This window comes from Pyrus communis, chromosome 12, assembly GCF_041283825.1.
Source record: "Pyrus communis isolate YQ-2024b chromosome 12, ASM4128382v1, whole genome shotgun sequence".
Classification (NCBI taxonomy): domain Eukaryota; kingdom Viridiplantae; phylum Streptophyta; class Magnoliopsida; order Rosales; family Rosaceae; genus Pyrus; species Pyrus communis.
In genome coordinates this window covers 7,521,558-7,582,505 of record NC_142576.1, presented here as the reverse complement: position 1 = coordinate 7,582,505, position 60,948 = coordinate 7,521,558, and the positions used below count along the sequence as shown (strand labels likewise).

Below are 60,948 nucleotides of genomic sequence, written 5' to 3'. Positions count from 1 at the left end.
CAAGAACGTCTTAATCTTTGCTATTTTCATGCAGGACAACGCACCGGACCCTTGAACAAGATAAAAAGCATGCCGTTATTATCTCCAAAACCAAACCCAAAAGCCCACGGACCTTATTTGGGCTACCTGATAAAAAAAGGGTTAGTATTCAAATTTCTCGTGTCCGAAACCGAATTGGAAAGTCCACGGGCAACAATTGGGCCGACGGATAAATCTCCACCCGAGGCCCGTGGGCCAAACGGCACGCGTTTCGTGGAGCCGAATTATCATCTTTCCATTTCGGTTTGGAGTTAAAGAGTCCCTCCATGTCTTCTGCACCAATCTATCCAATCCTAATGGCGTGCCGTATTAATTTCTGTCTCCGGTGTCCCTCCTCCGAAACGCCGCGTTTCGGTTCCACTTGTCGCCTCCAAAACCCTAGCTCCTCTCTCCTACTTAATGTCGCTCCCGCCTCTTCTTCTTCTTCGAATCCCAAAAAGGTAAAGGTCCTCGCTTTTTCCTTTTTAGCTACCAAAAACAAAAATGGGAATAAATCCGCCATTTTTTTTCCCTCTCTCTCGGTGTTTTAAGCATTCAACCGGGTTTTTTTGAACCGGCAGATCTCGTATTCCGGGACTCGGCGGCGCAGGTCCGTTGCGGTCAAGTCTCAAACGGCCACGGAGGAGAAAGTGGCTTCCGGGAACAGAATGCTTGTTAGTTCACTGTTCACTTTTCACCCTTATGCTCTTTTTGGTTCCTGATTTATTAAAATTCTATGCATTTTGATTTTTTAAAGTCGTTTTGTATGTTTGAAATTTGCTGCCAAATTTTGGGTGAAGTTTAAGAACTGGGAATATATAATGCTGTCAGAATTTGCGATTTGGTGTGTGAATAGCTGAATATTATGCTGAATTCAAAGGCTTGATTGGTTTTTTTTTTTTTCCCAGGTTTTCGTGCCACCGCACCAGTTGATCAAGCATTGGGTTTCGGTTTTGAGAAATGAGCAAACCCCTTGTCAGATTTTTCGTAAGTTTCAAATTTGTTTTTCTATTCTACGTAATGTGAATATTTGAGTGGATTTGAAGTAGCTTGATTGTTGGACTCTTTGTTACCCTCTAACACTCTGTTTGGATTATCGAGCTTGAAATTTAAGATTACCAAGGAAGTCAAAATGACGGAATTAGAAATGATGGCATTTTATATTTTAGAATTTATGAATTTTCTTGTTTGGTTAAATCTAAAAGAATAATTGAATTTGAATAGTAGAATATTTTATTTTTAAACTCTGACTCATAGAAATTTGGAAATGACATCTATTTACATGGAATTTAAACTTGGGAATTGGAGGTCTCGAATTCCAAGTTTTTTCTTTCCAAGCGGAAATTCTAAATTTCTATGTTTATGAATCCAAACAAGGAAATTGGTGCATGTCAATTTATAAATTTCAACTTTTGTCAAAATTCCTAATTCATTTCTCTCATCCACACATAGTGTAAGTGTTTGATTTTTATTTGCTTACGAGGCATTGACATTAGTATGCTTTAGGAAATGCCATGGCTGAGTTGGGGAGGCTTCTTATGTATGAAGCTTCAAGAGATTGGCTGGTTAGTTTTTCATAATTTACACTCACACATCCACAACCGCAATGATTTTGAGGATTACATTCTGTTTTCATTAGATGAAGCAATTTTGCTTTGTTTCTTTAAATTTCAGCCTACGGTAACAGGAGAGATTCAGTCACCAATGGGTGTCGCATCAGTTGAATTTGTAGATCCAAGGGAGCCTATTTCGGTTAGTTTTAGTATTAATTTTGTGCATTTTTCATGTAAATATGTTGCTCCCTGTATAGCTGAATTGCGATAGCATATTATATAGAATTGCTCCATTTTCATTTGGTGGTTGAACATCCGGTTCACTTGTTCAGGATGTATCGAATCGGCAATAATTTATGTCCCTTTTGAATTTTCATATTTTGGTAGTTGATTATGGTTTTCTATTAATGTTTAGATTGTTTCTGTGGTGGTCTTATCATGGTACTCTCACTAAGCAGATCAGTGCAAGTGATTATTATTTTATTTGATGTTTTTCTTTTCGTATTGCAGGTTGTTCCAATTTTGAGAGCTGGTCTAGCTCTTGTAGAACATGCATCGTCAATCTTGCCAGCCACAAAGACGTACCATCTTGGTAAGAAAGGTTCATGCATTGTTCACTATACAGTTGAAGTAAACAAAAATGTTTGGCGTGTATTGAAATCTTGTTATTATAAGTTTATAGCCATGAATGACTGCAATATCTTCTGGTCATAAAGTACAAGTGAAATTTTTGTTATCATTTGGTGCTATGATGTAAACACTCAATTTTGTTTGGTTTTTGTTTAATTAATTTTTTTGAAGTTCATGAAACTTATCTTGTATAATCTGTTTGATAAATTTTGTCAAACTGAGCATGTTTTGAACTCATCTATGTATATTTATTGTTTTACGAATCTAGGGTTAAGCAGGGATGAGGAGACACTTCTACCAACAGTATATCTGAACAAGTAAGCGTTCCTTGCCTAAACTTGTTTTCCTGTTCGTGTTCTTACCTCTTGCTTTCGGTGCTGGTGGGAGTTAATTTCCAAACTTCTATGTTATTAGTTGCAGCAACTTAATAGTAGATTTTCAAGTGCTTTGATAGAGTATGAACAAATGAGATGCACCCAACTCATTGTGAATTTCGTAGTCCATACCTAATCTTAGGGCTGGAAAGTTCAACATAAGGTGGTTACGTTTATGAATACCCTATCTATATGATAGTTTTGGGAGTGACCCTTCATGTGATCTTCTTCGTAGGTTACCTGACAATTTTCCGGAAGGCTCTCGAGTATTTTTGGTTGACCCAATGCTAGCAACAGGTATTATTAGTATACTTGTGACAGTATCTGAATTTTCATTTTTGAGTATTTAGGATTAGTGAACCCTCTTCAAGTGTCCATATGCGGTATTTTTTCTTTCCATCATGAGCACAACTAGTAAATTTTATCAACGAATAAGCTTAGCCCCAGTTCTATGGTATTTCTCAATTTATTTCTTTTTCTTCAATTTCAGGTGGCACAATAGTAGCTGCTTTGGATCTTTTAAAGGAACGCGGGCTTGACAACAAGCAGATCAAAGTGGTAAATACCATAGATGCACTTCTGTGTTTGAAACTTTGTCCCTAAATTTACATAACTATAGGTATCTTAATATGTAAACATATTTGTCAACTGTTATCGCCTCCAGTGAGATAAGCTGGTTAATTTCATCTGATTTCATTGTTTCATACATCTCTAAGCCTAAGATAATCTGTCATGTCATAGATATCTGCTGTAGCTGCGCCCCCAGCACTTCAAAAGCTGAGCGAGAAGTTTCCAGGGTAATGATAATATCAATCAATAATTACAGTTTGGAACGAAACTTAGCATTCCTTAACTCTGCTTTCGTTTATTTTTACAGGCTTCATGTATACACTGGAATTATTGATCCTACCGTAAATGAAAAAGGGTAAGTACGTCGCGCTCCCATTGATGTTGTAATGCTGCTAAAGTGATGAATGTTGCAAACTGGTTTTACATATTTTACCTACGCTCGTGCTGATTTCAGGTTTATAATCCCTGGACTGGGTGATGCTGGAGACCGCAGCTTCGGTACATAAAGTCAAATACTCAAGTGTGCGGGGATCTGTTTTTAGTTTGTACTCGTGCAATTTTGGAATGTTGAGCTTATTGATAGCAATGGTTTTTGAGATTTGTTTTTCGTCAACGGTTTATACGGTTGATTCATTTGCAAGATTTGGTATTGAGAAAATGTGACCAGAATTGATTTTGTATAAAACAATTTACGTTATTGTTTTTAAAGAAAATTAAAATTCGGTACGATTATTTTCCGTATTTTTAGACTGATTAAAGTGCTTTTATCAATAGCCGGTTTAGCATTTTATGTTAATTCAAATTACATGTCATTATTGTATTTTCTGTTAATTATTAATTTTTGAATTTATCCTTTTAGTTGTTTGATGAGTTTTTTTCCCCTATTTAGTGGGGATATTAGTTATTAACTCAATCAGAGCGGTGATTACAAAATTGCAACGAACCAAACCGTGAGTATTATTTACCAGGTTTCCATCTTAATTTCTAGTACCGTATATTATTTATCATTTCTAGTACTGCATATGACTTATTATTATTAATATTATTATTATTATTATTATACTTTTCTGTTTGTAGTTGATATACTGTGACTTGATATAATCAAAATAGAGGAGGAAAACGCGGTTATGAATAATCAAAACTGTAAAAGTTTGCCAAGACGGCTTTCCCTACATGAATTCATATTATTATAAGGAAAGGTATTATATTTAGACATACAAAATTGACACAGTACCCTATCAGTGATGGAGTTTAACATATAAAAGTAGAATTAATTTTATTTGTGTGTCGATGTAGCATTATTAATTTGTGAGAGTATTGCTATACGTTAAAATATGACTTTTTGTTAATAAGAAACAAAAAATTACAAAAGAAGTCTCTAAAACAACCAAAAGCAAAACAATCCCATAGCCAAGAGCTTTCAAATCCGATTATTAGCAGAATTCTAACCAACAACATCTACAACATTTGCCACAAACTTTGCCTGCTTATAAACATGGCGAAAGAAAATGTCCACCAACTGGCAGAGTCATCCTCTCAATAGAATATTTGAATAATGAAACTTATACAGAAGAATATAGCAAATCTCTGAATAGAGTATTTGAATAATGAAACTTATACAAAAGAATACTGCAAATCGGAACTCCGAAAATGCTAGAAAGATCATGTTTTTTAGACTATATTTTCTAAACCACATGATGTAACGTTTGATGGTTGAATTCTTTATTTAATGATTTAAAGAAGAAGTTCAACTATCAGCCATAACATAATGTGGTCTACAAAATATGGTTTGAGTATATGGTTTCTCTAGCATCACCTTTACAAATCTGAATCAGACCTAGCATCAAACTAACTGCTAAAAGCAAGACAACAAGTTAGGGCACCATATGGTGTGAAATGAATTTGTTTTCAACATGCACTGCTACCAATTCCTCCTCCTGCTCCTCCTCCGCCACCAAAATCAGCTCCACCGCCATGGGCTCCACCGCCAAAGTCTGCTCCGCCATGGAAGCCTGCTCCTGCAGCATGATTATGACGATGGTGATTAAGATTACCACCAGAAGTTCCTCCACCACCAAAGCCTACCGAGTTACGTCCTCTACAAAAAAAACCTAACGCAGTAACTACAGCCATTCCAACGAACACAACAATCAGGAAGATTTTCCAAGGCTCCATATTTATCTACTATTGTCTGCTTGATGCTCCCAACATTCTCCCCTTTTATAGACAAACATTTACTAAAACGTTTGCTTAATGATTCAAGGTTGAATTTTATTAAATTAGTTTCAAATTAACATGTGTTAGTTTGAATAATATAACCATTGACTAGTGGTCAAATGGACAAGTCAAACGCGCGCGGTTACGCAAACCATAACCAGAAGAGCACGTATCTAATGATTTTGGCTCCATTTGGTAGTTTTTTGTAGGGGGTCTTCGTAACATGACAAGTATCCGTGTGCGGGTCAAATACTATATTATATATGGAGATGGATTGTCTGCGCTCCCATTTCCATACACTTTCATACCCTCCTGTGATGTATGGTCACGGTTAAGCTACGTCAACATTTTATATTAATTTTTTATACAAATAATAAAACAAAAAGTAATAGGAATATAAAATGTTGATGTGGCTTAACCGTGACCACACAAATAAGAGAGCATGAGAAAAGTATGGAAATGCAAGGGAGACAATCCACCTCCATTATATATATGATTTGTCGATCGTACGAGGAGTTTTGCCATGTTGGTGTAGATATGTAGATGGGATTACGTGTGCAAGTATTATTGTTACTTTCGAGTCTTTGACAGCTATACATATAACGATTAATGTTCCAAATATGTAATTGGCACTCCATGATTTGGGTTATGCTTACGTAACAATTACTTATGCAAGTCCATTTAGCAATTTTCACGCAACCTTTGGATGAACGGACTCCAAATCCAGAATATTAATAAGGCGTAATGGTTTTTTTTTTTTTTATTTGGTTACAAAGGGACCTAAAGCCCAAGCAAAATCACTAAACAAAAAAACATCATGCTCATGGGGCTTGCACAAACAACCCGGGTCCTAGCAACCCCGAAAATATCATCTAGGAGTAAATCAACAATTGAAGCAGGAGGGTCATCTAACATAATAGATAATACAATCTAGGTCGAAATAAAAACTTAGTTTTGCCAAGCCATCAACCATCATATTCCTTTCTCTATAAACATGACTAAGATCACATTGCTCAAATTTGAGCAATCAAGTGATGACAGCCATATTAACAAAGAAGCCAAGGAGTGCAAATCTTTTGAAGAGTGATACTGAAGCAGCAGAGTCAAATTCAACAAGTATCTTCGTAACACCCTTATCTAAAGCCATTTTCAGACCATCGAACGGTTAGTTTACTCAAAAACTTATACCCAAAACTTAGTAAGATATTAAAAGAAGCAGAAGAAAAAAAAAATGAATTTCGAATGTATTGCATGTGGTTCTTTGAAGTACATTCTGCATTTGGTTAGCTTTTGTAAGAAAATTGACCGTGTCATCAAATCCAGAATTTAAAGCCCCAATACATATTCACAAACTCTTTTTAGTACGACAATGATATATAATTATTTGGGTATAAACAATTCCCATTGGGTAATGGTAATTAGTTGAAACTGCGATGAAGTACATATTTTCATCGAGACACACTTCGCTAATTACATTTTCATTCCTTGAGACGAATTTATTAATCACCTTGTATTTTAATTCCATCTAAGTGAATATGTTGAATGGTGTCGTAAGGGGGAAGACAATTCATTGGTGCTAGCGGTGTCCTAAAAAATTCGCCAGGGGCATGGATTTTTTATTTTTGTGCTAATCTTGGTCGAGGTGAGATTCTCTGTGTTGAAGTTTGGAGTGTTTTTTTATTGAGCTGCAATTTGCATGAAATAATGGAATTAAGAAGATTATGGTGAAATCGAATTCTGCACTTGCAGTACAATTGGTTTCAAATGCAAAAGTGGATAATTACCCTCTGGGAAGTTTGGTACTAAATTATAGTACCCTTATGCACCAAAGTTGGTCTTATAAAATTCCTCATCTTTACACTGAAATTTTTTTTGTTACTGATGGTTTAGCTTGTTTAGATTTATCATGCAATTTGGGTCAAGTCTTTTTGAGCAAGCTCATCCTTCTGATCATCTGGTACTAATTGTAAATATAATTAGGGCCTCCTGTTCTCGTGATTTAAATGGAGCCCATATGGTAACACCTCAAATGACTAGCATGCGGCTAGATGGATTTGATTTCTACTTTTCTTACATTAAGTCACATGGGAACCCCTCAATGTCTCCCCAGTTCCAATCCCTATGACCATTGATTGACAGAGTATCTCATGTAATGTTAGAGAAACTAAATTTGTAGACTAAATCTTGTAAATTAAATGACATAAAAGTTGATGATTAGATTTTTGATTGACGTGCTTATTTTTTTGTTAATGATACATCATTTAGTTTGTAAATTTAATCTACAAATTTAATTTATCTAACATTACTCTCTTAATTAATAGTTGACGAGGGCAGTACGTTCCAATCATATGTCGATGAGAAGGCCCACCTAATTAGGCATAAGAAAATACTAATTAAATTTGCCTATTATATGGATAAATGGAGACAACCCAACATTATTACAATCGGAATCGAAATTACCAGATCAGATCCTAACAAAGTAATAGAATAAGAAAAGAAAAAAGAGCATCATGGGAAGTTTGAAGGCCGGATCCTTTTCCTAGGGATCCCGGAATCATGTCTGTTTATCATATATTATACGGTCAATTTTCATTAAATACTATTTATATTTGAATTTTAAATTTTAAATAATTTGTAACTGTACGATGTACGATGAATAGACATGATTGCAGTATCTCTAGAATCCTTAGGAAAAGGATCCGACGACATCCTTTTCCAAGTTTTAATAGCTGAAGAGAAGCGTCAATTAGTCAACAAATTACTTGGAAAATAACCAACTACAAGAGTACTAATATTTTATATCTGACTTCACTATATACATGAGATTTAGACACTTGAGTTTAACCCGCATCCTTGAGTTTGGTTTAAATTGGCAAGTTGCAAATATTTAGTTAACAAAATCTGGTTATGAGAAATGGTAAAATGAATAAAAATTATGAATTTGTGAGGCTGTTCCGAAGGGTCCTAACGAATTCGTGATTGGAATTAGAAGATCTCTTTTAATTGATTTGAGCCTTGTTAGTAGCAATTATGTTTTACTGTAGCACAAATGACATGATATATAGGGATGAACAGCTGGTCTTGTAGACTAAAACAGCTGGTCTTAACCATGGAAAAAGCTAAAAGGAGAGAACAGGGATGAAGAGAGGGGGCGGGGGGTTGAGGAATAGAATGACTAAATATTCAACAAACGGCCCCAGCATCGCAGCTAATGCAGGCGTTTCCGGAGCTTCCATTGGCATTTAGGCGAGGATTGGAACCGAGGCAGAAACAGATCAGACCTAACACTACTATGATACAGCATGCCGTCCCTATGCCTGCTGCCAAGTACAGAAAATGCTTCATGATATTGACTCTTCCCAATTCCGATATTAACCAGTGATCCTCCTCCTCCCTCCGCTCCTCTGCTTAAATAATTTTCGCCGTCGTGTAGTCTTAACAACTTTTCATGCATGCATGCTGTTTCTCTGTGTGTGTAATACTGTTACACCCCCCCCCCCCCCCCCCGACATCAAGAAAATTAATGCGTACGCATCAAAAAATTAATTTGTCGATCATTAAAGTGTTATATATCTACCTTCTAAACCTTTTAAATCTTTAGTTTTTACTTCTATTTTCTTGTTCTTTTTTTTACTCAAACAATTCAACATAACAATATCCACTAACGGAATAAAACATAATATTGCGTATACAAAATCAGCAGAATAGTATTGTGTATGCATGAACAAGATAGATATATATGAGAAAAAAAAAAAAGATATATATATATATATTTATGCAGTATGATGTAAAAAAATAGTATAACTACAACTAAAAAACTATCTAAAAATATCTTAATTAATTTGAAGTGCAACACCTAGTAGATTTATGATGGTATTTTTTCACGCCATACTGCTACGTATCTTTAATTTATTATTGGAAGGAATTAAAACGAGAAGACTAATGGAATCAAGGTATGATCTCGTTCTCGTGTGGAGGAATCAGCAGCGAATGAAATCTGGAGCAGGGGAATTAATTGTAGTGCTGCACGTGGGTTATGGGCCGGTCTGTAGATTGAAGCCTTAAAGCAACCAATGTCCCGTAATTCTCCTCATCTCTTATTTTAAGCCACGTGAAAACTATATATCTCAAGAAGATGTTAAATTTTAAAAGTAAAATTTACATTTAAAAGTTTATGGGGCAGTTTAATCTTTTTTTAAATTTTGTTCTCCATCCGATGTGTCAATTTCAAATTATTATTTATTACATTATTTATTTTTATACTTGTGATAAGTATTTTTAGAACAACCAATAATAATAAAAATGAAACTTATAAAGAAGAATACTGCAAATCGGAACTTATAAAGAAACTTATAAAGAAGAATACTGCAAATCGGAACTCGGAAAATACTAGGAAGATCATGTTTTTTAGACTATATTTTCTAAACCACGTGATGTGACGTTTGATGGTTGAATTATTTATTTAATGATTTAAAGAAGCAGTTCAACTATCAACCGTAAAATAATGTGGTCTACAATATATAGTTTGAGTAGATGGTTTCTCTAGCATCACCCTTACAAATCTGAATCAGACCTAGTATCAAACTAACTGCTAAAAGCAAGACAACAAACTAGGGCACCATATGGTGAGAAATGAATTTGCTTTCAACATGCACTGCTACCAAGTCCTCCTCCTGCTCCTCCTCCGCCACCACCAAAATCAGCTCCACCACCATGGGCTCCACCGCCAAAGTCTGCTCCGCCATGGAAACCTCCTCCTGCAGCATGATTATGACCATGGTGATGAAGATTACCACCAGAAGTTCCTCCACCACCAAAGCCTACCGAGGTACGTCCTCTACAAAAAAAACCTAACGCAGTAACTACAGCCATTCCAACGAACACAACAATCAGGAAGATTTTCCAAGGCTCCATATTTATCTACTATTGTCTGCTTGATGCTCCCAACATTCTCCCCTTTTATAGACAAACATTTACTAAAACGTTTGCTTAATGATTCAAGGTTGAATTTTATTAAATTAGTTTCAAATTAACATGTGTTAGTTTGAATAATATAACCATTGACTAGTGGTCGAATGGACAAGTCAAACGCGCGCGGTTACGCAAACCATAACCAGAAGAGCACGTATATAATGATTTTGGCTCCATTTGGTAGTTTTTTTGTAGGGGGTCTTCGTAACATGACAAGTATCCGTGTGCGGATCAAATACTATATTATATATAGAGGTGGATTGTCTGCCCTTCCATTTCCATATTTTTTTCATACCCTCCTGTGATGTATGGTCACGGTTAAACCACGTCAACATTTTATATTAATTTTTTATACAAATAATAAAACAAAAAGTAATAGGAATATAAAATGTTGATGTGGCTTAACCGTGACCACACAAATAAGAGAGCATGAGGAAAGTATGGAAATGAGAGGGAGACAATCCACCTCCATTATATATATGATTTGTCGATCGTACGAGGAGTTTTGCCATGTTGGTGTAGATATGTAGATGGGATTACGTGTGCAAGTATTATTGTTACTTTCGAGTCTTTGACAGCTATACATATAACGATTAATGTTCCAAATATGTAATTGGCACTCCATGATTTGGGTTATGCTTACGTAACAATTACTTATGCAAGTCCATTTAGCAATTTTCACGCAACCTTTGGATGAACGGACTCCAAATCCAGAATATTAATAAGGCGTAATGGTTTTTTTTTTTTTTTATTTGGTTACAAAGGGACCTAAAGCCCAAGCAAAATCACTAAACAAAAAAACATCATGCTCATGGGGCTTGCACAAACAACCCGGGTCCTAGCAACCCCGAAAATATCATCTAGGAGTAAATCAACAATTGAAGCAGGAGGGTCATCTAACATAATAGATAATACAATCTAGGTCGAAATAAAAACTTAGTTTTGCCAAGCCATCAACCATCATATTCCTTTCTCTATAAACATGACTAAGATCACATTGCTCAAATTTGAGCAATCAAGTGATGACAGCCATATTAACAAAGAAGCCAAGGAGTGCAAATCATTTGAAGAGTGACACTGAAACAGCAGAGTCAAATTCAACAAGTATCTTCATAACACCCTTATCTAAAGCCATTTTCAGACCATTGAATGGTTTGTTTACTCAAAAACTTTATACCCAAAACTTAGTAAGATATTAAAAGAAGCAGAAGAAAAAAAAATGAATTTCGAATGTATTGCATGTGGTTCTTTGAAGTACATTCTGCATTTGGTTAGCTTTTGTAAGAAAATTGACCGTGTCATCAAATCCAGAATTTAAAGCCCCAATACATATTCACTAACTCTTTTTAGTACGACAATGATATATAATTATTTGGGTATAAACAACTCCCATTGGGTAATGGTAATTAGTTGAAACTGCGATGAAGTACATATTTTCATCGAGACACACTTAGCTAATTACATTTTCATTCCTTGAGACGTATTTATTAATCACCTTGTATTTTAATTCCATCTAAGTGAATATGTTGAATGGTGTCGTAAGGGGGGAAGACAATTCATTGGTGCTAGCGGTGTCCTCAAAAATTCGTCAGGGGCATGGATTTTTTATTTTTGTGCTAATCTTGGTCGAGGTGAGATTCTCTGTGTTGAAGTTTGGAGTGTTTTTTTATTGAGCTGCAATTTGCATGAAATAATGGAATTAAGAAGTTTATGGTGAAATCGAATTCTGCACTTGCTATACAATTGATTTCAAATGCAAAAGTGGATAATTACCCTTTGGGAAGTTTGGTACTAAATTATAGTACCCTTATGCACCAAAGTTGGTCTTGTAAAATTCCCCATCTTTACACTGAAATTTTTTTTGTCACTAATGGTTTAGCTTGTTTAGATTTATCATGCAATTTGGGTCAAGTCTTTTTGAGCAAGCTTATCCTTCTGATTATCTGGTACTAATTGTAAATATAATTAGGGTCTCCTGTTCTCGTGATTTAAATGGAGCCCATATGGTAACACCTCAAATGACTAGCATGCAGCTAGATGGATTTGATTTCTACTTTTCTTACATTAAGTCACATGGGAACCCCTCAATGTCTCCCAGTTCCAATCCCTATGACCATTGATTGACAGAGTATCTCATGTAATGTTAGAGAAACCAAACTTGTAGACTAAATCTTGTAAATTAAATGATATAAAAGTTGATGATTAAATTTTTGATTGACGTGCTTATTTTTTTGTTAATAATACATTATTTAGTTTGTAAATTTAATCTACAAATTTAATTTATCTAACATTACTCTCTTAATTAATAGTTGACGAGGGCAGTACGTTCCAATCATATGTTGATGAGAAGGCCCACCTAATTAGGCATAAGAAAATACTAATTAAATTTGCCTATTATATGGATAAATGGAGACAACCCAACATTATTACAATCGGAATTGAAATTACCAGATCAGATCCTGACAAAGTAATAGAATAAGAAAAGAAAAAAGAGCATCATGGGAAGTTTAAAGGTCGGATCCTTTTCCTAGGGATCACGCAATCATGTCTGTTTATCATATATTATGTGGTCAGTTTTCGTTAAATACTATTTATATTTGAATTTTAAATTTTAAATGATTTGTAACTGTACGATGTACGATGAATAAAAACAATTGTGGGATCTCTAGAATCCTTAGGAAAAGGATCTGACGATCATCCTTTTCCAAGTTTTAATAGCTGAAGAGAAGCGTCAATTAGTCAACAAATTACTTGGAAAATAACCAGCTACAAGAGTACTAATATTTTATATCTGACTTCACAATATACATGAGATTTAGACACTTGAGTTTAACCTGCATTCTTGAGTCTGGTTTAAATTGGCGAGCTGCAAATATGTAGTTAACAAAATCTGATTATGAGAAATGGTAAAATGAATAAAAATTATGAATTTGTGAGGCTGTTCCGAAGGGGCCTAACGAATTCGTAATTGGAATTAGAAGATCTCTTTTAATTGATTTGAGCCTTGTTAGTAGCAATTATGTTTTACTGTAGCACAATTGACATGATATATAGGGCTCTCATAACAACCATGTATTTAATGTACAGACCTTCGTATTTTAGAGCAAGAAATGAGGGGAAAACAGTCAAATCTTAGAGACTCTCGAAAACCCTAATTCACTTCTTTCTACACTAAAACAGCTGGTCTTAACCATGGAAAAGCTAAAAGGAGAGAACAGGGATGAAGAGAGGGGGCGGGGGGTTGAGGAAGAGAATGTCTAAATATTCAACAAACGGCCCCAGCATCGCAGCTAATGCAGGCGTTTCCGGAGCTTCCATTGGCATTTAGGCGAGGATTGGAACCGAGGCAGAAACATATCAGACCTAACACTACTATGATACAGCATGCCGTCCCTATACCTGCTGCCAAGTACAGAAAATGCTTCATGATATTGACTCTTCCCAATTCCGATATTAACCAGCGATCCTCCTCCTCCCTCCTCCCTCCGCTCCTCTGCTTAAATAATTTTCACCGTCGTGTAGTCTTAACAACTTTTCATGCATGCATGCTGTTTCTGTGTGTGTGTGTAATACGGTTAGACCCCCCGACATCAAGAAAATTAATGCGTACGCATCAAAAAATTAATTTGTCGATCATTAAAGTGTTATTTATCTACCTTCTAAACCTTTTAAATCTTTAGTTTTTACTTCTATTTTCTTGTTCTTTATTTTACTCAAACAATTCAACATAACAATATCCACTAACATAATACAACATAATATTGCGTATACAAAATCAGCAGAATAATTTTGTGTATGCATGAACAAGATAGATATATATGAGAAAAAAAAGAAGAAGATATATACATATATATATTTATGCAGTATGATGTAAAAAAATAGTGTAACTACAACTAAAAAACTATCTAAAAATACGACAAAATTCTATAAAAATTTATACAATCACAATCTTAATTAATTTGAAAGATTTAAGATGGTATTTTTTCACGCCATACTGCTACGTATCTTTAATTTATTATTGGAAGGAATTAAAACGAGAAGACTAATGGAATCAAGGTATGATCTCGTTCTCGTGTGGAGGAGTCAGCAGCGAATGAAATCTGGAGCAGGGGAATTAATTGTAGTGCTGCACGTGGGCTATGGGCCGGTCTGTAGATTGAAGCCTTAAAGCAACCAATGTCCCGTAATTCTCCGCATCTCTTATTTTAAGCTACGAAAAAACTATATCTCAAGAAGATGTTAAATTTTAAACGTAAAATTTACATTTAAAAGTTTTTGTGGCAGTTTAATCTTTTTTAAAATTTTGTTCTCCATTCGATGTGTCAAATTCAAATTATTATTTATTACATTATTTATTTTTATACTTGTGATAAGTATTTTTAGAACAATCAATAATAATAAAAATGATTAAAAATTAATTAATTATCAATTACTACAAATAGATTTGAAGTTGTTGTCAAAATGATGTCAATCCATGTCATGTTACATAGAAATTGGTATTTCGGTTGAAAACAATGAAGGCGTCATTTTTTACTGTTATTGCTTGTGGACTTTTGGACTTCTCCTCTGAAAATGCTCTAATAGGGTTTTTTTTTTTTTTTTTTTTTTTTTTTTTTTTTTTGTGAAAAAAAAAATCAATAAAAAGTTAAAAGGATAGAATTAAATACAAAAATTTATCAGCAAAACTGTTTACTTTGCTACTCAATAATATGAAAAATTTGGCCCAAAGGCGACAAATTTAAGTTAAATTGTACAGTGAATCAGTCATAACAACTTAAGCACGTGAGCAAATAACATTTTTTGCTACTTTTATTAAAAAAAAAATGGATTTGTTGCTTTTGCGTGCTATACGAACCCCACTCTCAAATACTATTGAAGCTTTTTTAAATATTACACTACTTTCCGGATGATAATAAAACATCTGTAAAAGTTTTCTTTCCTTTCCCTTCTCTTTTTTCTTTCTTTTTTCCCAGCTAAATTCATTGGCTGGCATTTTAATATTCCTTTGTATAAAGTAGGCGGTGTTAGGTTAGATTAACAAACCAGTTTAGCTGTTCTAATCAAATTAATCTCATTTTTCCATGATTAATTATCAGGAAACCCAGTTGACCACTCAATAGCAAAGGATGTATCTTGTTTTAAAAACAAATCCAGAAACCTGTCTCTAGGTTTGCAGCCGGTCATTAAAATTGTTTTACAATCGAACCATGAATCCATGGTTACGATTCTTTCTATATCTCTCTCGTCACATGATTAGACTAATCAAACGTAAACTCTAATCTCATCAAGCAACGGAAACCTACTAACAGAACTAATTCCAACATACAATATCCTTTATGGGCATATTTTCAAAAGCACTAGATCATATAACTCATGCAACTAAACTAAATCACTGCATTCTATTAAAAGCAACAGAGTTTATGGCAAGTAGAGAGGGCACAAAGAACGCACGCTCATATGTTCTATGAATGTTAGCAACGACTGCACAAAGTAAGGCCCTCTTCAATGTTTCTTACACAAACGGACAGCAAAATGAAGCAATTTTCTTTACATTAACAAAGTTCATCAGAATTTACATCCTGCTGGTGATTTGCAAGGGTAAGAGGCAGCTTTTACCCGAGTCCCGAGAACTCCAGTTTAACCAATGTTATTTGAAAGCAGCCACAGCGAAGCTCAAGTTTAGAATCACATATCTTGTATGAAATTCACAATCAACAGCACAATGTCTAAATAGAAACAATAAAAGGCTGTTGAAGAAGAAACATGTAAAACAAAACTGTATCAATTCATTCGTACCCACTGAATGTGAACTAGAAACGTACATGATTAACAGCGAGTACAAAACAAAACGAACCCGCACAAAAAATAGACAAATAAGAATCAAAGCAGGATTCACTCACATCTTAGGAAGGCTACAGCTCACTATAGTTGCGCCAAACTGCGCGAAATTCCTCATGGTAAGTGTTCAGGCGTGCTTTCAAATTTGGTGTTCTGAAGCTTGCATGCAACAAAGTGGCTGCAAGACAGATGGAGAAAGAGACAGAGGAACAGAGAGTAAATCAATTACAAAGCATACAGCATGTGAGTTAAAAGAATATGGATTATAGGAAAGGAACATACCAAGAAGTCCAAAAGCGAGTGCCCACAACACAGTTAAGAGACCACAGGTGACAAACCATAGAATGAAACTCACTACACATAGGAAATGAATGGTTAGTAAGTAATGAAATAATTGCTTGTTGATATAAATAAACACCAAAACAAATATTGAAGTCACAAACTAGCTTGCTTTGACTACTCCAGAACAAAAATAGGGAAGAGGATTTACGTACCAGAAGAGAATATCATGACAAACACCCATCGAGGCCGACCACATATGAATATTGCTCTTTTAGCTGATGGACGTCCACGAATTACAGGCCTGGAAATAATTAAACAGTCTATGAAACAACTGCACACGGTTCATAGTAGGCCAAATGATAAGCAACAAAACTTACGTAAGAGGAGGTCTCATTTTAGCAGCTAAATGTGGAGAGAATTGTCTCACGGTTCTTGAAACTTTCTCACTAAAGGTACCTGCAAAGCTGTAAAAAATGGTACTTACAATAATGCCTTAAATAAATAACAGATAGTAACCCATAAGTAAATAAGGGATCATACAGCTTATGCAAGACGCTTGTTGGAAGATCAGGGATTTCAGGATGACCCTTAACTGTTGACTCAACTGTTGAGAAGTGATGATATATCATCGAAATACAAATTCGTTTACTATGAAAACAATGACTATAGACGACACTATGTTTGGTATCTAGGATTAGATTGGATTGGAATGGATAACCCACTATATCCCAGACACCAAACGAGACCTAAATGGTTTAAGTAGACTCATCTAAGGGCACAAATATATAGAAACTGAACTTTAAATACTCTATTTCACCTTTCACAACTCCAAAATTAATTGGCGATACTAAGTTATTCTGCAAATAACTGTAAAACTATAACATGCTAAAACAAACGCCGAGGTATAAACCACAACAAGGACAGTGCAGTGATTTGCAAATAAAAAAACTGATAAGAAGATTTGACAAGGAATGCTAAATTAATGCACTGAGCCGGATAGCCGATTAATCCAAAAAGTAATCACTAGTATGTGAGCAAGATTAGAGTGTATTACCTGTCATTAAGAAATGCAATGCTGAGCGCAGTAAGAACAGCCGCAATAAGAGCGAGTGGCCTCCGGAGAAAAGCCAAGCCTGCAGTTGAAATTTGAGATTTTAACACACATTTACACGCACAGATAAGGCATAAGATTGGCAATTAGAGAAAGTGATTTAGGCTGCCTTGTTTGCTCACCAAGGACTAACACGATCAAAAGGAAGTAATTGGTCCTGTAACTGCACAAAATTCAAAAAACCGGAAATTAAAAAAAAAAACGATTAATCATAACTAAATGAATAATTCAAACATCTAATCGCAAAAACATCAAAATTTGAGCTGAATTTAGTACAAGAAAATTAAGTCTTACATTCGTATTACAACAGCCAAATCAAATAAGGTGAATTAGGAGGGAGAGAGGGAGAGAGAGAGAGAGAGAGGGGGAGGGATCGTACTAGTAAAGATTGCATTTGAGGCGGCTATTCCATTTGGAGGAGGATCTGGGGATGGTGAACCTGGAGAAGAATTCGGAGAGAGGGCGCGGCGGAGAAGACCAGTCGACTTCGCGGAGGGCGTCGATCACATCCTCCGCCGTGACGTTGCCCCAATCCATTTCTGTGGCGGCGCTTCGAAACCCTAGCTAAGACTGAGCCGAACGGAGAAGAAGGTGAGGACTGAGGAAGAAGGAGACCGCGATGTTGAAACGGTGGTTGGGTGACGGAAAAAGAAACAGAATCGTCGGGAAAGAAGGGATCGGAGGGAGTTGGGTGGTGGTGGGTTTTTTGATATGGAAATTTGAGGAATTGGGGGAAATGAATTATACGCTGGGGAAGGAGACTGGACCAAGTTAACGACTCGGGATACTGGCGAGTAGGCCGCCACCCGCGAAAATTAAAAAAATAAATGTCTGAGCCCGGGTTCGAACCGGGGACCTCTAGTGTGTGAGACTAGCGTGATAACCGACTACACCACCCAGACGCTATAGCTATGAGTTGTTGCTATTTTGTGATTAACCATGAGGGTTTCGAAGTGATTCGCACCAAGCATATGCACGGTGTCACAATAGCCAGTAGGGGCAGTTCGGAATTTGCCATGCTTTTTTAAAAACTGTTTTTTTTTTTTTAATGTTTTAAGAATAATTAGTTGTAAAATAAAGCAGTTGAGCGTTTGATAAACTATATTTTAAAAGTGTTGTGAGTATGAAAAGTTATGTAAAACCATTTCGTAAATTTTAATGTAAAATAATATAATTGTATATAATGAAAAAAATGGACATGGTAGTGGGGTGGTGGTGATGCAACAATGGTGAGGGTAGTGGTGGTGTGGCAACAGTGGTGATGGTAGTGACAAAGGATGGAGGCATGGTGGTGGTGCCAATAATGGGTTATGGTGGTTGGGATGTAGAGGTAACAATGATGGTAGATGTTAGTGGCACTTGTGTTTGTGGTGGCAGTGGTAGCGACTATGGTTATGGTGGTGATGGCAGTAGTGGTGGCATTGACAACGACAGTGGTGGTGATGGTTGTGATGGTAGTAGTGTAGTTATGGTGGTGGTAATGACAGTAGTTGGGTAAGGTTAGTGTTTGAAGTAATGTGTGGTGGTGGCGGTCACTTTGTTCCCAAGAGATAAAGTGAGCAACAAAGGTTAAACAATGTCAATTTTGAAAAACTAATCAAGGCATTGCAAGAATCGAAAATATTCATTAAAGACTAAAATTCGCTTTTTATTAAACTAGTTTTTAAAGATAATCTACATGCTGCCTTTAAAAGTTGTTGTTTAGATGTCATTGTTATAAGATAAGCAAGATATTTTATTTTTACTAAACACTTTTTAATTGCTTAAGTTTAAAGTAAAGCTGTTTTTTTTTTTTTTGGCAAAAAAAAAAAAAAAAAAAAAAACATGGCCTAAAATGTTGAAGTGATTTTATAAGCATCTTTCTCATGTGTTTTGCTTTGTAAGTGATTATGTGACTCGTAATGCAGTTCTTACTTCTCAATGTATTCTCAATTTCTCAAGATGTCAGAAAATCGACCATCAAATAAAAGCAAAACCTTACTTGAGGAGAGAGACAAAACTCATTAAAAAACAAAACTTTTATGTTTTGTTACTTTGCAGAGTTATGAATTTTTTTATACAAGAGTTATGATATTATTTCCCAACGGTGCATTACGTCATCTACCTATTTATTTTTGCATTATTTACATAGTGACAAATGTCAAAACAACAACTATCATTCTAAATTGAGACCGACCAATTCGTCTTATACTCACATGAAAATACTCAATGGTGTGTGAACTTACGGTTCTTGAAAAATACGAATTTATATATTATATTTGTTCTGTGGCGTTGGAGCAATTTGCATAAAAATTCATCAAATAAGGCTATAACATTTTTATTTTATTTTATTTTTTACATATATATGGAGGCCCTTGTGTGATATCCCACATTGTCCAGGGAAGTGATTCTGATATGTATATTCTCATCTCTACCTAGCACGAGGCCTTTTGGGAGCTCATTGGTTTCGGGTTCCGTTGGAACTCCGAAGTTAAGCGAGTAGCGCGTGACAGCACTCCCATGATGGGTGACCCATTGGGAAGTTCTCGTGTGAGTTCTCAGAAACAAAACTGTGAGGGTGTGGTCGGGACTCAAAATGGACAATATCGTGTTACGATGAAGTCGGATATGGAAAGTAATCCCGCCCGAGTAGCGATGTGACACCTTGTGTGATGTTGGCTTCCATGTTATATTCAAGAAAACAATTACTTCCGTATGCGCATATTTCTCCTTATGTTACGTGAGAGAAGAACATTTAATAAAAAAAAAAGATATGGTATGAAATTTCTCTTCAAAACTGCTATTGTAGAGCGAAAAAATCTTATTATGATTAATTTAACAAATGAACTCACCATCACATAATTGGTTAACAATATGTGGTCCCTTTTATTATTACCTTTTTCTTCAATTCCATTCACGATTATTTCGTTTTTAATTAGAGAACCTTTTCCCGCTGCAAGCCTGCAAGAGGAAAAGGGTTTTCATTTTTTATTTTTTATTTTTTTCAGATAATTTTGCTATCCACGTCAGCAAAAGTAACTCCACTCCTCAAACCAATAACCACGTGAATTGACCCAAAATAACCACGTGAAATGTCATTCAAACATGATATTGAGAGCATTTTCGACCCGTTCTTAAATTAAGAGGGATTTTTCAATGTGTTCAGAGCATGAGTTGATACATTACGTGTTACTATACAAATGATAAAATACAAAATTAGCGACTTAAGACCATCTTCAAAAGATATACCAACTTCCAAGTGATGCAATCAAATTTAAAGATAGAAAGAAACTCTAACCGATTTCTTAATTATTTTATTATGTAATCTCATTAATGCATCAATTATAAATTAAGAAAATTTATTTTTATTGATTTCTTTTTAAAAATTGGTTTGAAAAATATCATTTGTAACAAAAAAATATATGGATTGGAGTAAGAAAAAAAATCTAACATTGCCATGTCACTTATCAAATTAACATTTGACATTTATCATTTAACGTCTTCATTGGAGATGCTCTAAAAATTAAAATTTTCCTTTACTAATATAATAACACATAATATGAAAATATTATCTACTAATTGTCGTTTAATTATTTTAAAATTTAAAATTTGTACTAGATAAATCAAATTAAACTTGTGGTGAATATAATCATCACTTTATTATGGTGAGTAAACATATTTCAATCATTGTCCCTGTTTCAATCCCATCATTGCCAACCTCAACAGGAAATAGCTTGAGCCAACCACACTGCGCCACCTGTCAATAGACCGTTCTAATACCTGGTTTGGTAGTGAGGTAATTCTGAAAAAAAACTAGTATAAAAAAAAGCTAGGAGTTGTTTTTGTGTTTGGTAAACATTCAACTTCAGTTTTTTTTCATAGTTTTGAAAAAAGCCAAAAACAAGAAGCTGCAAAACCCAGCTTTGAAAAATCGGTTTTTTTTCACGTATGTTTTACATAAAAGTTTACCAAACACTATAATACTACTTTTTTTTTTTTTTTTTCAAAATCACTTTTACAAAAATGTTTACCAAACACTCTGCTGCTTTATTTTACAGCTGCTTATCCTCACATCATAGCAGAAGTAGTTTTTTTTTTCAAAGCACAGCAATACCAAACTACTTCTAAGAGAAGACATTCGCGTGCGCGCCCTCACGATTTGTACCGTATATACGCATCCGTAGGGAATCATCGCTCTCGCTCCCTGTAAATCTTGTAGCTCCACGCTTTCTCTTTCTTCAGCCTCTCCCCGTCCCCGCACATGGACGCTATCGAAGGTCCTCTCACTCCACCCCACCAAAAAAAAAAAAAAAAAAAAAAAAAAAAAAAGACCACTAATCTCAATTATTATCACTAATCACACTTTTTTGCAATCATCACGATTACGAAGTTTATCAGATTACTTAATCAAATATTCTAATCGGCTTAATCATATCAAGTTTTTCAACCTTACGCTCCGCATTATTAAACAAAAAACCTCCCATTGATCTCCCTGCCTCTCTCTCTCTCTCTCTCTCCAATTTTTTTCTCTCTTTCTCTCTCATCGCGTTATCAGAATCCGACCGAAACAGGGGTCGAAATCGAATCCCGAGAGATCTATTTACGAGGTACGGCGAGTTCGGAAATACGGGAGCTTCAAGATTCGGGTTTCGGGTTCGGAGGCGCTAGGGTTTTGGGTTATTTGGAGGGGGTAGAAATGGCTCAGGCGTCCGGGAGGGGGAGGGTCGTCGGGGAATATGTAGTGGGTCGGCAAATCGGGTCGGGTTCGTTCTCGGTGGTTTGGCACGCGCGCCACCGGGTCCACGGAACGGAGGTGGCGATTAAGGAGATCGCGACGGGGCGGCTGAACAAGAAGTTGCAGGAGAGTCTGTTGTCGGAGATTTTCATAATGAAGAAGATTGACCACCCGAATATTATTCGGTTGCACGATATTATAGAGGTTGGTGGAATTTAGGGTTTTTTTAGTTTGTTTATATTTTTGGGTGAAGTTCTGTTTGGTTGCTGAGAAAATTGGGGAAAATGGAGGGAAAGTGTATTGAGCTCTGCTGTTTCGATTTGGTTTGAATTTTTCGGGGTTTCTGGATGCTGAAAGCTTTGAATTTACTTGAGACTTTGATTACTTTGTGTAGCTGTGTTGTTTGGAAAGTTCATACATAGAAAATTCTGTCTCTTTCTCTCTCTAGGAGCTTATTGAAGTCTTTTTTGTTGCTTTCTGGTGCTCGTGGAATCTTAATATTTCCTTTATGTAATTAAGGCATCAAATTTGCAGGGATTGTGTACTCTGCATTGAAACAACTGCATTTTCTTGTCGCATTTAGTAAGAACATAAACATTAGCGGGCTGAAAAGCGCTCTAGGATTTGTTTGGTTGATGACACATGTAGAAATGCGAATACTTTAACTAAAAATGGCCTCACTTGATTGAAAACTAAAACAACTTTCTGCATTGGTTGAGGAAAGTGAATAGGTTATGGAGTAGTGCTTCCAGCATTTTCTTGTCGCATTTAGTAAGAACATAAACTGTAGTGGGCGGAAAATCCCTCTAGGATTTGTTTGGTTGATGACACATGTAGAAATGCGAATACTTCCACTGAAAATGGCTGCACTCGAGCGAAAGCTGAAATGACCTTTTGCTTTAGTTGAGGGAAGTGAGTAGGTTATGGGGTAATGCTTCCAGCATTTTCTTGCCGCGTATCTAAAGAAAGCGCCAACCCTTTGTTGGCAGCGAAACTTAGCGGGGCAAAAAACTTCTAGCATTGGAGAACCGGATATTTGGCATGTGAAGTTGTCATTTTAGGCATTTAATAATTGTTTTTGTACATAAATGGAAGACACCTTTGGAATTGCCTAATTAGTAGAGAGATATAACTGATGCTCTGCTTTACTTTGTTATGATTTACAGGTGGGGAAAAGACTAATCTCACTTTTGCTGTCGGTTATCGCTTTCAAATTACCCCTCATTTCTTTGTTTCTCTCATAATGTTTGTTTGCCATTCAATTAAAACAGGTTCCTGGGAAGATAAATCTTGTCTTAGAGTATTGCAGAGGTGGCGATCTTTTTATGTATATTCAACGTCATGGAAAAGTGCCTGAAGCTCTTGCAAAGCACTTCATGCAGCAGCTAGGTTTGCCTCAGAATTTTTATTGCTTCAGATCATCTTCTTTTTCTGTGTGCATATATAAGGAGTTGTATATGTACTAATTTTGAATTAATTGTGTTACTTACAGTGGCAGGTCTACAAATGCTCCGTGACAACAATCTTATACATCGGGATCTCAAGCCGCAGGTCTTGTTGAATCAAATGCTAATTATAATTAAATTTTGATTGTTCAATTAGTGCAATGGTGGTTTAGGTTAGTTATATTTTTCAACTTGATCATTACCATTTATATAGTGATGATCTCTCACCATAAAATCTAATGTCAGATTATTGATCAGGACAGCGTATAATCATGCATGATTGATGATTCCATCTGATCAATATGTTGCTTGATGCTAGGCAATATAACATGTTCTGATAAGACAACGAGCTAACATGCTAGATTGTCTGGTAAGAGATCATCACTATACGTTACACATACATATACAGGCATTCTGTTGTAAGGGGCTAGCATAAGTAGCTAATCTGAGGGCATCAGTTTTAGAATTATAGCACTCCTACTGTCTGGATTAAAATATTTCCACCATTTGAGTCTCAGCTGTAGAAAAATATTTAATGGTCTAAGATTAGGTACTTATGTATAACTAAATAGTGATGGTCGGAGATGTCATAGCATATTGTTTGATTTGTAGTAATCTTGTCTTTGCAGAAAGGTTTCGTTGCTATGTCATTCCATTTGTAATGTTTATCATTCTTGGAACAGAATCTCTTGCTGTCCACCAATGACAACAATTCAGTCTTGAAGATTGCAGATTTTGGATTTGCAAGGTAAAAACGTCATCGTCGCTTTGCCTTTTTTTGGGGTAAATCGTTACCCCATATATTCAAGCATGTCCATTGACTTCATTATTATCTTTTAGTAATTGATTGCATATGGTGTTTGTTGACTCTCTTTCCCATTCATTCTCATCAAAAATTTCTTTTTTGGGCAGATCACTGCAACCTCGAGGCCTTGCTGAAACCTTGTGTGGCTCCCCACTTTATATGGCTCCAGAGATAATGCAACTTCAAAAGTATGATGCAAAGGTGAAATTTACTCTTCTCTACTGATAGGCAATCACAATTATTTCATGAGCGATTTTCCCACTAACCTTGAACTGAATATGCAGGCAGATCTCTGGAGTGTTGGTGCAATTTTATTTCAACTTGTAACTGGGAGAACCCCATTTACAGGAAACAATCAAATACAGGTTCAATTACAAAACCTTTCCCTTTTTCCGTTTCCTTTTCTTCACAGACCTCAAGCTAATACTAGGCATGGACCAAAGCAGTAATTTTCAAGTGTATTTCTGCCTCACTTTTTAATTAATTTCTCTCATGTGTTTTGCAGTTGCTTCAGAACATACTGAAAGCAACTGAGTTGCAGTTCCCTTCAGATAGCAACAATTTGAGTTCAGAGTGCAAGGAATTGTGTCAGAAATTGTTACGACGCAATCCAGGTATCTAGTTTTGGTTCCATAATCCAAAATATAATTAAGTGAAATTTGCATGTGTAATTCCAAGTTAGGCTAAAACAGATCAATAATTGAATGCTAAAACGGGCTTTAATCATTTTTATGTTGCCAAGTTTCTCGATTGTGCGTGAGAGATGGAAGCAAGCTGCATGAGCTGGTTCCTATCAGTGTAAAACCTCGATATATCATTATTGTTCTGTTGATTTCTTGTATAATTAGAACGACCTTGGCTTAGTTTCACTTTTATAAGAACTGAAAAGATGAATACAGCTTAGGCATGTAAGAATTCTAAGTTGGTTTGTTGTTACACATTGAGTTCATAGTTACTTTACTGTGGTAGTGCTCCAAATAAGTCTAAGCGCATTTTGTTTTTTTGTTTTTTGATACAAGTGAGAAAGGGATAGTGTAGTAGAACCTGCAAGATTCTTATCTCCAATAAAGTATGTGAACTAGAATTTAAGATGGATATAGGAGTGACTAGACAATACAATAAAAAATGTTTGCATTAGGAAAAGGTTGAGAGTGATTCCTAATAATGGTAGATAAGAGAAACTAGGCTCAGATGGGATGAAGATGTGTAAATAGAAGGTAATAGGATTCAAAAGGTGACCAAAACAAACATCAGATGAAGACTAAAGTAATGTGGAAGCATCTTAAGAAACTCAGATTTATATGTGATACAATATATTCTAGAAACAAAGGGAAAATGATGAACGAACGAATGCATGCATGGAAGTATGATTGAAATCTGCTGAGCTCCTGATTTGTTTAACTAATATTACCCCATAGTTCTGATTGTTTTTCTCTGTTATTGTGTATACAGTGGAACGCCTAACATTTGAAGAGTTCTTTGATCACCCATTTCTTTCTCAACAGTCACCATATGCAAGGTAAATGAGGCAAATAGTTCAGTCTTCATGTGTTTGACTAAAAATTTTCCTCATATTTAATATGATTCTCGGTTTCATGCAGGAGTAGGAGGGCATCAAGAATGGTGGATGGACTTCCTACATCTGAATGCAATGCAATGACGAACATGGAGGAAAGTTCTCAAGAGGATTGTCTGCCTTTCCATTTAGATGATGATTCCAGTGGCCCTGAGGGGAGCCCATCCTTTTCAAGGAGGAGGTCCTCGATGAAGTACACTTATGGATTTTCTCTCGATACAAAAGGTGATAGACGGGAAGCATCACCTACCACTTCGTACAGATATGGCAGTGCAACACGTAAAGAAAATTCTAGTCTTAGGTTGGACGGCCATAGACCATTAGATAGAAATCTAACTGACCCTCTAAGATCTGTGCACCAAAAACCAGTGAATGCTCGATCAAGAGGTAGGATTCTGTTGTACTCTTCTAATTTCGTTATTAGTTATCTACATCCAGAAATGTCTTAATACAACATGCATCTATTATCTTATTTGCGTTCACAGTTATGGATTCGCTGGAGTTGATTGATCAAGATTATGTTCTTGTGTCTGGACCTTCAGTTGATGTGTCTTCTTCCTCAGCTAGTGCTTCCAAACCAAGCCCTTCTTTATACAAATCACAGAGTCTCCCTCGAGAATCTTTAGCCACCTCATCAAGTGCCCCAATGCCAATCAAGGGTGCAGCTGCTAATAGTAACGTGTGTTGCATAGGAAGCTTGGATAGTCAGAGTTCTGCTCCAGGGACGTCACTTGGATCAACGGATATGGGAGATGCGTTGGAGCAGCCATCAACACACTGCATGACAAGGCTTAGTTCGTTGCAGCAATGTGTGTCTGCTATTACTGAATTAGTTCATGAAAAGGTAAATCATGAGATGCCCACTTGTATGAAGTTGTTTATGGTTCCCTCTGTAAAATCAGTAACTATGTAGAAGTTCCTTATTGGAAAAATTCAGAAAAATGCACTGTTGTTAAGATTAGCGTATATAATCTTTTGGTGCTAAGAGTTGATACTGGTACCTCCATGCATGTGCTTCAGATGCAGCTAGACTAGACCCTTGATTTGCTATACAGAAAGATGGGTTTTCTCTGCTATACACTGATTATTTTTTCTATTTCCCATGTGTTTTAACTGATTACGGTATCTCTGTGTGTTTCTTTTTATGGTGGGAAAAGACTCAGGCAGGGAAGCATCGAGAAGCATTCTCAATTCAGCTTGTAATTCTTGCAATTTGGAAGCAAGCTCTTCATATATGCCATACACAGGCTGCCTCAGCTATGGAAGGAAGTCGGAGTCAAGAAACTACAAGATTTAGGACCACCAGCAAGAAGCATAATAGTCCTGATATGGACGAAAGCCTTGATGTTAACACTCAAGGACCTGAAGATATTTCCTCTCAGATTGAGCGGGAATTTCTCCAAGAAGTCGAGCATGCAGAGGAACTTGCAAAGGCTATTGAGCCCGGTATGCATTCAATTCTCAGATGTCATCTGGAGCCTTTTTTGTTTTGCCATATGCATCATTGGTTAAGTACTTACGACCAGTAAGACCAAATGTTTCTCTGCTCCTATAATGTGGAAACTATTTCATCGATGTTATTTGGAAACCAGTTTTGCATCATTCTTGTCTTATTTATGCATGCATGTTTCGCTAAATAAGAACGCTAGGTTCTTCCTGATATCTTCAGTTGACATGAAAGCATAATTTTTTTGTTAATCTTCTCTAATAATCTTCTGTTTAACTTTCTAATGGTTACAGGACATGCAGAGATGCCAGATGCAATGGAGACAATATTTCAATCTGCTCTGGATTTCGGGAAACTTGGGGGTGTAAGCATCTTTTTTCCTCTATTCTCATATTTGTAAACATGCCATTCATTTCTCTTTTAAATTTTGTTTACACAGATTAAACTAGCTGGAAAGGCTCCGAAAACCATTGTCTTTTTAAAACCAAATCATTCAAACTGTATATCATCCACGAAATTACCTTCAAGAGAATCAACTTATGAAATCTAGTGATAGAAGTAAATTGGTATTCCTTGTATATGTAGGTTGATGAGCTAATGGGTAACATGGAAAGTGCGGCAGTGTTCTATACAAAAGCTGTGCGCCTCTTGGTCTTTCTTCTAGTCGAAGCACCATCGCTCATTCTCAACCCGCCATTCTCCCTGACAAACTCTGACCGGTATAGGCTTCGAAATTACATTGGTATACTTGATAACAGGCAAGGTTACTCAAGGTCTCAGCGGATGGCGATTTTGAAGGGTGAGGAACAACAATGCCCGCCTTAGAAATGAAAAACTTAGAAGTGTAGTTTTTTACGTGCCCCGATTGACTGTACACTGTATAATAATTTGTTTGTACAGCTATTCTTTGATTGAAGGATGTGGGAAGTTAGTGGAACATGTTTAGTTCATTAGGTAACATGTATTTATTTCATTTCTGTCATTTAAAGAATGATGAAAATGTACATATTCGTTTACCCCCTTGTGTTGTGTGTTTGTGCCTGTTGTAATGGACATCAAATATTTATTAGGTTACAAGCGATATTCTACCCAAAGAGGAGGGGGCGGGTTGTGCTACTATGGCCGTATCTCAAATCAATAGCGTCCTTATGCGATAAAATTGGATACATGAGCTTCCGTTATTTGGTTGGGGTACAGCTACTGTACAGTAGCGGGTGTAGGTAAGTCTCTCACCAACCCTTTTTTGGTTGACTTGTCTGAGTTGTGAGTAGTTGGGCGATCAATGTTGGGGATAGTAGGTCGGACTATAAAAGTCACCGGTTGCCAGGACAGAATGTGGTCCTTCCGGAAATTGATGTCTCCTCTTTGCCGTCGTCTTTAGGCAGTGGAGGTCAATGGCAACCCGTACACAATTTTTGGGTTAAAATCTTTACCTTTAACCCACCAATGTTACTGCACTAGGGGAGGAAAAAAGTTTGAACCGAGACGTAGTGAATTGAATAAGAAGAGACTAATCGGCAGGATAATCCACAACCTGCAGCCCACCAACTTTGGTGGTTCTATTTTATGGCACTCAATCCAAACTTCTATGTTCATTAAACATCATTAGTCATTACAAAACCTTCAACTCTCCTCCCAAACCAACCCTATACAAAGAGCAAGAAGCTGATATTGACTTTGAAAAAAAGCACTTTTGGAACTGGCTGTTTCAGCTTCTATTTCGACAATGACAATGGTTTGAAGCTCATGTTCGATGGTCCTGACATTTCGATCTTGAAGGCACTGTGCAGGAGCTTCGATGGAAGATGGATATCACGTGATTTCAAGTCAGTTTAGAAGTTTTGCTATGCTGAGCTCACGTAAGCAACCAAAAACTTCAAGGAAGAGCTTGGAAGAGGAACCTCCGGTGCTGAGTACAAGGGCATTCTGGCGGACGAAGGAGTGGTGGCTGTGAAGAAACTGAAGATATATATCAAGGGGAAGATGTGTTTTAGGCAGAGGTTAGCACGATTGGGAAAATCAAGCGCATGAACCTAGAGGGAATTTAGGGGTTCTGTCCCGATAATAAGCACAAACTCCTTGTCTCTGAGCACGTCGAAAATGGCTCGTTGGACAAGCACCAGTTCCCCCCAAATTTCCTTGGATGGCAAGAAAGGTTTAAAGTTGCAATGTGAATAGCAAAGGGTTTAGCCTATCTTCACCATAAGTGTCTAGAATGGATATCCATTGCAACATGAAGCCCGAAAACATACTTTAACGCAGAAATTTTGAGCCGAATATTGCAGATTTTGGGCAAGCAAAGTTAGCCCAGAGAGGCAGCCTGAGCTCAATGTTCACTCAAATTCGAGGGACGAAAGGATATATCATTTATGGCTCTCGAGTTGGCTCTGAACCTTCCAATCACTGCGAAAGCGGATGTCTATAGTTACGGAGTGGTGATTCTAGAGATGGTGAAGGGCATTCGACTATCCAGTTGGGCACTGGAGAACACTGAGGATCAAGAATCGGAGCTGACTATCCAGTTCGTGAGGGTAGCGAAGCGGAAAATTCAATGTGGGGAAGATCGGTGGATCGAGGATATGATGGATTCAAAGCTGAATGGACAGTTCAGCAGGGAACAAGCAGCAAAGATGGTAGAGATTGGAATTTCCTGTGAAGGGAAGATAAAGAGCAACATACCTACAATGGTTATAGTAATAAAAACTTTGTTAGAATGTGAAGATTGAATCCTTGGTAAAAATAAGTATTGCTATCACATTTATAACTCTTTTGTGTACGAGCGAAAGTCTGAACTACTCGATGCTACTCTAATCTACGGGAAAGGAGATTCAAATTTAGGTGTAAATGGCTGGACATACTGCGTCAAACTAACCTAAAGCAAAAGAAAAATCAATGACGTCTCGGATTTGTGCATGTTTTGTACTATACATATTGCGTAAACATCTTCGGAAGAATTCAGATTGCAATTTCCTACTTGAATAAATTGGGTTTAATAATATTCAAGTTGCATAACGCGTTCAATAGACTATAATATTTCATGGAATTAAAAGAATTAATAGTTTGAAAATAATTGTAGTTAGGCCTAGAAGCAAAGACATTTGCGGTAATAAGTTGACTTTTATTGCATAATCGAAGAATATTCTGCATACCATTCCAAAGAAAAAAAAAAAACCAAGAGACGAACGTTCTATTTCATGGCAAGACAGCAACCTAACAGTTCAGATTGGAACAAGACCATTTCCAACAGCCCTGAAGCAGTCTCCGAAAACCGCCATGGAAGTTCTCAAACTTCTTGTTCTTTCGCTGTTTGCAGCCACGGTTGGTCGGAGTCAAGCAGGGTTAATAGGGCTACAAAGCCTAAGGCCGGGGAGCTCTTTGACAGTTGAGGAAGAAGGTGACTTCTTGGTTTCGCCCAACGGAACTTTCTCTGCTGGATTTTACCGCGTTGGCAGCAATGCATCTTGTTATTCAATATGGTTCACAAAGTCAGCCAATAAAACAGTGGTTTGGATGGCGAATAGAGACAGCCCTGTCAGCGTACGAGGATCCAAGCTAACCTTCCACAGAAATGGCAACCTGGTCTTAACTGATGGGGTTGGATCGATTATATGGTCAACCAACACTTTGTCCAACACGGGCTTGGAAGCACGGCTTCTTGAGACTGGAAACTTGGTGCTGCTCAACCAAGAAAAGGAGGTCATCTGGCAGAGTTTTGATTTTCCCACGGATACACTTCTACCGTCACAGAAATTTGTCAAGAACACAACCTTGGTGTCTATGAGAAGTCAAGGTACATACTTATCTGGATTTTACAACTTCAAATTTGACGATAATAATGTACTATATCTCATATACAATGGCGCTCTACTTTCAAGTGTTTATTGGCCAAGGACGGACCTAACTGTTTTCCAGAGTGGTAGAACACCTTACAATAGTTCTAGACTAGCAATTCTGGATGAGGCCGGACAATTTATATCGAGTGACAATTTGATGTTCAATGCATCTGATTACGGGGTTGGCCCAAAACGCCGTTTAACAATGGATTATGATGGCATCTTAAGGTTGTACAGTCTAAATGAGTCATCCGGGTTTTGGGAACTGTCATGGTTGCCTGATGGTGTCGATGCGTGCTCGGTTCATGGCTTGTGTGGTGAATACGGTGTTTGCACTTACAAACCACAACCTGGTTGTGCTTGCCCTCATGGTTTCACCAGAAACGATCCTTCAGATGGGTCGAAAGGCTGCTCGCCAGTGTTCAATTTGAGCCATGATTCGATCAATTCAGAATTCATGGAGCTTCCCAACACAGATTACTATGGATATGACTTGGAAACTTATTCTCCTAAAGTTTCTTTTCAAGAATGCCAGAAATCGTGCCAAAACGATACAAGATGTAAAGGGTTCGGATATACTCTGGATGGACTTGGACATTGTTTCCCTAAAAGTTTACTCCTTAACGGATTTAGTATGCCAAACACTCTCCAAATCATGCATATCAAAATTCCGAAAGGCTTTCTGAGCAATGAAGTCCTAAACGGGCCAGTAACATACGATTTGAACTGTTCAGCGGCACAAGTTGTTCTCCAAAGTAGTGATGTTGAAGTGGAAAGGGGCAATAAAAACCGGTACATGGATTACCTGATTGGTTTTGTGAGCTCATTTGCGGTAATTGAAGCAATCTGCATTGGCTTGACATGGTGGTACATCTTCCGAAAGCAGGCTAAAGAGGAATTTGTGAACATGGGTTACATAGCATTAGCCATGGGATTCAAGCGCTTCACGTACGCAGAACTAAAAAAAGCAACCAATAATTTCAAGCAGGAGATAGGAAAAGGAGGCTTTGGAACCGTGTATAAAGGGGTCCTAGACGACGAAAGAGTTGTAGCTGTGAAGAGACTAGATGGTGTCTTGCAAGGAGATGCAGAGTTTTGGGCAGAGGTGAGTGTGATAGGGAATATCAATCACCGAAACTTGGTTAAACTGTGGGGTTTCTGCGCAGACAATCAGAATAAGCTTCTCGTCTATGAGTACCTTGAGAATGGATCATTGGACAAAATCTTGTTCTCAGATGCGGAACTAGGATTGGAGCAGAGATACAAGATTGCGGTAGGCACTGCAAAGGGTTTGTCGTATTTACACGAGGAGTGCCTCGAGTGGGTGCTCCACTGCGATGTAAAGCCTCAAAACATACTGTTAGATGATCAGCTTGAACCTAAAGTGGCAGACTTTGGGATGTCAAAGCTATTCACAGATATCCATGGCATCAAAGACATGCAAGGGACAGGATTTTCAAAAGCGCGGGGCACCAGAGGTTATATGGCTCCAGAGTGGATGATGAACCTGAACATTGATGCCAAGGCGGATGTGTACAGCTATGGAATTGTTTTGCTGGAACTGCTGAGTGGAAAGAGCGCTTCGGTTCTCATTTCAGTGCTTGCCAAAGAGTACAGTAAGTGCAACCAACTGGTTCAATATGTGACTGAAAAGATAAAAAAAGAAGGGCTTAAGCAAGTGATTGACCCAAGACTACTGCCTGAATTCGAATTGAAGAAGCTCGAAAGATTGATGAAAGTTGCCCTGTTGTGTGTTCACGAGGACCGCAATGCAAGGCCAGCCATGAGTAAGGTTGTCGAGATTCTGCTTGAAAAGATTGAGTGAAGGTCAATTGAAGATCAAAGAATAACAGAGGCTGAAAGAATATACCAAATATTATTTTTGTTTGTAGAATAATGTTGCTGCCAATGGATTGTAATCTGAGTAGGATTCCACCATGTTGGCTTGCTAAGAATTTGTTTCGAGTTTCGGTGCAATATATTGTTATAAACCTCATATTCAATTTTTACAGATTGAAATCTAAAAGTTTCAGAATATGTGCAGATGAGTCTTATGTAAATTCTCCGAACGAGAAGTAAATTTTATTCTGATTTAAGCAAACAGGAGTCTTTTCCTCGGTTCGGTTTTTGGCGATTAGATCTACTTGTACTTGTGTATAAGTTCTTAACTGCTTCTGCTCATCTGTTGATATGAGCATCCACAGAAGGTTTTAAGTTTTGTTGATTACAGTTATAACAGCAGGTTCTTGCTGCTACTGTTGCTTGTGTTAGAAGTTTATAACAGCAAGATCAAAGAATAACCGATATCACAACTGCAATTCTTTTGTGGGATATATGCATGTTTGAAAAGTATTCAAATTGCAGTTTACTAGTTGCTAAAATAGGTGTTAAATCAAGCGTATTGATAGAGAATTTACCACCTGCAAAAGTAGGGATAAAAACACTTAAATATATTTGCAAGAGTACAAGGTTGTCGTAGTATAGCAGCTCAAGCAAAGTCGTTTTCCACAGGGATTGAACGAATAATTTATGTTAAAGCCAAATCTTAATTAATTATTTGAAAACAAAGTTTTTATGACCTAAAATATTAAAAACGAATTTAATTAAAAACAATTAAATAAATTGGGAAAGTAAAGAAAACAAAAGAAAATAGTTTTGAAAATAAATTTGAGCACTAGGGTCCGCCGTCACCTTAACAATTCTACGTAGTTCTTTCAATTACTTATGAATTACACATGCATATTTTGAAGGTTAGGTTTTTCTAAAGTATGCCCTACTTGGAACCTTCAACATAGAACGTATATCTAACATGCAACCCGTCCGTGGCGTCCAGATTGAATGTGAACATGCAAGACTCATTAAATTTTGTGAAAACCTTTTGAAAAACCATATAACCCTTAAGACGTGTCGTCCATCCTAAGAAGTTACACATATTAACCACAAGAAGCCAACGCCAATTCCAGGGACGGCCTTCTGCCAAAATTGCATCAAATTACTTTTCTAAGTATCCTAATGGTGGCCAATCACTAAGACAAATAGATAGTTTAAAGTACAATTATTAATAATTCAAAGTATGCATGTATGATAACATAAGCAATTAAATAAAAACTACATATTCATGCTAAGGCTCAAGGCATCGCCCTAGCAAACGAAACTAGTTACTAACAACCATAAAACAAAATATTATTAAGAATATGGATAGAAAACATTTTGAAAATAAACTTGAATCGTCAAAAGCTCTCCAAAGCCAAAGTATTGTGTTCTCCTCCCTTCTAACCTAATGGCTAAAAAGCCTTATTTATACTACTACAAAATAAAATCCTTCCTAGAAAAGGTCTTAGAGTAAAACTAGGAAACATAATAAAATAGTAAAACAGAAAATAAAAGGTTTCCTATTTAAACTAAAATTCGGATTTCTTAGAATTTGGTCCTAAAAGGTCTCTTTTCAAAGCTGAAAACGTCCCCTACAAATTCTCAGAAGGAATCTTCCTCAAAATATGGCATCTTGACCTCTAAAATACCCAAAACGTCTAGAAACGTCAATCTGAGAAAGCTGTGTGCTGGGCCTTAATTTCATCATCACGATCAAATGGCTTGGTACAAAAATCTAGAATTTTGACACAATCATCTTGAAACGCACACGAACATCCTCCAATTGGAATCACTTCAAAATTCATCCGTTTGATCACTTTTTCCTCCAGAGGAATTTGAATGTCCTATGTTGAAAATATATAACAAAGTATCAAAATTCTACCAAAATTATCAATAAACTAATACTAAAAATAGGATAAAATATATAATATAATATGGACTCATCATGTATAATGCCATTTTCGTTTTATTCAAAAGTGGAAATTGGTTGAGAATTGCAGCCTAACATTCAAGAGTCAATGACATTCTGGGAATCAAAGCACCCAAGTCTTGGGCTCGGTTTTGTTCTTGGTGTTAGGGTATGCCTTATTAGTTGGGCCATTAGTTCTAGCCAGTTCGACATACAACCATACAAGACGAAGAATATGGCCATGGGCGGCCCAATTTTATGGTTCCCTTTTTTTGTTTTTGTTTTTAAATAGAACCATATATTTATATTAAGAGATGCTAAATTGAGTTAAATCACACAATGGTTCCTTCATAATAATTTAGCTTGAACTCAATATCCATGAGATTCGAACTAAGACCTCTACTAACAAGTGAAGAAGAATATCATTAGACCGCAATGTTAAACCTTTTGTTGTATTGTAGTGTTTCAAATTCTAGTGCATCAAGCAGCCAAAAAATATACAAAGCTCTGGGGCTCGTTTTGTATGAAGGATTGGATTAGGATAACCCTTTAAACGTATTTTGAAAGTAGAGGAAATGATTTTTCATTTTAAGAAGATTAAACTTAAAAAACACTCCTCCCTTCTAATCCTTCCATTTTGGGAAGGATTGGACTGGATAACTCTTCTAGAATATTCATCTTCTATCTCCGAGTTGAAAACAAAATTTCCATTTCATTTTTTATTTTATTTTATCAAAGGAAATAATTTTATTAGATTCGAATTGAAATGTTTACATCAGAAGCCAAAGTGTTAAACAACCACTTTAGCTCGAAATAGTCTCATCCATAAGAGCCTCCCTCCCATAAGGTGAAAGCTGCCACTAGATGCGCTGCCATATTACAAATACAAGAAGCAAAAATGACATCCATTGACCTCAGCCGCTGCTTCACATATTGGATATCAAGGAGTGCTTCAATTGCAACATTTGGTTAAGCCTTGTCATTAATCATATCCACAAGTCCTTCGGAATTTGATTCAATCTAAATGGCATCAAACCTCATCTCAATATAAGCCAACAAAGCCGCCCACACCGATTCCGCCTCTGCCATTAGACTAGATTCGCATGGGAAATTCCTCATTCCCCCTTCCCGTGAAAATACCTGCGAAATATTGTACCACCCATCCATATCCTCCTCGTCCGGATTCCTTTAACCATGCACCATCGCAATTCACTTTCATAGTCCCGAATGGAGGTCTTACCCAACCTGAAGGATCCCCATTACTAACCTTTTGTTGCCGATGCACCTCGTCCACCAAATGAGACTTCTAAGTAGACAACAAAAAGTATGTAAAAATCTTTTAAAAAGATTGTCACAAGACTTCTGTTTATTGCGTGCTCTTTTTCTCTGTCACTTTAAAACCCCAAATCGAACCGCCATAGAAAAAAAAAAAAGAAAAAAAGGAAAAAAAAACAGCAGCCACCAACAATTCTAGCAACTTGTTGTGTTTGACCGCCCACAACCAAAAATTCGAGAATGAGCAGTCTCCGTCTCCACACCAAATGTTAGTTCTTTGTTTATTCATATTTTCGTTATCTTAAACCGTTGATTTTACATATATTTTTGTTTAATCCGTTCCTTAACCAAAAGAATTGATGCGTGTTTAGAAATTAATAATCTTGGTTTAGCTGGCTGCCTGCATTTTTAAAACAAGTAGCTGCTAGGTTTATGGAAACTCTTAATAAAACAACGAGTAATGCTATGGTGCATATGCTCGCCACCCTAAAGTCTTAAAGTGAGGTGAGTATTACCACTGCTTTGATCTATTTCCAACGTAAATTTCAAAATCTGAACTCATCTAATGATGATCAATGTAGTTCTGAGCAAAAACATTTCCGTACTGCTATTTAGACACATAAACTAACCATGTTACTGACACTCTCTAATACATGTGAGTCCCACATAATAGTCATAGAATTCTTTAGAACCACCTTCTAATACAATGATAGAGCTCGCTTCCAATAGAGAGCGTGCCAACAATGCGACTAATTTGTGCGTCTAAATAACGTTATTGTTAAATATTGATGCACGTTTAGAAATTAAAATAAAAAACTTGATCTAAGTTGTTGAATTCCTCTGTTGGTTTGTTTAGTTGCTTTTGGAAAGTCTACTTCAACTACATTCTATTCCATCTCTAGTTTTGTATAAACCCAATTGCGTGTTGGATCATATTTGTTACATTTGAATGTGCAAATTGCGGGTTTCTACATAATTCAATTGCGTTTTAAGTCAACCATAAGATATTGAACTCCTCCAGAGAAATAGCAAAGGGTATAGCCTATCTTCACCATAAGTGTCTAGAATGGATATCCATTGCAACATGAAGCCCGAAAACATACTTTAACGCAGAAATTTTGAGCCGAATATTGCAGATTTTGGGCAAGCAAAGTTAGCCCAGAGAGGCAGCCTGATCTCAATGTTCACTCAAATTCGAGGGACGAAAGGATATATCATTTATGGCTCTCGAGTTGGCTCTGAACCTTCCAATCACTGCGAAAGCGGATGTCTATAGTTACGGAGTGGTGATTCTAGAGATGGTGAAGGGCATTCGACTATCCAGTTGGGCACTGGAGAACACTGAGGATCAAGAATCGGAGCTGACTATCCAGTTCGTGAGGGTAGCGAAGCGGAAAATTCAATGCGGGGAAGATCGGTGGATCGAGGATATGAAGGATTCAAATCTGAATGGACAGTTCAGCAGGGAACAAGCAGCAAAGATGGTAGAGATTGGAATTTCCTGTGGAGGGAAGATAAGAGCAACATACCTACAATGTTTATAGTAATAAAAACTTCGTTAGAATGTGAAGATTGAATCTTTGGTAAAAATAAGTATTGCTATCACATTTATAACTCTTTTGTGTATGAGCGAAAGTCTGAACTACTCGATGCTACTCTAATCTACGGGAAAGGAGATTCAAATTTAGGTGTAAAGGGCTGGACATACTGCATCAAACTAACCTAACGCAAAAGAAAAATCAATGACGTCTCGGATTTGTGCATGTTTTGTACTATACATATTGCGTAAACATCTTCGGCAGAATTCAGATTGCAATTTCCTACTTGAATAAATTAAAAGAATTAATAGTTTGAAAGTAATTGTAGTTAGGCCTAGAAGCAAAGACATTTGCGGTAATAAGTTGACTTTTATTGCATAATCGAAGAATATTCTGCATACCATTCCAAAGAAGAAAAAAAAAAAAACCAAGAGACGAACGTTCTATATCATGGCAAGACGGCAACCTAACAGTTCAGATTGGAACAAGACCATTTCCAACAGCCCTGAAGCATTCTCCGAAAACCGCCATGGAAGTTCTCAAACTTCTTGTTCTTTCGCTGTTTGCAGCCACGGTTGGTCGGAGTCAAGCAGGGTTAATAGGGCTACAAAGCCTAAGGCCGGGGAGCTCTTTGACAGTTGAGGAAGAAGGTGATTTCTTGGTTTCGCCCAACGGAACTTTCTCTGCTGGATTTTACCGCGTTGGCAGCAATGCATCTTGTTATTCAATATGGTTCACAAAGTCAGCCAATAAAACAGTGGTTTGGATGGCGAATAGAGACAGCCCGGTCAGCGTACGAAGATCCAAGCTAACCTTCCACAGAAATGGCAACCTGGTCTTAACTGATGGGGTTGGATCGATTATATGGTCAACCAACACTTTGTCCAACACGGGCTTGGAAGCACGGCTTCTTGAGACCGGAAACTTGGTGCTGCTCAACCAAGAAAAGGAGGTCATCTGGCAGAGTTTTGATTTTCCCACGGATACACTTCTACCGTCACAGAAATTTGTCAAGAACACAACCTTGGTGTCTATGAGAAGTCAAGGTACATACTTATCTGGATTTTACAACTTCAAATTTGACGATAATAATGTACTATATCTCATATACAATGGCGCTCTACTTTCAAGTGTTTATTGGCCAAGGACGGACCTAACTGTTTTCGAGAGTGGTAGAACACCTTACAATAGTTCTAGACTAGCAATTCTGGATGAGGCCGGACAATTTATATCGAGTGACAATTTGAAGTTCAATGCATCTGATTACGGGGTTGGCCCAAAACGCCGTTTAACAATGGATTATGATGGCATCTTAAGGTTGTACAGTCTAAATGAGTCATCCGGGTTTTGGGAACTGTCATGGTTGCCTGATGGTGTCGATGCGTGCTCGGTTCATGGCTTGTGTGGTGAATACGGTGTTTGCACTTACAAACCACAACCTAGTTGTGCTTGCCCTCATGGTTTCACCAGAAACGATCCTTCAGATGGGTCGAAAGGCTGCTCGCCAGTGTTCAATTTGAGCCATGATTCGATCAATTCAGAATTCATGGAGCTTCCCAACACAGATTACTATGGATATGACTTGGAAACTTATTCTCCTAAAGTTTCTTTTCAAGAATGCCAGAAATCGTGCCAAAACGATACAAGATGTAAAGGGTTCGGATATACTCTGGATGGACTTGGACATTGTTTCCCTAAAAGTTTACTCCTTAACGGATTTAGTATGCCAAACACTCTCCAAATCATGCATATCAAAATTCCGAAAGGCTTTCTGAGCAATGAAGTCCTAAACAGGCCAGTAACATACGATTTGAACTGTTCAGCGGCACAAGTTGTTCTCCAAAGTAGTGATGTTGAAGCGGAAAAGGGCAATAAAAATCGGTACATGGATTACCTGATTGGTTTTGTGAGCTCATTTGCGGTAATTGAAGCAATCTGCATTGGCTTGACATGGTGGTACATCTTCCGAAAGCAGGCTAAAGAGGAATTTGTGAACATGGGTTACATAGCATTAGCCATGGGATTCAAGCGCTTCACGTACGCAGAACTAAAAAAAGCAACCAATAATTTCAAGCAGGAGATAGGAAAAGGAGGCTTTGGAACCGTGTATAAAGGGGTCCTAGACGACGAAAGAGTTGTAGCTGTGAAGAGACTAGATGGTGTCTTGCAAGGAGATGCAGAGTTTTGGGCAGAGGTGAGTGTGATAGGGAATATCAATCACCGAAACTTGGTTAAACTGTGGGGTTTCTGCGCAGACAATCAGAATAAGCTTCTCGTCTATGAGTACCTTGAGAATGGATCATTGGACAAAATCTTGTTCTCAGATGCGGAACTAGGATTGGAGCAGAGATACAAGATTGCGGTAGGCACTGCAAAGGGTTTGTCGTATTTACACGAGGAGTGCCTCGAGTGGGTGCTCCACTGCGATGTAAAGCCTCAAAACATACTGTTAGATGATCAGCTTGAACCTAAAGTGGCAGACTTTGGGATGTCAAAGCTATTCACAGATATCCATGGCATCAAAGACATGCAAGGGACAGGATTTTCAAAAGCGCGGGGCACCAGAGGTTATATGGCTCCAGAGTGGATGATGAACCTGAACATTGATGCCAAGGCGGATGTGTACAGCTATGGAATTGTTTTGCTGGAACTGCTGAGTGGAAAGAGCGCTTCGGTTCTCATTTCAGTGCTTGCCAAAGAGTACAGTAAGTGCAACCAACTGGTTCAATATGTGACTGAAAAGATAAAAAAAGAAGGGCTTAAGCAAGTGATTGACCCAAGACTACTGCCTGAATTCGAATTGAAGAAGCTCGAAAGATTGATGAAAGTTGCCCTGTTGTGTGTTCACGAGGACCGCAATGCAAGGCCAGCCATGAGTAAGGTTGTCGAGATTCTGCTTGAAAAGATTGAGTGAAGGTCAATTGAAGATCAAAGAATAACAGAGGCTGAAAGAATATACCAAATATTATTTTTGTTTGTAGAATAATGTTGCTGCCAATGGATTGTAATCTGAGTAGGATTCCACCATGTTGGCTTGCTAAGAATTTGTTTCGAGTTTCGGTGCAATATATTGTTATAAACCTCATATTCAATTTTTACAGATTGAAATCTAAAAGTTTCAGAATATGTGCAGATGAGTCTTATGTAAATTCTCCGAACGAGAAGTAAATTTTATTCTGATTTAAGCAAACAGGAGTCTTTTCCTCGGTTCGGTTTTTGGCGATTAGATCTACTTGTACTTGTGTATAAGTTCTTAACTGCTTCTGCTCATCTGTTGATATGAGCATCCACAGAAGGTTTTAAGTTTTGTTGATTACAGTTATAACAGCAGGTTCTTGCTGCTACTGTTGCTTGTGTTAGAAGTTTACATTCACTACATGTTGCAATATAGTAAACCTCATTACCGATATCACAACTGCAATTCTTTTGTGGAATTACTTTAGTCTAAAGAAGCTGGCAAAATCGCACTGTAGAAATGAACAGTGTTTTGAACCACATTTCAGTTTATTTACAAGATTGCCACTCAGGTGCTTTTAGCCAACTTTCTGGCTTCGTTTCCACTTTCTCAAACCCTAGCACCCCCAACACCATCTCTGGAATAGCATCGGCACCTGCTTCCTAAAACCAAAACCACACAAACTCGGCTTCATTTCTGTAACTCGACAGCTTCGATGAGATGAAGGAGAAGAGCAGAGAGATGGGCTCGAGTCGGCGGGCGGAAGAGATCTTCAGGGATTACAATGGTCGGAGAACCAACGCCGTCCACGCTTTAACTAACGGTACTCCGATCTCTCTCTCTTTCTGTCTCTCTCTCTCTCTCTCTCTCTCTCTCTCTCTCTCTCCTCCGTTTCTCTCTCTTAATTTCCTTTTGGTTTTGGAAATCTCTGACCTTTTGGGTGATGTTGCTTTCTCATGTGGACAGAGAGAGAGAGGTCGAGCAAGGTTTCGTTGATTTCAGTCAACTTGGGCTACCCCCATCGTCCGGTAAGGTATCAATCTCTTCCTATCCTCACCCTTCTCTGGTTTTCGCTTTGATTTTTTTATGCAAGGTTTGAGATTTCTTTAATCATACAATCAGCTCGCCCTTAATTATTCTTTCACTATATTTGACTGTTGTAGTCCTCTTTTAGCTACTCAAATTACACAATAAAAATCCCAAGAAAAATTCTCTCACTCTGTAATTTCCCTCAGATCCCTCGGTGATCCCTTCTCTCGCTTATGTCGTCTTTCGCATCAGGAAGGCCCGTGCGTGGTTTTTTGGGTGGGGATTTCAGATTTCAAGCGGGAGAGAGGCTGTGCTTCATTACGATCGGGCCGAGCTTCTATCTGCAAATCGAGGCCCCGGTGAAGCATAAGCATTACAGGCCTGCGGTGAGTTCTAGGTCACCTCCTCCTTCTCCTATAAGCTTTCCTATATACATCAATATTAAAAGAACAATTTCCAATATTTAATTTCACCATTTTCTCACACTTCCCGTTGATTATCCGTTGAATTTGCAGGGAAAGAAGAAGGAAGGAAATGCCGCTAGGTACGTCACCAGGTCACAAGTTGTCAAGCAGCTTCAAGTCAGTCTTCCCCTCTTCAGGTCTGTCTCTGGTATTCAAGTTGTAATTTCTGTATTTTCACATGACTTATGTAATTTATGTTAATCTAGGGTTTAGGGTTTGTGCATTATTCGGATTTGGCGTTAGTTGCTGTTATCCAGATTTTGTATCTTTATGTGGAAATGAGTCGTAGTTGGTAAATGAGAAGCAGAGTAAGCAAATTACGGAGATACCTCCAGAAGAGTATAAAATGCCCCTGGTATGGATTGACTTGGAAATGGCTGGTGAGGGTAAAATAATGTATGTTCCTTTTACCCTTTTGTTATTTGTGGATAAAATAATGTATGTTCCTTCTTTTTATTCTCCAAAAATAGATTTTTAATACGCTGTTTACTGAAATTTCAGTCCTTGGAGTGAAGCTCCTTATAAGGATGCTGCAGGGAGAACGGCATCTGGGAATTTACCTCTTAATGCATTTTTGTCTGAGGTATCTTCGTTTTCATTGCTACCCTGTTTAAATTAGCTTACATATGCTCTTCATGAATTTTTTTTTTCCATTTATTTTGGATGATATACATGTTTCCATTTTTTCTTTGTGTAAAGAATCTCCTTAGCCAATTGTAAATTGTAATTATATCTTTGTTTTTTTGTGATTCCAGTGGGCCCTCATGACATTGTTAAATCCAAACCGAAGTTTGGCGAATTTGATATATGTTGGATACAATGGCAGTCCTGCTTCAGCTATCCATGTTACTAGAAGAAGATCAGTAGATCTTAAAACGCAAAAAACAAAAAGAAATGTTAGCTTCTTCGTTTTTGGTCCTAAAAAAGCAGGAAAATCCCCTCTTTTAAATTCATTCATAGGAAGGTATGCCTTTCCCCCTTCACTATACTCAACATAGTTAATTAGTTCCGTATATTATAAATGTGAAGAGAAAGGGTACTACCATACCTAATCCCATTTTCTGAATCTTTGGTATAACAAAATTTATTGGGTGATAACTTCCTAGCTCTCAGACGCTGTTATAGTTCTACACAAATGAACTATTTTGCTCCTGAAACTACCCAATTTTCTTTTCTTTTTTCTTTTCAAACTGAGACAAAGCTCACCGTGTCTGCTATCCTTTTCCTGTTTGACTCTGGTCTATCGTCCATTTTAGAAAATATTTGTGGTGACTGTAGATTTATTCTTTCATTTGGCTTTGTTAATTTGTTGTTGCCAATTTTGACCTCAGGCCTTTCTCAAAGAGCGAGACTATACCTACTGGTGAGCATTATGCAGTGAATGTCATTAACCAGATTGGGGTGAGTACTATCATATATAACACTTTTTGCTTTGAGAAAGGTAACGGGTAAGGGAGGTATGGGTATGGGTTTTTAGGGAGGTGGTCTGGTGTCAGTGCCTTCACGGGGTGCGGGTGTGATATGGGGGAGAGAGGGGAGGGGGCTGGTTGCAGAGAGTGGGGGTGTGATTTGGGGGAGATAGGAGAGGGGGTTGGTTGCAGAGAGAAGGTGACTGCGGGTGCACGATTAGGGGGACAGAAAGAGAGTTGATTGGGTACAAGATTTGAGGGTAGGGTTGAGGGAATGAGTGTGTTAGCTGCAGAGAGATGGTGGGGTTGAGTTAGTATCTCTCCCTTTTTGTCGCTTCTCTCTTCCTCCATCTATGGCATCTTTGTTTTGGGGTCAAAATATGTTCGCTTTTACATAGAAATTTGAGTGTTTTATTCATTTATTTGGGTTTTTGTAGCTGATGCATATTAGGTTTTGTGTTTCTGGGTTTTATCACTAATTGTCAATTGGATTTTCTGGTTTCAAAAATAGGTGGAGGCATCGACTAATCAGCTGGCTGATCAGCCGATGCCAGTGTATAATCTTGCATCGAAGATTCTTTATCGGGTTATCAATGTATCATTGAAGGTAGTATGGTGGCTGCTCTTATAAAGAAAACTAAGAATTCTGGATTTAATTGTTTAGCTGCTTCTTTTGTACTCAAGTTATTGGGCTTTGCGAGGGAATAATATGTTTCTTTCGGCTGAATTATAGGCTGAACCAGACACTGATGAAGTATTTTCACAAGTCACTTTACTTCCCGAATCAAATGTAAGTTGGCTTGAGGATTCTGATTTATTGTGGGCGGGTAAAATTGATTATGGGTTGCGATTCTAATGGTTTGATGTTATAAATTTTAGCAAGATGAGAATGCAGTGGAGAAGGAAATAACATAGGGCGCGCGTCCTTAAACAGGAAAAGACTTTGGTTAGGCAAAGCCAAATTAAGGAAGAGAATAGGTAGAGGCTAAAACATAATCAAGTGGAAATTTTAGGTACAAAATGGGCAGTGAGTCAAGAAATTATACAATGGTGTCCAGCTACTTTCCACCACGGCCACTTTAAAAGACTTAGTTCTTTTTCCAAGTGAAGAAATAAAATGGCACTTGAATCGTAGAAATATTAACATCTAGACTCAAATGAAAAGAATTGCATATTTGAAAGGAAAAAAACACACCAGCACACACTTGAAAATAGCTGGAAATATTGGCAAACCTCACAATGTATATGCACGCTTTAGTGATATTTATAATGAGGATATTTATATTAGCAAACCTCACTTATGCCCTGTACACATTCTACTGTTTAATTAATGAAGAAAACGATTCTCAATGTCTAGCTATTCATTTATTATCTTCAATGATTTGGAAACCTGCTACTATAGTTTTCAGAATGGTTATGTCACACCCTGCTATTCTTCCTGTCAAAATGGGGAAGGTTTGCATGGTTGTCACTCTTCGAACAGGTTAGTGGGTTTCTCTGGATTTTTGTTTTTCTCTATTGGGTTTCGATTAGTTCTCAAGTTTTTGCGTTTCTTGATTTGCTTTTCGCATTTGAACATACAGTTTTTATTTCCTCATGAATCTGATCTGCCTTTTTCAAAGATTTCTCTGGTTAGAACTTCAATCTACAAGCTTTGTGGCTGATCAGAAGCTACCGTATTTGGATTTTGCTGGTAAGCATAAAATTATATATATTCATTAAGTTTGTACAATTACATGGGTGTTCTTTGAGTGCTATGTACATATTTCCTAAAAGAAACTGATTTCTCACACTATTTTCTTATTCTGCACCTTTGTTGAATTTTTGTCCTTTTATTTATTTATTTATTCAATTCAAATGACCAAAATAAACACGAGTGTATATGGAGAATAATGAGTATGCGGAAATCAGTATCATTTGCTAAAATGTTTATCTTTATAGCTCATGGTATATATGAGTTTTGTTGTTGTTGCTTTTCTTGTCTTTGCACGTTCTGCTCTGAAATTTAGAAATACATAGAATATTGTAATTGAAAGAAAAATAACTTTGGACCGAATTCTACATACTCAATTTGACAGGAAGAAGGTTTCGAATATTGGAAGACAAAAGGGTTATAATTGTTATGACCGGATTGAGCATGGTATCTTTAATTATGCAGATAACCATCTGTTTTACTTTGATTAATTTCGTTGGTCAGTGCGTATCATCGATAATGTATTTAATAAATGATGAAGAAACAGTGTCTGGCTTCAATACTACAAGTGTATTATCCGTTAGATTCGACAATTATTAAATCTTTTAGTGTAAATTTTAACCATTTATTTCCCGTATCATTCAATATTATTGAAGTACTTTCTCTAGAAACCTGCTGGAAAAAAAAATGATGTAGAAACCTGTGAAAAGCTCAATGCAGGCATCTCAACTCAATTACTACAAACCTTATTCAAGGTGAAAGCTGTTGTACACTATGGAATTGCAGGAAATGCAGATCCCCAACTCCAATTTGGAGATGTCACCATCCCTCAATTTTGGCCTCATACAGGCCTTTGGAATTGGCAGGTATAAAACACTAATTTTCTTTAGAAAATTGGCTTTTGTTTGGTAATCTTTTTTTAATCCCAGTTAATTGAATATCCAATTAATAGAAAAATGTATTTGTACCAAATGCCATTTCAATTGAATGGTTGGTGTATTTGTTCCAAACGACATTCGAATTGGATGATTGGTTTATTTGTTCCAAACCCCAATATAATAGTATTTGTATTTTTGCCCATTTATGGATGATTGCTGTAGCTGCTATGATTGTCAGATTGTGTATGTTGGCTATTGCTTAACTGAGCAAATAAAGTCAGCAAAAAAGTAGATGCTATGTTAGTGTATGTCAATGGGGAGTGTAGCTATGAAATATATGATTACATTGATCAAGGATGATGAGTATAACAGAGTCCTAACTGAGCAATGTATATTAGTGACTCAGTGTAGATGCTATCCTTTGAATTTAGTGAGTTCTTTTGGGCAAGGGTTAACAAGTTTTTTTTTGTTGAATTTCTCTTGCTTCATTTAATTTTTTTAGATGTACAAGAGTAGAAGCCTTCCGTGCAGAAGCTTTACATCCTCCCTCAACAATTTGGGTGTCTTTCTGTCAAAATTATTCATTTCTTCTTGTATTACAGTTTCAAAAAGGATTTCCATATTGTCCCCAGTCAACCCGAGGGTTCTATTTGATTTCTAAGAATTGTGGGAAAGAACGGGCAAATGCATCTAGACGGGTGGTTTGGTGGTTAGGAGACTTGGCGGGCCAATGGAGGCAGTCTATTCTTCCCATATTTTCTTTTTTAGGTTACTATATGCAGCTTTAAAGAAATGACGTTATATCATCGCAATCTCATTACTCGATTTTATTCAGCGTTGGTTTTGATATGATAGTATCCTGTTAACTATCCTATGGAACAAATTCACAATTTCTCATATTTAGACTCAAATGCTAATAGATTATGAGTGGTTTTAAATCTTTTGATGATCTGACATCCAGTTTGTAGAATTCTCTTATGCCGGGTTTTATCTTTCTTATGTTGTTTTTTTTTTTAAATTAATTTTTTTGGAATTTTCAGAATTTTGGGTTGTTGGAGGCAGAAGTTGGTTGCTTTGCTTGACATGATGAGGTATATAATTATACACCCAATTGACTTTGATCTTTATGTTTTTAATAATTGAGAAAGAGTAGTGTTAATAATTGAGAAATCTGTGTTAGACATGTTTACATGACAACTTCATCTTTGAGATTTGTTTGGTTTTGAAATCCCATCAAAAGCAAGGGTTTTTGTGTGATTGATTTTGTGAGGAAGATAAGGCACGACCTTCTAATTTGGTTTTTTCTCCCTCATTGTTCAAATTCCTTCAAAATCTTGCAACTTGCCTTTCTAAATTAGCTTAAGAATTATTTCGTTAATTTGATCATTGAGATTGGTTCTGAAACTCCAATTTGTTTGAGCAATGACAAATTGGGATTGGTTTTTAAATTCCCCATTGAAAAATACATAGCAATTTCAGCTACTGTTTGTTAAGCAAATACATAGCTAATAATTAATGTCTATTTACTCTCAAAAAACCTTTCCCAAATCCTCAAATGCATAGCTAATTCAATTAAACGCACATTTGATTGCTGTAATCAATGTCAGATATTCCTTGGGAGTAAGCATTGTTCAAATTTAATTGCAAATGGCAGCTGAAATTATCTTATTTATTACCACTATTGATTTGGATCTGTAATACACAATGTTTAGATCATTTGATCGGTACTTACTTAAGTTTAATACTGGCAGTTTGGCTGTGATCGAATTGATCCTGTCTTGAATAGTGTGGCATGTGAGATGATAACAGACTAATAGAGGAAAAGGAGTTGATGCATCTGTGTTTGATTTACAAATTTTGGCAAGTCCTGGCCATTTTTTTGGTTTCCCTGGTGATATATATCTATCTTCATAACCAAATAGCGATAACTTCGAGTTTCTAGATGTTTTAATGTGTTTTGAGTCCTGCATTTTTGTAACGTCTGTGCAAGTTGTCACTAAAATCTTTTGGTTTCTGGCTACTTTAGTTTGTCAGCATTGTATTGTAGTTTTTAATTTATCTTTGTTAGGTAGAGGGCTTGTGCTGTGGGTTTTGGTGTTTAGCGAATATTCTGAGCTTCATTACTATTTTAATGTTTCCTGTCTGCCCTACAATGAAATGAACATTACAATAACCAATATAACAATAAAATCAGTCACAGATTCCAAGCATAATGCATCAAAAGTGCGCTGAAACATAATTCTAAATAAAACGCAGTTAAGCAAAAACAGGGTAGATAAGCATATTGTGAGATGACCGATTCCAGAATGCATTTTAACAGCTTTATCCAAGTGGTAATTGAGAACATTATCAAGTATAAATGACTGGTCATCAGCTGGCAGTGCATCCCCATCATTGTACCTAGATAGAATAATTTAAAACCCCATAGTGGCTTAGAGCATTGCCAAGCACCAAGCAAAGATGTCTCAATATGATTCGTTAGTTAGTTTTCATGACACAATTTCAATTTCTTTGCTTTCTTTGGAAATTTGTGCGTTTATCTTTGTTTTTTTGGGTTTGCTGATTGTCATGTGCTTTGTATTCATGATTGTTTATTTTGTAAAGGAAATGCGGGATATGATAGAGATGCAAGCAAATTTCTAATCTTTGTCTATCCGGTTTTCACTTTGTTTAATTTGATCTGATTTAGCCTCCTTTTCATTGCTTTTAAGGAAACCAAATTAAATCTGCCTTTCGATCTTTGTATGTCATGCTTATGTTCTCCTTTATTGGGAGACTGATTTACTGTTTAAAATTGGTTACATTCTCTTATAGTTGCCCTTTTTGTTGGTTCTGAGAAAACAAAGTGGATTTCTGTCTTTCTATATCATGCTTACGTTGAAATGTTATACCTGCCAAAACCATATGTTGAAATGTTGGATAGGTAAACGTTTTTGTTCTATTTTTAGGACTTCATTAACCGTTTGGAAGCGCAGCCAACGATTCGAGAGCAGAAGGGGAGCAAGCATGTGAGGTAATTTTTTATGTTGAATTAAGTGGTTCTGAATTCAGTCGAACATTTGTGTGCAAGTTTGGTTTCTATATCTATCGCGATTCATGTTTGCAGTGATAGTATTGTAACATCAAATCCTAAAATGTATTGTGTCAAGTGCGTTTGATTATTCAAATGCAAAATTTTTAATTTTTAGAACGAGAGTTGCAATTAAAATTAACGGAATGCTGAGCAGAAGTTTAATTAATTCAGTGTTGATAAATGATTGAAGGTTGCTCTATGATTCTATTACTGTTTTGATAAGTATAAGTTTAGATAACGAAGGGGATAGAATGAAAATGAAAGCTTAGAATCTGGTGAATAATATGTTGGCGTGTGTGTGTGTTCTCTTCAGGAGAATCGGTTGATGTTTTTAATTGTATAATTTATTTTCCTTGGTCACAATTTACGTCCGATTACTTGCCTTCCCATAGATGGGTTAAGTTGGACATCCAGAAGAATTTGTTTGCATAAGAACTTTTTTTCTTTTTCTTTTCGCTGTGATCTGTTTTGTTAAAGGTGATGATAAAGATTTATCAATATTGTTTGTTCGGAGTTAGGTGGAAATTGGGAGGGAGTAAATTGTGATTCTAAACAGGACCATCGTGAGATATTCTTTTAAACTATGATTTATTTTCTTTGCTATAGTGCGGAAGACTTGGCTGCTTGAACAAGAACGACTGCTGCAGGGCGTTCTACATGTTTTTGGCTTTCAACATTTTTGCTTCAAGACTTAGCTGCTTGAACAAGAACGAAACACCATCTTAACTGCAAGGCAAAATATGTGTGGACTGCATGTTACTTCTGTTTCTTACGGAAACAGGCGTCCTGCATGTGTTTTTGCTTTGCACGTTTGTGCTTGAAAACTTAGATGCTTGAATAAGAACGAAACAGTTTTTATGTTGCCTAACCTACAGGATATATATTTTGCCACATTGACTACAACGGCAAGATTTGTGTGAACTGTATGTTACTTCTGTTTATTAGGGAACCAAAACGTTCAGTTTCATCCTGTTCATTGTACAATGTCTTTTCATGTCAGCTCAGTTGAATGTATATAAAAACGAAGCTGCATATCTTACGGACCTCATTCACTCATCTATCCCTTTCTTCATTTATGATTGCGTTGAATTTATTTAGGTAAAATGTTTCTTATTCATGCAGTTCAAGGTGATGCATTCAAGTCCCGCAGCAACGCGCGGGCACATTTTCTAGTTTAATTAAAAACAATTAAATAAATTGGGAAAGTAAAGAAAACAAAAGAAAATAGTTTTGAAAATAAATTTGAGCACTAGGGTTCTGCCGTCATCTTAACAATTCTACGTAGTTTTTTCAATTACTTATGAATTACACATGCATATCTTGAAGGTTAGGTTTTCCTAAAGTATGCCCACCTTGGAACCTCCAACATAGAATGTATATCTAACATGCAACCCGTCCGTGGCGACCAGATCGAATGTGAACATGCAAGACTCATTAAGTTTTGTGAAAACCTTTTGAAAAACTATATAACCCTTAAGACGTGTTATCCGTCCTAAGAAGTTACACATATTAACCACAAGAAACCAACGCCAATTCTAGGGATAGCCCTCCGCCAAAATTGCATCAAATTACTTTTCTAAATATCGTAATGGTGGCCAATCCCTACGACAAATAGATAGTTTAAAGTACAGTAATTAATAATTCAAATTATGCATGTATAATATCATAAGCAATTTAATAAAAACTATATATTCATGCCAAGGCTCAAGGCATCGCCCTAGCAAACGAAACTAGTTACTAACAACCATAAAACAAAATATTATTAAGAAAATAGATAGAAAACACCTTGAAAATAAACTTGAATCGTCAAAAGCTCTCCAAAGCCAAAGTATTGCGTTCTCCCCCTTCTAACCTAATGGCTAAAAAGCCTTATTTATATTACTACAAAATAAAATCCTTCCTAGAAAAGGTCTTAGAGTAAAATTGGGAAACATAATAAAATAATAAAACAGAAAATAAAAGGTTTTCTATTTAAACTAAAATTCGGACTTCTCAGAATTTGGTCCTAAAAAGTCTCTTTTCAAAGATGAAGACGTCCCTTACAAATTATCAGAAGGAATCTTCCTCAAAATATGCCATCTTGACCTTCAAAATACCCAAAACGTCCAGAAAGAAAGCTGTGCGCTGGGCCTTAATGTCATCGTCACGGTCAAATGGCTTGGTACAAAAATCTGGAATTTTGACACAATCATCTTGAAAGGCACACGAACATCCTCCAATTGGAATCACTCCAAAATTCATCCGTTTGATCACTTTTTACTCCAGAGGAATTCGAATGTCCTACATTGAAAATATATCACAAAGTATCAAAACTCTACCAAAATAATCAATAAACTAATACTAAAAATAGGATAAAATATATAATATAATATGGACTCATCATGTTTTATTCAAAAGTGGAAATTGGTTGAGAATTGCAGCCTAACATTCAAGAGTCAGTGAAATTCTGGGAATCAAGGCACCCAAGTCTTGGGCTCGGTTTTGTTCTTGGTGTTTGGGTATGCCTTATTAGTTGGGCCATTAGTTCTAGCCAGTTCGACATACAACCGTACAAGACGAAGAATATGGCCATGGGCGGCCCAATTTTATGGTTCCTTTTTTTGGTTTTCGTTTTTAAATAGAACCATATATTTATATTAAGAGATGCTAAATTGAGTTAAATCACACAATGACTCATTCATAATAATTTAGCTCGAACTTAATATTCATGAGATTCGAACTAAGACCTTTATTAACAAGTGAAGAAGAATATCATTAGACCGTAATATTAAATCTTTTGTTGTATTGTAGTGTTTCAAATTCTAGTCCATCAAGCAGCGAAAAAATAAACGAAGCTCTGGGGCTCATTTTGTATGAAGGATTGGATTAGGATAACCCTTTAAATTGAAGGTATTTTGAAAGTAGAGGAAACGATTTTTCAAACGATTCAAATGAACAAATCGATTGGCCCCAAATTCCAAATTCCACCAGCCCGGATGGGCCTAACACCGATGACTGCACCTTCGACATGGATCATCATCTACGAGATCATCTACATTCCTCAAATGCAGAAAAGGAGCAAGAGCGAAACCGGAAGATTGACAATGGAGCAGAGGTTCAAGATTGGTATTGTGATGTCAGTTCTGTGCATGGTTGTGGATGGACTTACAGAAATGAAGCACCCTGACTCAGCTTTGGCACACGGGACTCTTGAGTCACCAATAACCGTTGCATTGCTTGTGCCGCAATTCGCGAGTTTGATTGAAGCCTTTGCTGCAATTGCCTTGATGGAGCTGCTCACCACTCAATGGCCTCAGACCATGAGGACTTTCGCTGGAGCGGTTTTCTTCCTCAGCTTGTCCAGTGCAAACTACCTAACCACCATTCTTATTAACGTGGTAAAAAAATTGAGCTGACTGAACGGAAATTCATCATGGTTGGGAGGTAATGACATTACGAAAAACAGGCTTGATTACTACTATTACACCATAGCTGCCTTCGGGGTCTTAAATTTCGTGTATTTCCATTTCTTCGCGCGCCATTATCTGTCCAATGATGTTGATCAACACTCCGAAAAGCCGTCCAACTCCGAATCCTCAGACGATAGAAAAGGGTTGTAGTCTTGTAGACAACAGACGTTGTACTATACTCTATACAATGAAAAGGGCTGTAGGTTTTCTTACCAAATTGCCAGACAAGAAACGAAAGCTTAGCCTTTAGGATGTTTTTGATGCTCCAATATCGAAGGATGTGTAACATGTTTGATGTGTGATAAAATGACTAATGTGAAACACGTGACACAATTAGATTATCGAGAAATTGTAAAATTGAACTAAATGACCAAAGTGAAACACGAAAACATGATCAGGACCGCTACTGTAATTAACCGTTATAGACTTTTGTATGAAATTACGGGGGTCCCAGAAATCAGAGTGGCTTTAGCCACCTAGGCTGCCACCGTAGGAACAACTCATCTCCGTGAGGATGGGCCTGCACTTCATTGAGATATGGCCCCATGTTCTGCCTTGGTCCAACCAGTGTAACTGTGTAAGGCCGCAGTACTAGCTATAACCCCGGGCTTGCATCCCTTGGAGTGAGGCCTACAAGACTCTATGAATTTCTTTTACTTTATTAATTGTAATCAATAGTTTGTTGACAGTATTTTTAAAGGAGATGTTAAAGTGTCAAAATCAGCATTAACAGTAAAAAAAATTCGGTAATAATGTTTTCCAATTGAAAAGAAAAATCCGATGTGAAGTGACATGAATTGGCACCCCTCACCCTTTCTGACAAAATTGGCAACCCTCACCCTTGTTGCCAAAATTAGCAGCACCTTCAAATATTTTTCTAATTGATTATTAAAATGCATTTTCTTGATTTATGTTTATTTTTTTTAAAACTATTTATAATAGTTTCCTAAACTATTATACTAGTTTAACTACACTTTTAAAGATGTCAAAGTGTCACATATAATGTCAAATTTAAATTTGACATTTCCTTTGGAGATGCTCTAAGAATCGTGTAGGTCAATTAGTTAAAAATATAGGGTGAAGTGCTGATTTATTCCCTGAATTATCATTTCAGTGAAAATTAGGTCCCTGAATTATTTTTTTAGCAAAATAAGTCTCTAAATTCATTAAAAATTCCTAATTTCATCCTTACTATTATGTCCAAAGCTATTTTATCTAATTTTTCGTCAACTTAAGTCATTTGACATACGTTAGAGTGTAATACCGTTATTTTCTCGCCTCCAATTTTTCATCAACTTAAGCCCTTAACGTTTCATATAGGTTGTGAATCTAACGTCTAATTTACCCTCTAAAGTTAACTCCATACACTATTTCTTTATGAAAAACTACCAATCTACCCTCCAATGTGTATTACATGCAAGTAACGAGACTTAAATTGACGGAAAAATTGAATGTAGTAGCTTCAAATATAATATTAGGAATGTAATTGGCAAATTTTTACAATTCAAAGACTAATTTTTTTTGAGAAAAAATAATTTAATGACCTAATTTTCACTGATGTAATAATTTAGAGACTAAATTGACAGTTCACCAAAAAAAAAAACTTTGTAATTGATGTCTCGGGTTGGATTTCGCCCTCTTCTACTATCGCTTATATTAAATAAAAAGTTGCAACTAATTGTTACTATGAGACCTGATTGAACCAATGAAATTATGAAGAATAAATTAAAATCCAAGTCAAACTACGAGACCTAATTAAACCAATGAAAATTATTGTTCCTCCAAATAAAATTGTCGGATGCACATGTCGCTCGTGACATTTTCGTCAAAAAAGTTAATAATGAAATTACAAACAAGATCCAGTTGTTAAAATTAAATCCCCAACCAAAAATGTCGAAACCTTAACATTTGTGGCAATACGACATCTAATTGTTCCAATGCACAAAGATGTGAATCCAAAATCGACGGCACACTACACTAGCCAACTGGACTTGACGGCACATATTTCCTTAGTTACACGAGGCGAAAGGCTGGCTAGGCTACGTGTCATGTTTATGCAAGGCTTCGCTTGCAACGGCTATTTGCACTTCGATACTTTTCCCGCGCAGTCTCCGTGTATAAATGTATCTCTCCCTGCACCCCCGTAAACCACCAGACTTCCAAAACCTCTCGGAGATCCCTTCCTCTCAATTTCCTAAAACCCAAAAGAATCAACCTCTCAACGTTTGGAATTCGAAACCCTAAAGCCCCTACTCCCAAGAATCCGATCGAATTATCCAAAAACCATGACCAAGATCAACGCCCTCCATCGATTTCTTCTCCCCTGCTTCTCCCCTACCTCCGCGAAATCCACCCGCTTCGCCACCGTCGCCCCCAAGAAACGCCTCAGCACGTCCTTGAGCGACGACCTGGACGACATCAACGCCGCCGCCGCCAAAGCCCTAGACCCCCAGGACCAAGATTCCCAATCTTCCACCTCGCCCACCCCCCAAAACGACGTCGTCTCGGTGGTTCTGCCCCAGCAGCCCCGCCCCTTGAAATCCATGGTCATCGGCACAATCTTCGGCCACCGCCGCGGCCACGTGTGGTTGTGCATCCAGCACGACCGCCGCTCCACCAAACCCACCCTCCTCCTCGAGCTCTCGGTCTCGACCCACCAGCTCGTCAACGAGATGCAATTGGGGCTCGTGCGCGTGACCCTCGAGTGCAACGAGTCGGACCGGCCCCAGCTCATTGATTGCCCGCTCCTGACCGTCCCCATTTGGACCGTTCACTGCAACGGCCGCAAATTCGGGTTCGCGGCGAGAAGAAAAGCGAGCGAGAAGGTGAAATTGATGCTGAAGCTGATGCAGTCGATGACGGTCGGAGCCGGGGTAATGCCGGCTGGGTTCGCGCTTGGGTCGGAGGCGGAGTCGCATCAGGAGGTGATGTACATGAGGGCGAATTACGATCACGTGGTGGGGAGCGCTGACTCGGAGTCGTTTCATCTGATTAACCCGGATCAGTGTCCGAGTCAAGAACTCAGTGTCTTCCTGCTCCGGTCCAGGCACTCTTGAATCTGTGAGCAAAGACTCAAAGAACACAGTTTTATTTAACTTGGTGAGCAAAGATTCAAATACCACAGTTTTCTTTCTTTTGAAATTTGAATCAACTGCTGAAGTGGGAACTTGAAAACTAGGTGTTTTCTTTAGAGGGGGATAATTATGTTTTTGTGCAGATTGATTAGTTTTTGTTTAGGGCTAGCTTAGCCGAATCCGACAGCATCAACTGTACAATGTGTATCATCTCAGAGGTGATCAACAGATTAATCGTGATGAAATTTCAGATCATTTCTCAGATTCTGGAACAAAAGAATTAAAGTTGGGAATATTAGATTAAATTGATACGGCGGCAAAAAATGTAGCAAGAATATTTCGATGTCAGAATTGAGTGTATAATATGTTGTTTTGAAGAGAATCGCAAGCAGAACAAGCCCGTCATGTTTAAAGCCAAAAACAATAGTTTTGACTTTGAAAATTGCATTTTGAAGTTTGTAATAAAAATCGAACTTTTTGTTTTATGTTTGATTTACTTATTTTCCATTCCCTATTACTCTCCTCAACTTTCCTAGGGTTGGATTGAGTCTATGTAAGGCTTACGGCTTCTATATAATCATCATTCATGAATTAATAAAATAAATAAATATTTCAGTGTTGGTTGAACCGACTTATTGTTAAGCAATTCTTTTTTTCTGATTTATAGAAATTGTATGTGGAAAGGAGTCAAGCAATCATTAGAAAAGAAGCTAAAGTGACGGTCACTGATAATTCATTATGCCAAGAAACGGTGGAGGTCAAGATAGAAGAGATAAAACAAGTAATTTTGCTTGTTGAAGAAGATCTCCCTTGACAACCCAAAAGTTGAGACTCAAGAAATTGAAAATATAGGTAACTGAAATAGTTATAACTTTGGAGAATCAACAATTTAATAAGTTGGAGTTTAACTCCATCCTTGACTAAACAAGAAAATTGGAGAGAGAAATTTTTTATGATCGATTGACATATTTCAATCTTTTTTATGGAATTAATTTCATGATTATTTCACTTGAGTACACTAAAAGTCGGGCTTCTCGAGTTGAAAATTTTATTTGCTTAACAAGGGAGTTGTCTATTAGCTATCAAGATCATTTCAAGGAGAACTCAAGGTCGAGTTGTGAAATCCCGTCCTTGGAATTTCACTATTCATTACGTATTTCGTAATTTAAATTTGTATCCCATGTTTACGTTATTTTTATTAGTTAATTTTAATTCCCGTCCTCGAAAGTAAATTGAATAGTTATCGGGTTTGAATTTTCATAATTAATCTTTAAAATTCGTTGACCTTTCGAGGTCACAATTAATGTTTTTGAATAGATTTCGACCTTACGAGGGCATAGGCAAATGCCGTTCGTGAACCGGGACGAGAAAATAAATGTTACAGATGTTAGAAGTTTCCTTAAAAAAAAAAAAAAAAAGGAGGAGGGGAGCTGCCAGATGGCAGCAAGGAAAAATAAACAGAGGACGGGGGGAGGAAGGATAAAAAGGGGAAGAAAGAGGAACAAGAAGGGGTTGCGGGAGAGAAAGGAGGGACAGGGGAACCAATGAAGGGAGAGATCAGGGAGGGAAAGGAGAGAGGTGAGTGGCACCCAACCAAGGCTTGATATTTTGGCAACGGCTTGATAAACTTAGGGAATTATACCAGAGTGGTAAATTACAAGAAACCGCTTGATATTTTGGTTCCGTTGAGTGGTTCGAAACCCGGTGTTATTGGATTTTGTTGAGTGGTCCGGAATCCTTGTTGTTGCTCATTTCCATAAGATTAGTCTAGAACCCTAGATTCAAGTGAATGAGAATTACCCACAATAGACCTTATGAATTTATATACCATGTTATTACTCAAAATCCAAATAGGGAATTATATAGAGATGGCTTACAAGGCTCTTGATCTCTATGAAGTTTCTGATTTCCGATCCGTTGCTCACTATATCAAACAGCTTCAAGTATTTTTATCCGCAAAACTTGTCTATTGGAGTTATATTTTAAATTAATATAGACCAAACTAGGGAGAGGAGAACTTGGGTGCAGAAGGGATGAGTCCATTGCTCTTAAGCACGGGACTGCACCGCAAAATTAAATAATCTTCACTTCTTTATGTAAGATATTATTCTTCAACAGCAGAAAACAAGGATTGAAAAAGTGGTTTTTTGATTGTCATCACATCTAATTATGTGATTAAATTATTGTCACAAGACGACCGAGATTAATTAGGATCCAAACGCTAACTTTTTCAGCAAGGTGTAATGGCAGTGATTTAGCTTAAACCCCAATTTAATACAACATATCTGGATAATATTTTCAAAAGTAGCCGATCTCGGCTACCACTTTTGGGTCCAAATAGCATCTTTAAAGGGGTACAATTTCCTTTCCGCTAGGAGAAAAAGCTTAATGTTTTTAGTCAAGTTAATTAATTAAAAAGGTTTTGGGATGCTATAGGTTTGGTGTGCTATTATTTTCCTATTTGTTTTCTGGTTTGTAAAGGGTATAAGGTTTTGCTTTAGACTGAATCTCACTTGTGAATACTAAAGCATATATTCCCCCTTCTACTTCGTTACACTTCCCCAATTATGCGGTTAGTATGTATCAAGGAACTCCGACCACGTTATTTGTTGGTGGCTTTTACAAAAACATGTGGTCTTTGACATTTTAATCCTCTCTGACCACACACGATGGTTGCACCCAGTGTGAGAGCTGTCAAAGTCAGGCAACCTACCAAAGTTTTCCTCGTGAGACGAAGGAGTTCCTCGTGTTCAAGGATTGCAAAAACTCTACTGAAAGCAGGGAAGAAGCTGGGAGTACTGCAGATTGAAAGCCCAGAAAGTGATGCGTAAGGTCAACTAGTACCAAGACAAGTTGGAACTAGGCAAATGCGAGTTGCTTTTCGATTCTAGAACGAAATCAAATCTTATCGAACTAGGGTAATTTCACATAAATCCAAATCAACAATGGTCAGTTTCATGCCTTACCTATTTTAGTGTTCAGCTACAGCCGACGGGACGAATCAATCATGCCTTGCCAGTTGCCATTCTATTTGTTTTTTTTTTTTTTTTTTTTTTTTTTTTTTCAAGTTTTGGATTCAGAAACTTTATATTAGCCAAAACATCCTGTTCATTTGAATTCAATCCAAAGTCAAACTAAGATACAAAAGTTGTACAATTTGTGAGCACTAATCAGCAAAATAATTCCGTCCAACCTTAACAGAAATTTGATTGAAAAATTGTTATGACCGCGATTCCTTTTCGTCCAGACCGTAGATATGACCAATATTTTAAGTATGTTTTGATGTCATAAATGTCAAGTATGCACTTCACACTGGGAGATTCTGCTCATGTTTCCTGATACCACTCCAAGCAGCTTCAACAAGGGAAAACCAGGTTTTCCTGTAACGATATAGAGTTATAACATCGATAAAAAATATTACTGTCAAACTTAAAATTCGCCCTCTTGCCATGCCGCTCACTCACGTGAGCTGGGTTCAGAACATCGTGAGACAGTTCGGTCTATATCCTTGTATCTGCAGTCCGATAGCAACCGAGATAGAAAAAAAAACAGGCTTTCGGAAACCAGCAGCCTAAAAAGCTCCTTATAGAATTCCAAAGCAGCCCATCAACAAAGTATACAGCAAATTTCTCTGTCCGGCAATAGTATATAGTTTGAATCGTAATCTTCAAGGATGCTCCATCACTTGAAAATGGTTATATCATAAAATTTCAAGATCTGTAAGTTACTGAAATTGTTTGCAAATAGCTAAAAAATTGTTTGGTGCAAGGAGTAGTTCTATAAAAAGCATAACAGAATGTTCATGTTCTTATTATTCTTATTAGAGAATTACTGTTTAGTAAATTACCCCATTCCACGAAAAATCCCATCATTTGATGCGTGCGGCAAACAGAAAAGTTGATCAGCACAGCAATCCGTCCTCTGCAGTAAGCTAGAAGCACCTCGGCGGGGCAAATGATAGATGTTTTGGAGCTCCTGCTCAATCCAATTGCAGAGAACATAAAAGAATCATCTGAGCAATTTTGTAAGGAATATAACCTGAAAATACTCAAAAAGGCCAAGAACATAAAAGAATCAAAACATGCATTAAGTAGTAGCTTCATCACTCATGAGCTTAACAAGTCTTCTTGCATTGGCGGCAAGGACAAGGTAATCTGCATCCCAAGGACTAGATACAACAAATACGTTTGTGCTGATCTAAACCTCAGGATGCAGATTACCCAATCCTAACCCAATATCGAGTCATCGACTCTAGGAGAAGCTGGTTGGTAGCAAGGAGGTGTGAGGCCAATCTGCTTGATGGAGTTCTGTATTTATAGTGGTTCTTAAAGTGTGTAGATATATATTCCGAAAGTATATTTATAGGTTAAAATATGCAATGTTGCTGCATGATAGGGCCTTATAAAAAGATGTTCTTCTATAAGCAATTATAACCAAAGAAAATGATGTTTCTTCCTTGACTGCTTTTTCAGGAGGATTAGAGATATCTTTTTAAAAGATTCTCAACATTTTTTCTTTTTTAGATTTTTATCAACTTTGGGAATAGAAACACAAAAGTGGTGAAGTATTTACAGTATTAGAGCGATATTCTAGTCTACTCTGGACAAAGGAGAGGGGGGTTTGAACTTAGGTGCAGATGGTGAAGCATACTGCTCAACCCAACTTGCTACGCCAAGGTAAGCGTCTTATGGTTTTAATTTCCAGAACTTTTCGCTTACACTTTACACCATCTCATCATGAGTATTCCCTGGCTAGCTCTCTCTTTCAAGGTTGATGAAACGGAAAGGAAAGTAGTGCCACAATTACAAACATGTTGCAGCAGATTTCAAGTTCTCAATCAGCCTTTGGCAGCAGCAAATTTGATTCCTTTAGCTACTGAAATGTGCCTTATTATCCCCAACTCAGAGCTTGTTCAGTTGCAGAAATTTGAGAAAGATAGCTACAA

General features: G+C 37.1%; 7 protein-coding genes, 1 non-coding gene and 1 pseudogene across 30 annotated transcripts; 7 read left to right on the top strand and 2 right to left on the bottom strand.

The window, feature by feature from the left end:
- Window positions 1-290: 290 nt before the first annotated feature.
- LOC137745247 (uracil phosphoribosyltransferase) lies at window positions 291-3,886 on the top strand. The gene is made up of 12 exons (XM_068485164.2): window positions 291-479; window positions 600-692; window positions 927-1,005; window positions 1,525-1,583; window positions 1,693-1,770; window positions 2,082-2,163; window positions 2,470-2,518; window positions 2,811-2,872; window positions 3,066-3,133; window positions 3,317-3,372; window positions 3,453-3,500; window positions 3,600-3,886. The coding sequence occupies exons 1-12, from the start codon at window positions 306-308 to the stop codon at window positions 3,649-3,651; spliced, it is 900 nt and encodes a 299-aa protein (XP_068341265.2). The 5' UTR covers window positions 291-305; the 3' UTR covers window positions 3,652-3,886.
- An 11,827-nt stretch (window positions 3,887-15,713) lies between these two features.
- LOC137744947 (PRA1 family protein A1) lies at window positions 15,714-18,310 on the bottom strand. 3 transcript variants are annotated; one of them, XM_068484769.2, is made up of 8 exons: window positions 17,944-18,310; window positions 17,687-17,727; window positions 17,508-17,586; window positions 16,831-16,917; window positions 16,666-16,754; window positions 16,454-16,525; window positions 16,234-16,349; window positions 15,714-16,026 (listed from the first exon to the last, which is right to left on the bottom strand). In XM_068484769.2, the coding sequence occupies exons 1-7, from the start codon at window positions 18,099-18,101 to the stop codon at window positions 16,246-16,248; spliced, it is 630 nt and encodes a 209-aa protein (XP_068340870.2). In that variant the 5' UTR covers window positions 18,102-18,310; the 3' UTR covers window positions 15,714-16,026; window positions 16,234-16,245. The 3 variants fall into 3 exon arrangements, with proteins under 3 accessions (XP_068340870.2, XP_068340869.2, XP_068340871.2); XM_068484768.2 differs by having other exon boundaries at window positions 15,714-16,080; window positions 17,944-18,309; XM_068484770.2 differs by having other exon boundaries at window positions 15,714-16,059; window positions 17,944-18,309.
- An 82-nt stretch (window positions 18,311-18,392) lies between these two features.
- On the bottom strand, window positions 18,393-18,466 carry TRNAV-CAC (transfer RNA valine (anticodon CAC)). The gene has a single exon. It is a non-coding gene; the product is annotated as a tRNA-Val (tRNA).
- Window positions 18,467-21,800: 3,334 nt separating this feature from the next.
- LOC137745768 (serine/threonine-protein kinase ATG1c) lies at window positions 21,801-28,567 on the top strand. Of its 3 annotated transcripts, none has more exons than XM_068485776.2 (13): window positions 21,801-22,482; window positions 23,550-23,667; window positions 23,771-23,829; window positions 24,407-24,471; window positions 24,636-24,729; window positions 24,813-24,893; window positions 25,034-25,142; window positions 25,981-26,047; window positions 26,130-26,491; window positions 26,590-26,948; window positions 27,262-27,550; window positions 27,845-27,915; window positions 28,137-28,567. In XM_068485776.2, the coding sequence occupies exons 1-13, from the start codon at window positions 22,240-22,242 to the stop codon at window positions 28,374-28,376; spliced, it is 2,157 nt and encodes a 718-aa protein (XP_068341877.2). In that variant the 5' UTR covers window positions 21,801-22,239; the 3' UTR covers window positions 28,377-28,567. The 3 variants fall into 3 exon arrangements, with proteins under 3 accessions (XP_068341877.2, XP_068341878.2, XP_088536819.1); XM_068485777.2 differs by having other exon boundaries at window positions 21,919-22,482; window positions 24,353-24,471; XM_088680693.1 differs by having other exon boundaries at window positions 22,038-22,482; window positions 24,407-24,506.
- A 644-nt stretch (window positions 28,568-29,211) lies between these two features.
- LOC137744303 (putative receptor protein kinase ZmPK1) lies at window positions 29,212-30,307 on the top strand (annotated as a pseudogene).
- Window positions 30,308-30,712: 405 nt separating this feature from the next.
- Window positions 30,713-33,421, top strand: LOC137722044 (putative receptor protein kinase ZmPK1). Its single transcript, XM_088680692.1, has one exon. It carries the CDS (start codon window positions 30,825-30,827, stop codon window positions 33,207-33,209), a length of 2,385 nt encoding a protein of 794 aa, XP_088536818.1. The 5' UTR covers window positions 30,713-30,824; the 3' UTR covers window positions 33,210-33,421.
- Window positions 33,422-38,420: 4,999 nt separating this feature from the next.
- LOC137746160 (putative receptor protein kinase ZmPK1) lies at window positions 38,421-41,104 on the top strand. Its single transcript, XM_068486244.2, has one exon. It carries the CDS (start codon window positions 38,508-38,510, stop codon window positions 40,890-40,892), a length of 2,385 nt encoding a protein of 794 aa, XP_068342345.2. The 5' UTR covers window positions 38,421-38,507; the 3' UTR covers window positions 40,893-41,104.
- Window positions 41,105-41,524: 420 nt separating this feature from the next.
- Window positions 41,525-50,660, top strand: LOC137719494 (uncharacterized). Of its 19 annotated transcripts, none has more exons than XM_088680680.1 (16): window positions 41,526-41,757; window positions 41,901-41,967; window positions 42,220-42,349; window positions 42,479-42,564; window positions 42,929-43,010; window positions 43,183-43,391; window positions 43,759-43,828; window positions 44,348-44,443; window positions 44,570-44,626; window positions 45,239-45,319; window positions 45,420-45,529; window positions 46,240-46,395; window positions 47,010-47,175; window positions 47,448-47,498; window positions 49,356-49,420; window positions 50,603-50,660. In XM_088680680.1, the coding sequence occupies exons 1-11, from the start codon at window positions 41,655-41,657 to the stop codon at window positions 45,498-45,500; spliced, it is 1,062 nt and encodes a 353-aa protein (XP_088536806.1). In that variant the 5' UTR covers window positions 41,526-41,654; the 3' UTR covers window positions 45,501-45,529; window positions 46,240-46,395; window positions 47,010-47,175; window positions 47,448-47,498; window positions 49,356-49,420; window positions 50,603-50,660. The 19 variants fall into 19 exon arrangements, with proteins under 19 accessions (XP_088536811.1, XP_088536800.1, XP_088536812.1 ...); XM_088680681.1 differs by lacking the exon at window positions 50,603-50,660 and adding an exon at window positions 50,128-50,536; XM_088680676.1 differs by lacking the exon at window positions 50,603-50,660 and adding an exon at window positions 50,087-50,536.
- A 4,483-nt stretch (window positions 50,661-55,143) lies between these two features.
- LOC137744754 (protein MIZU-KUSSEI 1-like) lies at window positions 55,144-56,258 on the top strand. The gene has a single exon (XM_068484548.2). The coding sequence runs from the start codon at window positions 55,215-55,217 to the stop codon at window positions 55,983-55,985; it is 771 nt and encodes a 256-aa protein (XP_068340649.2). The 5' UTR covers window positions 55,144-55,214; the 3' UTR covers window positions 55,986-56,258.
- The last annotated feature ends 4,690 nt before the right edge of the window (window positions 56,259-60,948 follow it).

Excerpts from the sequence above, each read along its gene's own strand:
- LOC137745247 (XM_068485164.2), top strand. The coding sequence starts at position 306 with ATGTCTTCTGCACCAATCTATCCAATCCTAATGGCGTGCCGTATTAAT. Across the intron at positions 1,584-1,692 it reads AAGCTTCAAGAGATTGGCTG|CCTACGGTAACAGGAGAGAT; the intron begins GTTAGTTTTTCA and ends TTTAAATTTCAG. Across the intron at positions 2,519-2,810 it reads CCAACAGTATATCTGAACAA|GTTACCTGACAATTTTCCGG; the intron begins GTAAGCGTTCCT and ends TCTTCTTCGTAG.
- LOC137744947 (XM_068484769.2), bottom strand. The coding sequence starts at position 18,101 with ATGGATTGGGGCAACGTCACGGCGGAGGATGTGATCGACGCCCTCCGC. Across the intron at positions 16,918-17,507 it reads ATTGCATTTCTTAATGACAG|CTTTGCAGGTACCTTTAGTG; the intron begins GTAATACACTCT and ends CATTTTTTACAG. Across the intron at positions 16,526-16,665 it reads TGTCATGATATTCTCTTCTG|TGAGTTTCATTCTATGGTTT; the intron begins GTACGTAAATCC and ends TCCTATGTGTAG.
- LOC137745768 (XM_068485776.2), top strand. The coding sequence starts at position 22,240 with ATGGCTCAGGCGTCCGGGAGGGGGAGGGTCGTCGGGGAATATGTAGTG. Across the intron at positions 26,949-27,261 it reads CTGAATTAGTTCATGAAAAG|ACTCAGGCAGGGAAGCATCG; the intron begins GTAAATCATGAG and ends TGGTGGGAAAAG. Across the intron at positions 27,551-27,844 it reads TGCAAAGGCTATTGAGCCCG|GACATGCAGAGATGCCAGAT; the intron begins GTATGCATTCAA and ends TAATGGTTACAG.
- LOC137722044 (XM_088680692.1), top strand. The coding sequence starts at position 30,825 with ATGGAAGTTCTCAAACTTCTTGTTCTTTCGCTGTTTGCAGCCACGGTT.
- LOC137746160 (XM_068486244.2), top strand. The coding sequence starts at position 38,508 with ATGGAAGTTCTCAAACTTCTTGTTCTTTCGCTGTTTGCAGCCACGGTT.
- LOC137719494 (XM_088680677.1), top strand. The coding sequence starts at position 41,655 with ATGAAGGAGAAGAGCAGAGAGATGGGCTCGAGTCGGCGGGCGGAAGAG. Across the intron at positions 43,011-43,182 it reads TTAATGCATTTTTGTCTGAG|TGGGCCCTCATGACATTGTT; the intron begins GTATCTTCGTTT and ends TTGTGATTCCAG. Across the intron at positions 43,829-44,347 it reads ATGTCATTAACCAGATTGGG|GTGGAGGCATCGACTAATCA; the intron begins GTGAGTACTATC and ends TTTCAAAAATAG.
- LOC137744754 (XM_068484548.2), top strand. The coding sequence starts at position 55,215 with ATGACCAAGATCAACGCCCTCCATCGATTTCTTCTCCCCTGCTTCTCC.